This window comes from Quercus lobata, chromosome 11 (assembly GCF_001633185.2).
Source record: "Quercus lobata isolate SW786 chromosome 11, ValleyOak3.0 Primary Assembly, whole genome shotgun sequence".
Taxonomy (NCBI): domain Eukaryota; kingdom Viridiplantae; phylum Streptophyta; class Magnoliopsida; order Fagales; family Fagaceae; genus Quercus; species Quercus lobata.
The window spans coordinates 9,607,557-9,679,645 of NC_044914.1; the positions used below are offsets into that span (position 1 = coordinate 9,607,557).

At 32.7% G+C, this 72,089-nt stretch overlaps 1 protein-coding gene and 1 pseudogene across 1 annotated transcript; both read right to left on the reverse strand.

The window, feature by feature from the left end:
- Positions 1 to 22,996: 22,996 nt before the first annotated feature.
- Positions 22,997 to 36,245, reverse strand: LOC115966362 (annotated as a pseudogene).
- A 4,833-nt stretch (positions 36,246 to 41,078) lies between these two features.
- On the reverse strand, positions 41,079 to 45,099 carry LOC115966254 (cation transporter HKT8-like). The gene is made up of 4 exons (XM_031085507.1): positions 44,836 to 45,099; positions 43,968 to 44,101; positions 42,228 to 42,461; positions 41,079 to 41,277 (listed from the first exon to the last, which is right to left on the reverse strand). Exons 1-4 carry the CDS (start codon positions 45,082 to 45,084, stop codon positions 41,175 to 41,177), a joined length of 720 nt encoding a protein of 239 aa, XP_030941367.1. The 5' UTR covers positions 45,085 to 45,099; the 3' UTR covers positions 41,079 to 41,174.
- Positions 45,100 to 72,089: the final 26,990 nt, after the last annotated feature.

The window sequence follows — 72,089 nt, forward strand, 5'->3', positions numbered from 1 at the left end:
GCCTACTTATCCAGCAAAACTTTAGTTTACCATTAGCTCAGCATCTTAATTCTTTCAACAATAGCACCTTAAATTAAGAGATCAAAAAAAAAAGAAAAAAAAAAGAGAAAATCCGGAAGAAGAAATGAAGTGCACAATTATAAACATCCACCTATTGGGCAAACAATATGAAAAGAAATCAAGAAACAGCTACCCCCCCCCCCCCCCCCCCCATGGATCCACCCCCCAAAAAAAGGCCTCTCTCAGAAATTATGCCATTAAACATATATTTTCTGAACTTACTATTTTCCTAAAATTAATTTACAATCCAGAATTTTTTTTTCACATTCTTTGACATTTCACAAAAAACCATCAACTATCTAAATTTCTGAACTTACAAGCAGGGGTCATTGTTATGACATGTATAGCAAGAGCAATTCTAAATATCTATAATCCTATTATGAGGCTATTTGATGGCACGGTTTGTCACTAGTTGCCTTGAGATAGTATACTATCAACTTTTGATTACGTATGGATTTCATTTCAACCTTTTATATGGAAAGAAAATTCAAAAGAAATGGACCTAGTGAAATTGCCTTTTTGCCACTTCCATAGATCTTTCAATGAATTTATTATTATTTTCGTAACCAGCCTAATCATGGTTGTTTATTTATTTTATTTTTTTGTTGATAAAAAGTTGTTTATTTAAAAAAGAATAAACAAATAAAGGTAAGAACTCATGCCAAATGAAAATGACCCTAGTAAACACACACAAAATTTGGAGAATTAATTACCCTCTTATAGTCTTCTCATAATTCCACCAATGCCCAGTGTTTAAGACCAACACATCTGCATCTCTCCACTTCACAGAGTTCCAATCCATTTTATCCAACTTCAAAGTTGTCCTCGTCTTTTGTGGAGCTCTTGTAGGGGGGCGGCTCTGCAATACAAGAAATGGAGACCTGTAGGTCTCCACCGTGCAATGAAATTCATCCCTTCAAGTAATTTTTGCTCAATAACAGCCCAAACAGCTTGGCAAAGTCATTAATCTGGAACCTACTCTATATCAAATACCACATAAGACTCTTAACTACAACCAATATATTGGACCTTAAAAATGAAAATTTCTAGGTATATTCAACTTCTGCCATGTGAATAGGGTTGTTAATGATGCACCTACTTCTATAGCATATACCACCAAATTACAGAGCTAAACTAATGCTTTAGCTATTAATTATTTTTGGCAGAAAATTCACTACACAAAAATGGCAAACTGATAAATGCATCAATGACTATTCAATACTAACTGATATATGCATTTTCATAATTTTCAAACAATCCTTAATTTACAAAAATCTAAATAGAACACAATAAATTTTGAAGTTAACATCAGAAAACAATTATTGATAATCAATGTTACTCGAAATTCAAAGCACAATTATTCCAAATGAAACTATACTATAATAAATAATATTGTGGGCCATATAAAAAAACATAACAAGTTCTTACTTTACCTAAAATATAGGTCATATAGGCTGGAAAATTAATAAAATTCGTGATGGATCACATAATCAGATAGTAAATAATAATTGAAAAAATCAACATTAAAGAGTTTCCATCATTACTAGCATGTTTATGATATATTATCATGCCATTGTATGTACTATGAACATATTCACTCCAAATTCTATCCACTAATTAAAAATCCTTTTTTTATAGGTATGACTTTCTTCAATCCAATTTATAACAACATATACTTAAAATTACATTGGATGAAACTCTACCATTTTTGTCCATTGCAAGAATAACCCATTCTGAAAGAAATTTAATTTTAAGGTGAAGCTAAATAATTTTGTCATTTTCATGGAATAGTAGAGTACTTTAGCTCAATAATCAGGTCCATTAGCCATGGACACTACTATCACAAGTGGTTAAAAATTAAATTCCAAAATATAGCAAATTTTTGTCAACACTACTGCCACCTACAGTTCCTCCAAAATAGATCAAACTTTAACCAAAATCAAAAATAAAAAGCCACAAAATCAACTAAACTTTAACCAAAATTAAAACTAAAACCCACACAATCAACCAATAGTTACACAAAAATATACACATAACCAAAACCAAACTTCAACCAAAATCAAAACTAAAAAACCAGAAATTTAACAACAAATATATATATACAAATATTGCTACAAAATAGAAATGAGAGTTAGAGAGACTTACCTTGCTTTGGGTAGGGTTTGTGGTTTTGGGTAGTATTTTTGTGTTTGAAATTTTCGAAAAGAAATGGTGGGTTTTGAGTAAAGAAGAAGAGAGGAGGAGGGGAAGTGGGTTAAGGAAGAGGGAGAGGGAGAGAAAATGTGGGTGAGAGGAAAGCATCTGAAGTAAAGAAGAGGGAGACCAAAAATGAGAGGCCAAAGTGGTGGGAAGGTGAAAAAAATAAGTGGGAAGTCTGAAAATTTTTAAGTTGTACGAAGGACCTATCCCAGCGCTTTTGGAGACCTATCCCAGTGCTTTTGGAAGTGTTGGAATAGGTGGACCCTATTCCAGCGCTTTCAAAAGCGCTGGGACAGGTCTATCCCATAAGGGAATGAGTGATCCTATCCCGACGCTTTTGGAAGCGCTAGAATACGGTTAACCTATTCCAGCGCTTTCAAAAGTGCTGGGACAGGTCTCTCAATTCCCTTATGGAGAAAGGCCTATCCCAGCGCTTTTTGAAGCGCTAGAATAGGGTCCACCTATTCCAGCGCTTCAAAAAGCACTGGGATAAGTCTTTTCATTAGCATTTTCTTGATTAATAGTCATATAAATAGTAATATTTAATATTTTCTTGATTAATAAGATTGAATATAATACTTCGAATTAATAAAATATAATTTAACAGTACAAATTAATAAAATAAATTATATTAATTAATAAAAATATTTTTTAATAATTCAATTTAACAAAAATTAATTTAATTTAATAATTCAAACTAATTTAATATATTTTAATTTAATACTTCAAATTAATAAAATATAATTCCTCACTAAAAATTAGTAAAATATAATGTAATAGATAAAGAGAATGTAAGATGAGACTCAAGGATCAACAATATTAAAATATAATTTAATATTTTAATTGGGTTGGGTATATAAAACTTATTTACCCATTAAAACTCATTTAACTACTTGCGTCTAACCCAAACCCAACCCAACCCAATTATTATGGGTAAACTCCAACCCACCCTATTACCCAATTATCAAAATTACCAAAATGCCCATAAAGTGTAAATGACCAAAGTACTCTAAAATCTTTGAAAATGACCAAAATACCCCAAAACCTCAAAATAACCAAAATAACCACGAAACCTACAAAATAACCAAAAATACCCCCGAATCCCAAAAAATGACCAAAATACCCCTAAAACCTAAAAATTACCAAAATACCCCCAAAACCCCAAAAAATGACCTAAATAACCCCCAAACCCTAAAAAAAAATTCCAAAATACTCCCGAAACCTACAAAATTACCAAAATACCCCCAAAACATAATAAATGACGAAAATACCCATGAAACCCAAAAAATGACCAAAATACCTTTGAAACCAATAAAATGACCAAAATACCCCAAAACCGTAAAAAAAATGTCCAAAATACTCTCGAAACCTAAAAAATTACCAAAATACCTCTAAAACCTAAAAAATGGCCAAAATAACCTCGAAGCCTAAAAATTAACCAAAATAACCCCGAAACCTAAAAATGACCAAAATACCTCCAAAACCTTAAAAATGGCCAAAATAACCTCGAAGCCTAAAAATTGACTAAAATAACCTAGAAACCTAAAAATGATCAAAATACCCCCGAAATCTTAAAAATAGCCAAAATAACCCCGAAGCTTGAAAATTGACCAAAATAAACTAGAAACCTAAAAATGATTGAAGTACCCTAAAAGCCTAGAAATTTACTGAAATACCCCCTGAAACCTAAAAAAATGACCACAGTACCCCTAAAACCTATATATGACCAAAATAACCCCTAAACCTTAAAATGACCAAAATATCCTCAAAACCTAAAAAACGACCAAAACACCCTGAAACCTATAAAATGACGAAAATGCCCCTTAAACTTGTAAGTCAATAAAAATACACCCTAATCCTAAAAAATTACCAAAATCTCCCCTAAAACTAACAAATGACCAAAATACTCCCTAAACATAACAAATTACCAAAATACCCCCTAAACCCCTATTTTGGTAATTTTAGAGGTTTTGGATGTATTTTGTTCATCTTATAGGATTAGTGGTATATTGGTCATTTTAGATATTTTGAGGGGTATTTTGGTTGTTTTATAGGTTTAGAGTTATTTTGGTCGTTTTAGGGGTTTTAGGGTATTTTTGGTAATTTTATAGGTTTCAGGTTGTTTGTGGCCATTTTTGAGGTTTTGGGTTTATTTTTGTCATTTCAAAGGTTTAGGGGTATTTTCGTCACTTTATAGGTTTAAGGGTATTTTGATCATTTTTTTAAATTTTAGGGGTATTCTGGAAATTTTTTAGGTTTAGGGTGGGTATTTTGGTCATTTTTAGGTTTCGAGATTATTTTCGTCAATTTTTAGGCTTCGGGTTAGTTTGGTCATTTTTTAGGTTCCAGGGGCTATTTTGGTCATTTTTAGGTTTCAATGTTGTTTTGATCAATTTTTAGGCTTCGGGGTTATTTTGGCCATTTTTTAGGTTTCGATGGTATTTTGGACATTTTTTAGGTTTCGAGGGGTATTTGGGTAATTTTTTTGGATTTTAGAGGTATTTTTGTAATTTTTAGGTTTCGGGGGTATTTTGGTCATTTTATCGATTTCAAGGGTATTTCAGTCATTTTTTTTGTGTTTTGGGGGTATTTTGGTAATTTTTAGGTTTTGAGGGTATTTTGGTCATTTTTTGGACTTTGGGGATATTTTGGTTATTTTTTGGACTTTGGGGGTATTGTGGTCATTTTTTGGGTTTTGGGAGGTATTTTGGTCATTTTATTTTGTTTCAGGGGGTATTTCAGTCATTTTTTATGTTTTGGGAGTATTTTGGTAATTTTTAGGTTTTGGAGGTATTTTGGTAATTTTTTGGGTTTCGGGGGATATTTTGGTCTTTTTTTGGGTTTCAGGGGTATTTTGGTCATTTTGTAGGTTTTGGGGTTATTTTGGTCTTTTTTTTGGTTTTTGGGGGTATTTTGGTCATTTTCTAGGTTTAAGGGGTATTTTGGTAATTTTAGTAGTTTTGAGGTATTTTAAAGTTGGTTGATTTGTAGAAATGATACTTTGATCATAATTAGGTCTAATTGGATACCCATTTAACCCAATTAATAATTGGGTGGGTTTGGGTCTCATTTAAGTAGGCGGGTTTGGGTGGGCAATTGGATTTGGGTTGATTTTGCTACCCCTAGTGTTATACAAGTAATCAAGTGGTTTTCCACCTTTTTTATGCATGGGGGGTGCTTTTGTCATTTCTAGCTTTTAGGATTCATTTCGGTCTTTTGAGGGTATTTCGGTCATTTTTTATATTTTAGGGGTGTATCAGTCTTTTTCTGGGTGTCAGGTGTGTTTTGGACATTTTTTGTTTTTCTAGGGGCATTTTGGTCATTTACCAGACTTATAGGGATATTTTGTTCTTATTCAAGTAATCGAGGGTATTTTGGCTAGTTTTAGACACAAGGGGTACTCCAATCATTTTCGATGCCTTAGGGAGTGCTTAGGTCATAATGGAATGAAGGGACCTATGCTAGCGCTTTTGAAAGCGCTGGAATAGGATCCACCTATTCCAGCGCTTTCAAAAGCGCTGGGACAAGTCCCTCCATTCCCTTATGGAGAAAGACCTATCCCAGTGCTTTTTGAAGCGCTGGAATAGGTTGACCCTTAAGGGAAATCAGTAACCCTATCCCAGCGCTTTTGGGCTTCCTATACCAGCATTTTTGAAAAATGCCGCTATAGGCCTCCTGTTGCAGCGCTTTGTAAAGTGTCGGTTTTGAGTTGCTGTAATAGGATTTCCTATACCAACGTTTTCAAAAAGCGCTGGTACAGAGTTATCTATTACGGCGGTTTGTAAAAACGCCGGGAAAAAAACACTGGGACAGTACGATTTTTTTGTAGTACCTGCACCTGCCCCGAACCTGCTATGGGTGGGGTTTTTAAAACTCACACCTCCCCCTTTGCTTTGCAGATTGAGTAAAACCATCCATTAGGATTTGGATCGGATACCCAGGAGTCGGACAATTTTTGCCATTCCTAGACACCATAAAGGCCTGCCAATGGCACTGGATGTACGTGTGTTCATCTTATGAGCTTGATAATTATACCATGTGTCCCCATATTGCTGGGAATAGAATATTGCGAACCTCTTAGGTAGAATTTCCAGTAAAGAACAACTAGTAGTCAACTACGGCTGGTTTGTTATCCTCATGAAACTAAGGAGTTGACTTTAGTTATTATTGTTAGGAAGTAATTTTAGGGTTATTTGGTTTAACCATAATATGATTTCTGATACATCTCCAACAAATAATTAGCTCCAGAAACTTATAAACGCAGTCATTACTCATTAGTGTTTTTTTTTTTTTTTTCTTTTTGAGATACATTACTCAGTAGTTGGTTATATAATTAGAGATGAGTTTCAAGTGGCAATGTTATAAATGCAACTTTGTGCATAACGTTGTCTTTTATATAAGTGAATAATGTTTTGGAGCATGGAATAACATTTCATTTCTAGATGTGCAAGGCCGGCTTCTTTTTTTATTTTTTTTTAATTTAATTTAATTTTTTTTGTGTGTGTGTTATTTAGGAAATTTCTTTACAATTGGAAGAAGCCCCCAAAAGTTTTGTAGAATAATTCTAAACTTATACAACAATCAAAAATAAAATGTATATTTTATCCATTGACCTTTTAAAAAAAAAAATGGTCCATGTTTGACTAAAAATATATAAAAGATTATCTATATTCTTTTTTTGTGGGCTCTATCTTTCTCAAAAATAGCTCTTGAATTTTTAGTACCATAAAACCACCCATACATACACTCATATTTATCTCTAAAAGCATCTATTGTGAACACGTTACCATCGAATTAAAGCGTTCTTTTCTCTCTTACCCTTAAGTTTATTCGCACGGATCACATTTAAAATAAAATAAAATAAAAATTATTTCAATTTTTAAATATATTATGCTTAATTTATATACAACTGATGTGAGAAAAAGGTTATTATTATTTTGATTTTAAGTGAATCTTACATATGAAGATAAATACTAACGGAATATTTTATTGTAAAATTTTTTTATTAGTGATAAAATAAAATAAAAATAAAAATTAAGTACACTCAAAAGACTATCCATATGTATTTTTAGTGGTGACCTCCTTAAAAGCCATGAGATTTGTTCAATTGATTTAATGAATCATTTGATTTAATACATAAGGATGGTCATTTAAATCACCATATAATGGATTAGAGCAAATTCATTTAACCCTGTTTGGAAAAACTTTATCTCCACAAAACCTATTCTATTTGGCTTGTCTCAAAATAGATGAGAATTTGTAATTAGAATTAAAAAAATTAAAATCTTTCTCAAAATTATCTTAGGTGGGTTAAGAAAGGTGTGCTTAAAGTTGGGGTAATATAGGATACTAGGTGAATAAATGCTTTAGGTTTGGAAAATCTCAATTTTCATTATGCAAACAAATTTTATCCCAAAATGAAAAATGCTTTATCTATTTAGAATTGAGAGAATATCATTTTTCATTAGGCAAACATAATCTTTATGAGATTCTTCAATATGGAAACATACTTAATAATAGAATGCAATTCCTCTCCTCCTTCATTTCCTTTTTTTTTTTTTTTTTTTTCAATTCATATCAACTACAAGCACTTAAATTTACACAAAATAGTATTAGTAAAACAAAAAAAAAAAAAGGTAAAAACTATATCTATTTATTTGCAAAAAGAGAAGTCTATATATATATATATATATATTACAAAATGTTAAAAGTTATCACCAATTTTACTACAAATTGATGTGACAATTAATGGATGTTATTGTTGCCACCTCAACAACATAGTAAATAAATGGTCAATTATTTTTCATGATTGGTCACACATTATTTACAATTTATGTAATAAAATTTGTAAAATTCCTCGAATTGCTCTTGTATATTTTAATACAAAATTGTTACATGCTAATTCTAGTAATTTGAAATTTTAAACTAAAGTGTATTAGACTCATTCAACTAATGACCTCATTAGTTTGTAGCTAAAGCATATTACTTAACACTAGCATGTAGTCCGTGCTTACGCACGGAAATATTAACAATTGTGATGATAAGATGTTTATCTTAGTAGATTCAATTTCCACATTGAGCATTATGAATGGAAGTAACTTAACACCAACATTTAAAAATCAAATTGGACACATAGCACAAAATTAAACTACAATTAGAAATCAATTTGATTCAATTTCAATTCTAAAATTGAACTTCAACTTAATATAATATATATGATTATATTTTTGTCACTTTTAACAAATTAACAAAATCTTAATCCAGACACACTAAAAACTATTAAAAAATAAGAACTAATCATTGAGCTTGGAATCTTCTTGGAGGCGCCAATGAAGCGCTAATGTATGAGAGTGTGAAGCAAGGAAGAGTGGGATTGAACATTGTGTTTGAACCCGGCCTTGCTTTAAAAAATCCGTAAGGAGGAGGAGAGGGCAGTGTGTGGATCTAGTTGGTAGAGGTTGAGAGAGGAGGAGACATGGGATGAAGATATGGAATTAGGAGGAGATGATGTTTTACTTTTATAGTCTTTCTCGTTGGACTCCTTGGTTCTGGTTGTGGGATTAGAAGAGCTCCAGACTCTATTGAGATCACCCATAAAAGTGTGCAGATGAGATGTTCTTGCTTAGGCTAATGAGTATTATTATTGTGGTTTTCTTGGCTTCCGTGTTAAATGTTAATGCATCATTTATTTGGGCACAAAAATTAGAAAATTTAGATAAGATACATGACACAAAATTGGAGTCCAATTTATAATCTCCATTAAAGTGTGCAAGTAAGATGTTTTTGCTTAGGCCAATGAGCATTATTATTGTGGTTTTATTGGCTTCTGTGTTAAATGTTAATGCATCATTTATTTGGGCACAACAATTAGAAAATTTAGATAAGATACATGACACAAAATTGAAGTCAAATTTATAATCTAATTAATTTTTTTTTTTTGAGTTTTGGTTAGGACAAGTGGCGCAAAATTGAGAATCCAATTGAAATCTAATTGGATTTTCTCTCTGCTTCACCTATTATTATATATATAGATTACCCGTGTAGTAATGCAACAACAATTAAATTTTATAAGAAGTTAGAGTAATCTATATATACTATAAAATTGAAGTCTTTGCCTTTTTTGTTGACCTCATCAGAGTTTGCCACGTAGGCTTTGGGGCTCCCACAATTTTCCACATCAATTTTTTAATTTATAAAACTTAAAATTTTAAACTAAATAGTAAATAGTACATGAAACCTTTGACAAACCCACAAGGAAAAAAAAAAAATAACAAAAAAAATACTAAGAGAATGAGAGTGAGTGTCGGTGCTTTTTTCTTTGTTTTCCAAAACAAAATAGTAGGTTTAAGAAAAAAACAAAAAAAAAAAAAAAAAAAAAAAAAAAAAAACCAAAAGAAGCATCAGGACTTACAACAACAATGGAAAATTTTGATTTGGTAAAAAGTATTCAGTATTATTCGTTTTTCATTTCATTTTTGTTAAGTTCTAAAAGTTTAGAACAATTGGCAAATCGTGAATACAAACTTGTTTAGATATAGATCTTTGAGTCTATAAGTATTATTAGACAATGCTCAAGGTGATTCAAGTCAAGATTCAAGAACAAGTACGCTGCAGAAAGAAGATTTAAGAATTTTCCTTGTTCGACCGATCAAGAGATAGGCTCGATAGATCGAGAGTCGTATCTGCAGAATTTTAATTAAGCCCAAACAACAATTCAAACCCAAAAAGGAATAGGGTTTTAAATCTACTTCTTCTAGTATATAAAGGAAACCCTAGACACATTTTATTATGACTTTGGAGGTGGAGGTGCTCTTGTGAGATCTAAAAAGTTCAATGCCTTCCTCTATCAAAGTCACTACTAGATATCACTCTCATATCTTTAGAACTGGTAGATCTAAAGTTGCTGTATGAAGATCAGCAATAGCTGATGATCTAAACTTTCAAGGGTGGTCTTGGAGTCATAAACGGGGAGAGTTTGTGTTTTTTATCATAAGTGTGGGTGCTTGTGTTGCAAAGGTCTAATAAAGAAGGAATTCGTCGATTCGGAGTTTGCACGTGGTTGTGTCAGTAAGTTCTACATGTGGTAGCAATAAGATGTTAGTGGTCTAAGTTTTATTGTAAACTTCGATTCTTTATAGTGGATTTGCTTTTTACCTTGAGGATAGCTAGGTCAAATCCTCCCTAGTTTTTTTCGGGTTTGGTTTTCCTTGGTCACTATATCATTATGTTCTTTATTTTCCGCTGCTTTGCATAATATAACTTTATTGTTTTAACCTAGATCTGAATAATAAACCTAAATATTCTCCTAGTTAATTAATTAGGTTAAACAATCTAGTTTACAGGGGTCTAAAACCTAACAAGTAGTATAAAAGTAGGTTAGCTCTTGTTTTAGGTTATTATACCTAGAGGTGATCCTTGATCCCTGTTATCATGGATAATTTTAAGTGTCTTACTATTTTTGAATGTGATGATTTCAATAAAAAGGACACTATTGTTTCAAATGATCTTTTTGACACTTGTGAAAGGAATTTGCAAGATTTTAGTCTTTTTCAGAAGATTGGTGCAATCTCTTAAATACACTCTGCTTCATATGGATTTTCACCTACAAAGCCGAAGACTCATGCTACATGGATGAGAAAAGACTTGCTAAGGTGAGTGTTGTTTATTTGTCCCTGATTTAATTCTTTCAATTGTTTGTGGACATGTTTTGTTTTCGTTTTTGGTTGTTTTGTTTTTTTTAGATTGTTTTTTATTAAAAAAAATCCAAAAACATTGAAAATTTTCAAAAAATATGATTTTGTGTAATGATCAACTCAGTGCATGATTATTTTGAGATAAATATGATTTTGTATGAGTATATACTAGTTTGTACATGCACTCATGGGTTAAACAAGAAATTGATATTTCTTATTTGTGTACCCTCTATAACTTAGTTTAGCACTATCATGCATTGTTTTTGCATTGTTCATTTAGCATAATGCATGCTTTTTATTTTTGGTCATAAAAATTTTGAAAATCCAAAAAGATTTTTTTTTTTTTTTTTTGGTGTTTTGTATTACACATCATGAATGTGTGGTTAAGGTTGGTCTATGAAGTTTACATTTCATGCCTATGTACCTTGTTTAGCTTAGATAAGCTTATTTTCTAAGCACTTTGCTAGTTTGTGCTATGTAGTTCCTATTTATGTGAGTGTTTATAGTGGTTGTTCAAATGTTCTTGATTTTGAAGTCACATTCTTTAGATTGTAAGGACTAAAAAATCCTAAGAGAAAAGCATAAATAACCATTTCACCACTATTTACTAGCCAATCATGAACACTTTAGTGCATATCATAAGATTTAGTGCTCGAGAAAGTGTAGCACATGCAGAATAAGAAAAGTAAGGTGTTGCCTCAAAAGAAAAAGAAAAAAAAATCTGCATAAAATGTATAAGGAAAAATAATAATAATAATAATAATAATAATAATAATAATAATAATAATAATAATAATAATAATAATAATACATGATTGCAAGCTTGTTTTCTAGGAGATGTGAGAGTTATATGATTTAATTCTTTAAGTGATAGTCACTTTCAAATTTATGTGATAAATAATGTAGAAATTTTGATTGATTACTATCTACATATCACCTTATATGTATCTCATGCTTTTATTAGTTGCACACACATCACAAGTAATTCTTTGTTAAGCTTTGTACATGAGATTGTGTGTAAACTAGTGTGGCCATCCAAGATTATACACTTTGTGATGTTTGATGCAAAAATCTTTTAGGGTTGGTTTAATTTTTGAGAAGAAAAATATAAAACTTTTTTTTTGAAAACTTAAGCTGAAGATTATGTGTTTTGAAAAACTTTTGGAATCATTTATGTTAGGACATATGTGGAAATTGATAGAGATGTTATGTAAATTGGCTAATCTTTTGACAAAACATACTTTATTTGTAATTGGGTAGATCTATGATGGGTTTAATACTTTAAGGAACAAGAGTTCAAGTTTAGTATTGAAGTCATGCAAATTTGTCGAAGAAACAAGTGAAGAAGTGTTGTTTATTAAATCTCGATAGATAGCTTGACAAAATATATCTATCGAGGATTAATGTTGAAACTCGACAGCAGCTCGATAGAAGTTGTATTTGTCAAGAATTACGAAATTAGAATTTCTAGTCTAATTTCACGCACATTTAAGGGCTGTCACAGATGATGCAACTTGATGCAAAGTGAATATTCATGCATATTGTGACTGGAGACAATTTGCCCTAGTTCATCATATTCTCTATAGAAGCTATTGCGTCTTTGTGCCAAGGGTTTTGTAATCAAGGAGTTTCTTGATCTTCATTGTTGGATGAATTGAAGAATTTTGCAACCAACATCTTCCTCAAGTTGGTGTGTTAGTCACGTACTAGGATCCGTGCATGGTTAGTCATGTACTGGGAGCCGTGCATGGAAATGAGAGATTGTTGCTACATTACAAGTCCAATTAGGTATTGGAGTAAGGGCTCAATTGTAGGTTGATATTAGGTATTGGGATTCCTTTTACTTGTAACCGCTTGTTTAGATAATAGTAGATTCTCGGGAGTAGTGACCTTAAATTCACCCAGTGGAGTTTTGCTTCGGTGGTTTTCCTCATTTGTAAACAAATCACCTGTGTCAAATTTATTTTCCACTGCATTTAACTTAGTTTGTAATTTGTTTGTGCTACCACGCTTATTGCATGAAATTGAATCTAATTAATTCACTTGGCTAATTAATTGATTAATTTCCCAAAAGGATCAATACATTCTTGGTCTATCAAGTGGTATCAAAGCATACACACTTTGAATAGGTTTAATCTTTACTGTGTGATCCATTGACCATTGTTTGTCATGGATAGAGGACAATCTCTTATTATACCTCATTTATTTGATAGCACTAACTATGCATACTGGAAAGTACGCGTGAGAGCTTTCTTGTAGTCTTTAGATGAGAAGGTGTGGCAAGCTATGGAGATTGGCTGGACTAAGCCAAAGGAAGCATCGACTGATTGAGATGATGCCAAGATCAAAGCGGTAAACTTCAACAATAGAGCATTGAATGCATTATTTAGTGCGGTGACCAATGAGGAGTTCAAGAAGATATCCTCAACTGAAACTGCTAAGGAAGCATGGACTATCCTCCAAATAACCTATGAAGGGACTAAGGCTGTCAAGGATTCAAAGCACCAAAGGCTTACTGTTAGGAAATATGTGATTCACCTGTTAGGAACATATGTCACTATTTTATGTAATTGACTTATCCTTTGACAAAACGTACTTTACTTGTATTTGGGTAGATTTAGGATGAATAAATCATGTTTTAAGATCACATGTTGAAGCCTTCAAGTTTGTCCAAGAAAACAAGCTAAAAGTGCAGAATTACTAAAACTCGACAGCTAGCATGTGTCGAGGTTTAAAAAGCTGTTTGATCCCCGTGGCTTGACAGCTAACTCGACAAATTCTCGACAACTTTTATCTGTCAAGGTTTACAAAAATAGAATTTCTGTTATGTTTTTCTTGGAATCTGTGAATGTGTCTTTAGGCCTTCTTTTCTCCTAACCCTAGACATATAAAATAATTGTTTTAAGGGCCGTCAAAGAGTTCACAAGCTGCACAAGTATTGAGCAAACTTTGTTCAAGCAAATTGTGACCGGAAACGAAATTCTTACCCTAGTTCATCTTTTTCTCTTGAAGAAGTTGTTGTGTATGTGCACCATAGGGTTTTGTAAACAAACAACTTCTTGATCTTTATCTTGTGGATGAATTGAAAAACTTTGCAGCCAACAACCTTTTTAGTTAGTGATTGAAGTCGCGTACTGGGATTCGCGCAATTGGTTAGTCATATACTTGGGAGCCGTGCATCAAAAGGGGAAACTATCACTACAAAATAAGTCCAATTGGGTATTGGGGTAAGGGTTCAACTGTAGGTTAGTAAGGTACTTAGGATTCCTTACTTATAACCGCTTGTTGTGATAATAGTAGAGTTTCGGGAGTGGTGACCTGAAAATCATCCGGTGGGGTTTTTACCGTTAGATTTTCCCCATTCGTAAACAAAACCGGTCTTCTAGACTATAATGGCCAACATTCATATCACATCATCCAATATGATATTAATCAATTTGCATGTTGAATTTAAAGTGTGTGTATGTGATGACCCTAATTCAATTTATTAAGCATTGCATTTGGATTGAAAAATAAATTCTAGTGAATGTGTGTGTATAGTGATATCTTAGATTCAAGAATTTGAAAGAATTATTAAACAAACATGTTTTTCATATTTTTTTATATGGATTTAAGATTAAATCTAGTGATATGTATGAACATGTGATGAACAACCAAGAACATGTGAAGAACACATAAGAGCAATTAAAAACATTCAAGCATATTCAAGAGAATTATCATACTTTAATCTTAAATTCTTATCGTGGCAACATAAACAAACAGTTAGGGAAGAAGATTATACCTTCATGCAAGATCCATATGGTGGAGGAGGAGACTCTTGATGGAGGTTTTAAGAGTGGAGAAAAAGAAGAGTTAGGAGAGGGAGAGTGAGTCTCACTCAATACCTTGAGTCTCAGGAAGACCAAGATATGACAAGACTACTCAACTTCACTAGAACTCAAGAGAAGAGAAGAGAGGGGGGTTTGTGTGCCTTGCAATGAAGGAGAGAGATGATTTATATAGTAGTAGTGGAGGAAATATGAATGGAAGACCATTTAATGAGGGTTGACAAAGAATCATGAATCTAGATCTCATTTTAACCTTTGGGCAAATCTGGTGCATTAAATGTGGAGATTGATGAGAGTGAAGAGCAAGCAAAGTTCGGTTTTCCAGTAGTTACTGTAACAGCTTGTAGAGTCAACTTTGAAAAATCATATCTGACTCAATTCTAATCGGAATTGTCTCATTCTTATACTCAAATTGAAGCCCTGAATGTCTAGTTTCTGGGAAAATTAACCTCATTCATAGATTAAAAATATTCTGAGAGATATCGATGAAATGGTGAGCAGAGGTCATTTGTTAGAAAATGGTTTTAGTACAATTAACATTAATAGATCCTAAATTAGCTCCCAATTAACATTAAATGGCTCCAATCACTCCCATTTTAGACTTAATTGGTTCCAAATTTACTCTAATTAAAAGATAATTTCACAAATTATTCATTGAATAGTTAATGTTTAACTATCTAGTTAATTAGGTGTGTGCAACCCTACCATAAAATGTAGTCCTAACCAATCAAATTATGACATATCATCAATCTCAAATTGATTATACTTATAACCAATTAAAATCAATTGTTCATAATCACATATAGTCGGACTCAATTTGTGATAGTGTATCTCAGCCATTAAAACTTTATTTGATGATAACTTTCAATCTGATGGTCCGATTAGGGCTCATAACTAGTCGATTTGATCATTACAACATCAAGATCATTTTGGTGAAATGAGATTAAAGATTTAATGACCAGAATCAAGATGCATATTTCTAAGGTAAAATTACCCTTTTACCCTCCATGTGAGGTTAAATGCGGGTTGCAAAATAGGTTGTCAACATTGATGAGTTCTATGCCAAACTAAAGGACATAGTCAACTCATCCTTTAATCTTGGGAAAGCCATTCCCGAACCTAAGGTTGTAAGAAATGTGCTAAGGTCTCTGCCTGAAAGATTTCATACCAAGATCACTGCCATTGAAGAATCAAAGGATATTGAATCCATTCCTTTGATGGAGCTGGTTGGCAACTTGCAAACCTATGAATTGGGTTTGACTAGAATTGGGAAAGGAAGCAAAAGCAAGAGCAAGGCACTGAAGGCCAAAAGCAATGAGACCGATGAGTCTTCTGATGATAAAGATTCCAAGATGAAATCTTACATCACTAGGCAATTCAAGAAGTTCATGAAAAATGTCAATGCGGAAGAATTTGATAAGGACTGTAAGCAATCCAGTTCTTCTCATTTCAAGAGCCAAGACAGAGGAAAGAAAGATGTTAAGGATAGCGGTCAGTACACTATTCCCTCCAAACCAAAGTGCTTGGAATGTTAAGGTTTTATACATATGAAACAAGAATGTCCAACATATCTCAAGTCAGTTGGAAAAAAGAAAGGCTCTTGTTGCTACCTTGAGTGACACCGAGCTGGAGATTGAGTCAGTTTACAGTGATGACAAGAAAATTTTAAATGCCTTCACTACTACAATTGATCCTACTGAAGGGGTTACAGAAACAGTAGATGATGAAGAGAACTTGGTAAATTCTAAGTTTGAGAAAATGGATGATCAAGATGACATCCATATAACTTATGCAAAATTGTACAAGGTTTCTAAGAAACACGAGAAACTATATAGGATGGCTACCAAGAAGCTGAGTGATGTTGAGCTAAATCGAGATGAGCTCTCTACGAAGGTTGATGAAGCAAATCAAACTATTGGAGTTTTGTGGTTTGAGAACAACTTCCTTGCTGAAAGGACAAAGAAGCTTGAAGCTGAACTGTTCCAGGTTAGAGCTTAACTAGAGAGGACTTCTAATGCAAAACTCGATGAGGTACTAAGCTTTCATAAAACTGCTTCTGATAAAACTGGTTTGGGGTATAATTTCTCTTCTCCTAATATTGCCTTATCTAGTACAAATGTGTTTGTCTCACCTGCTAATAATATTAATTCTGAGAACAATGAATGTAAACTGAAATAGCTAGTGAGAATGTAGATAAGGGCAAATCTATTCTAGGAGCACTCCTAAAGGTTGAAAAGAAAGAGACTAAAAACCCTAGGACTTAGAAGGTTAACAACAAAAAGTCTCAATCGAAGAAGCCGCATCTTTAGGGCATAATCGTCCAAATTGCTACAAGTGGTTAGCCACTCAACAAAGCAATAGTATGCTCTCATCTGGAAACCAGAATCAGTTTCCATCTTCTTTTGCTCCCCTTGGAGATCTTCTTAATGCCCTAATGTTCCTTTCGAACTTGAATGGTTTTAACTCTTCCCCTCACCTCCGAATCAAAGGTTTGGTCAAAGGAAAGGTTCTTCCAAGGTGTGGAAGGAAAAAGGCTCAAAGTGTTTTAGTCACTCACTCACTCTCTCTCTCTCTCTCTCTCTCCCCTCTTATGTTTATGCATTACTTGTATGTTTTGCTTTCTTGTTTTTGAGTCAGTCTAGTTTTATGCTTTGTTTTGTTTAACATGTTTTTATTTGTTTGTTTTCAGATTTGCTTTATTTTTTTTTTTATTAAAAAAATTGAAAAATAAGAAAAATACAAAAACAGTGTGTGTTTGTGTACGTTGTTACTTGTGTACCTTGGATGGCCATTGTAACAAAGTTTCTAAACTTTGTATCTCTTGTAACTTAGATGAGCATTTTAATGCCCAACTAAGCAAGTGAGCTTTATGGCTCGTGTTTGTGATGAGCACAATCAAGTAATCTCTTATATTTAACACTCAAATCACTCTTTTTGACGGGAAAGACTAAAAAAACCTAAGAGAAATGCATAAATAACCACCTCGCCACTAAAGCCCGTCAATCATGAATAACATCTGTATTCTTCGGCATAGGAAAATTGATGTTTAAGCTTACATAATTGGGTATTTCTTTTCTCTCTCCTATATGCTCATGCATGATATGCTCAAAAAGAAAAATATGCAAAGAAAAACAAAAGCGAAAAGATTCAAAATATTTTTAAATATGGTTGCAAGCGTTTTTCTAGGAGATGTGGGAGTTATAGGATGTACCTCGAATGTGATAGTTCCCATCAAGTAGTTATGATTGTGTGTGAGTGTATTTGATTTTCTCATATCTCAAATCATCATAATATGAGACACTTATGCACTCGTGCTATGTTTTCACACACAACACGCAAATTCTTTGCTACTTTTGATACATGTGCAGGTATAATATGATTTGACCATCACAACGAATACATGTGTTAATATATGCTCATTAAACTGTCATAACTTGTTTTTGAAATATGAAATTGGTTAGACTTGTTTAGTTTGTGTGTGTGTGTTTTGGATCATGATTACTTTGCATTTTTTTTTTCTTTGTTGAGAGATGTTTTTGAGAGCTTAACATGTTGATTGGATCTATGTTTGAGTAGCTTGCTTGTTGCATTCATCTCTATATGTTTTTCCTCTCTTAAAAAACTCCATTTCTTCAAGCTCGATAGATTCTCGACAGATTTGCATCTATCGAGCCCTCTTTCTTCTTTTCTCGACAGAACTTAGCGCAATTTCGATCCATCAAGCTTTCTAGATTTTGTCTTGATGGCTTTTCGATAGCTTCTCAATCCATCAAGAAACTTTCTATCTGGCCAATAGATTCTCGACAGCTTCTTGATCCATCGAAGTATTTTTGCCGTCGACAGATCCTTGACAGCACCTTGACAGATTCATTTCTGTCGAGATTTAGTGCTTGACAGATCTCAATAGCTCTTCGATCCATCAAGTTGTGTTTTTCTATATATAGCTGAGGCACAATCCAGTTTTCATTTTCTCACTTCTCCTATTGCTACCTAGACCACTAACATCTTATTGCTACTAGTAGAACCGCAAGCTGGTTCAATAGGGTCAAGGGAATGTACTTATTTTTTTCTTGAGACCTCTCCTCCATTTTAAGCACTAAGGCTGATAGGATGACCAATGGACTAGGGATGGCAATTTATATTTGACCCGTGGATACCCGACCCGACTTGGCCTTAATGGGTCAGATTTTACCCGGCCTGATAAATTATAGGGTCAAGTATGGGTTTTTTTGTTTTTTGTTTTTTTTTAAATAACCGAAGTGGGTCTGGGTTGGGTTCGGGTTTTTGCAAAAACCAGGCCTGAACCCGGACCTAGACCCAACCCGACCCGTTTATATATATAAAAGTTTAAAATACTAAAATACCCCTATATATATATAAGTGTTAAAAAAAACCCCTAATCTCATTTCACACAACACAATCCCTCAGCCCCAACCGCCTGCTACTCACTTTCTCCTCTCCCACTCTCACTCAGTCACTCCCTCTCACTCACCCCCAACCTCCGATTTGTCACTGCCGGCCTGATTAGCCTAAAGCTGTTCATCGTTAGCCATCACTTGCACCTCCAACTACCTCGCTTCCTCCATGTATCTCCACTGGACCACCTCGAATTTGGGCAACTCTTGAATTTGGGCGAACACATTCTCGAAAATAAAACTGCTACTTGTGGTTGTGTGTGTTTAACTGGTTTGGATCTGCACTTGTTGGTTTGTTCATTTTTTTTGTTGGGATTTGATTGATTTCGGACTTGGTACTTTGATTATGAGCTCTCTCTTGCCATTTCCACAGTGGGTTTTTGTCATGGGTTTGGTTTTAATTGAAATGAAATGAAATTTCTCCCTTTTGTTTCTTTATTTTTAGAATCAATATAATTTTTTCTTTGTTTGTGCTTATGGGTTCTCTCCCTCTCTTATGGCTCTATTTATGCTTATGGATTCTTATCATCCATTGCCAAGTGCAGAGCAGTGGGGTGTGAACAATGGATTTATTGCTGAAGAGTGTTGTTAGGGAAATGTTAACAAGCATTGGGGTGTATGTAGAATCTAGCAAACACATTTTCAAAAACAATGAATCTGGGCAATTGTTTTTTTTTTAATTATTGGGCCACGGCATAGGCATCAGGCAAAAATTTTTTTTTGGATTGGGCCACGATTAAGGCCCAAATCGTGGCATGGCTAATGGGGCCCGCGGGTACCTGACGGGCCGGGTTTGTGGTTAAGAAAAAAATCCGTTTAATAAACGGGTCGAGTTCGAGTTTTTGGGGCAGACCCGCGGGTTAGGTCCGAGTATGAAAAAACCCGGCCTGTTGCCATTCCTACAAGGGACCAAGTAAAGGATTTGATAACTTACTAAAATTTTATTATTTATTTATGTTCAACAATAAATAGGTTTATGTCCTTAATTAGTATTTAGATTTTAATCTAACTTTTAGGTTACCACTTAGCTATGCGTGTGTGTATATTTTGTAGGAAAGAAAAAAAAAATAGAAACTCAAAAATAATAATAATAACTAGTCACTAACCTATACGATGCACGGGATAGTTTTTCAAAAATTATATATATTTACTTTAAGCATGCTACAAAAGTATAATTACATTTGAAATATAATCAAACATTAAAGGAAAATTAAACAATTGTATACAATTATTGCAAAATATGTAGATGAAAAAAAAAATTGTAATAAATGAATGCATCCTCTATTCAAAACCTGATAGGCAAATATATCATTTTTTATTTAATATATATATTTCTTATACTCTATAATCTAGAATATTAGATGATACTTATATTCTACATGAGCACAAAGAAGTTAAAATATAAGAGACATGTTGATGAACATTATGGTTGTTTGTACTGGGTTCATACATAATTTAACATGAAAACCATACTGTAAGAGGTCAATCATAAAAGCTTTAAATATACAATGACAATTACTATATTTAAACTCTACACATATGCAAATAATAAACTATAATAGGCCAAAATTACTGGTTAGCAAATAATTTTAGATCTAAAACTGTTTATTTTGTATATGTTTGTACTTTGTAGCAATGGTCAACCACATAACAGATCAATTAAACCATTTTAAGCAGCCATTAAAACAAAATAATTTATCAAACTTCTATATACAAAGATTCATTTTAACCATAGAAAATTAATCATCATTCTAAACATCTTTCTATGTAAAATTTTCTTACTTTAAATATAGATTTGCAACACATGCAATAATTCTAAAATTGAAAATCCATCATCAAATTGAAATTTAAATTGCCCATGAATCATATAATTCGTACCTTGAATGTTTAAACATGAACATGACTTTCCACCCTCCTTGTATTTTGTCTTATTGACGAAGATGATTCACTCCTCCAAGTCTTGCTTTATCAACCGGCCTAAACAAAAAATAAAATAAAAATTCATATATATAAGACCACAAAAAATAAAAATTACATAGAGTTTTACACACAGCCACCTTGAAGATTCAAGACAAAGTGACATTAACAAAGCCTTACCAGTTAGAGCGAAAGCTTCAAATACTAAAAAAGAATATTACTCTTGGTTCCTGAAATATATATGTATTAAACCATCAACATCTCATTATATTTTCAATTATATATATATATGTGTGTGTGTGTGTGTGTGTGTGTGTGTGTGTGTGTACATGTTAAGTTGTTAACCATCAAAATAACAAAAAATTGTTTACCAAAAATCGGAGAAGCCATAATCTTGGTATATGAAAAAGATAGTGAAGCAAAAAGCATAGAAACCCCAAACACAGTGTAAACACAATTGCAATAAAACAAACTGCAAATTTAATATTTATTGCACATCATCTCACTTAATTGTGACTACAAAGCACGATTAAATATTTCATAGCTATATACTTATGTCAACTATGAGTCTTTAACGAACACCAAAAATAAGCAATAGGAATACTCTTCTATAATCAATTATTAAAAATAAATGAAGATTATATAATCAATTATTTCAGCATTAGTTTTGCTGAAAGAGTGTAAACTCTAAACCCAAATTCAAGTTGTAGTATCGACTTAAACAACCATGTAGAGTAAGGCAACGTGATTGGCTCTTTGTTCCTAACCTCAATCTTCTCCTCATGCATGGCTGTGAGGTTTTTCACTTTTTCTTTCTCTTCATTCATAGATTTGCAAAGAGTCGCTGAACTTTTTCTATAACTTTCGTCATCTTCAAACCCTAGTACCACACTCAGCGCAAAGAAAATTTAGAAAAGATAGGAATTCTTAAAACCGGTTTTATAGTAAAAACAAAATTTTTGTTTTTTATTTATTTATTTCAGTAATGCTAATGTGGAAAATTGTGGAGAGGTTAGAAGCTTCGGTTATATATATATATATAGATGATGATGATAATAATAATAATAATAATGGTATTGCGCATCATTGTACAATGGGCTTAACATTACATATATAATTGTCATTTGATAGGTCCACTCCCCTTTCCAACTTCTTGGACTCTTCTACTACAATGTCAGTTTAATGGGTTACGTAAATAGGCAACTACCTAAGGTTCCCAATGAAAAAAGGCCCTCAAATTGTTACCAATAGAGATATTTTTGTATTGATAGAAGTATTAATTAAGCTCCAAATATTTACCAATAAATAACAAGTATTTTTTTAATCAAAGAATTAACTAGTTATAAAGAAAAATCTTTTCATTGGATGTGGCAATGATTGTTTGTTTTTCTCAATTTTAGAGTGTAGAATTCATATAATCTCCCACACACAAATTTTGAAAAAACTCTTTAATCTTTCACTAGTAAATAAATTTATGCTCAAATTTTATTTAGAGATCAAATATATAATTTTATTAAATTTTACAATCATAATTGTTTAGTATCAGGTTGTTTCACTTAATAAATAGTGTTTATTTTGGTTGTATTGTCATTGAGTAATATGATAGAATCATTGTAATTTTTAATTTTGTATCTAAAAATGTAGATCTTAAATTATTAAAAAAAAAAAAGTTAAAATAAATCTTATATTAATATTCAAAATAGAAAAATAGACTCCACTTAAAGTAGTTGCCTTAGACTCTACAATGCCTTGAGCCGGCCGATTCTAAAATGAAAGATTTTTCTCCATCAAATGAAATTTGTAAAAGATTTAGTTAAGTACAAAATACATAGTCAACTAAACTTGCTTGTGCATAAAGATTTAAAAGATTTAGTTAAGACCTCAGTTAGGACAGGTTCCAGCCTTGACCACCTTTCATACTGAATTTTTTAAGCCTTCCAAAGAATATGACAATGATGAGGATGAATTTCCCCTTGGTACTCCACCTTCCCACGAATCCATACCATGTGTCTACACAGAGGCTATCTGGTTTCAATTGCCGTTTGCAGCTGTATCCAGTGGTAAACCCAACATTCCCGTATGCACTAAACGTTACCAGAGAACCTTAATTAGTTATTATTATTTGAACATTAATACAAGTGATCAACCAAACATGCAATTGAACTTCATATATGGTTTGCTACTACTAATTTTTAGGCCATTTGTTTACTAAAGATTCCCTTTTTTTTTTCTTTTTTTTTTTTTTTTTACATTTATATTTCCGTCAAACTTTGTCACATCAATAAGTAGGTATTGAAAAAAAAAATCTAATATAAAATATATCCCAAAATTATTGTTTTGGAATTTACTTTGTGTCACATCCGAATGATTTGGCATGCGCGCATTAGATCAGAAGATATGATTTTTTTTTTTTTTTTAGAGGTACAGAAGATATGATTTTATTTAAGAGAAAAGTAAAGAAAGTGGGAAAAAGAAGCTTCCCTTATAACTTCTATGGTGACGTTCAAAACATTAAAGTTGAGTTGTCTTCTTTCATTTTCTCTCTGTGATACATATGAGAATAATGAAAATCGCCTTTTCAAAAAAAAAAAAAAGAATAATGAAAATCGCTAAATAGGAGAGTTGGGAGAAAATTATACACTCTAAAAAAAGTCTTCTTTCGATTTTGGCTTTGTTTCCCATTTTCTGGGATCTCCTCATGCACATGAACTTTTGGTGGAATGAACGTACTATATGGTGGGAGATTCCTGTAAAGAGAAAAGTAGACTTAATAAAGTTCATTCTAGCTGACTTGGTATGGTTGTGTGAAGAAAATTATTTTTTTCATAATGAATAGTCATCGAAGATATCCATGACATGCCTACTCTAAGAATATTAGTTTATTAAATATTTTAAAAAAAATTTAAAAATAATAATACAATTGATTTTTTTTTTTTAACAAATTTTACATTTCTCATAAAAATAGTTTTAAAACTTTCTTAAAGTAACTGTTAACAAAAGTTATAAAAACAACCGTTAATAGGACACTTTTACTTAAACATTTTGACCTTATAATTAAGTAGAAATAAGGGTAACAATGGCCTTAATTATGAAAATGTTCATTGTTCCTTAATTATTCCTACTATTCCCATAATGCATGTTGGAATCACTTTGGAAACCTATGGCATGGATAACAATTGTGGGGTCAAAACTCAAAAGAACAATTGCGCAATTTATACTTGGGGAACCTTGACCCAAAAAACAACAAACATAATCCTTTTTGTTTTACTTGAGATGGAGGGTGTCATTTCTTATGAATAACTATTCCTTATAATAGAAATACATGACATCTAGCATGCAATTGACACCTTTTCAATAATCTTAACTATCATTTTGCTGTGCAATCTTTGAAGAAAGAACTAAGAAGAGTTAAAAATAGTAGAGGAAGAACAAAGTTGATAAAAAAAGAAAAAAGAAGACAAAGTATGTGAGAGAATGAAGCCATATTTTGTTAGAGAGAGAGAAAGATAGAGTACGGTTGTGGGTCTTGGGGCTTTTAGGAAATTACAATTCTATAGCTATTAATCAGGTTAAAGAATAACTATTAAATCCATTTACTAAAGGGATGATTATTCTTCATTTAAAAAATAGTTATTATTTATGAATAATTATTTCTTGTAATAGAAACATAATAGTTATTACATTACAAGATCTATTACAGTATACTAAACATGCCCTTAGTATACTCATTATATCTTACTATGAGAGGAGGTAGGATGTATTTATTGTATTCCCAAAATATAATTACTACAATTTTTTGTAAAATTGTGATTTACAACTATGTATTTTGTTGGCTTTAATTCCATGTCAAATTTGATTGTAATTTTGTTCAATCATTTCCCTATATTTTTGTGAGATTTAATATAAGGGTTATGTGTGAGAATTTGGTGAAGAATCTGTGAAGAAGTGGTTTTCGTGACTGGACTCGCGACTGATGACCCATGAAACAAACCACGTGAGAAACACATGTTGAAATCTGAAGAGTCATTGACAGGCTGGTTTTTGCGAGTGACTCGTGACTTAGGCCAAGTCGTGAGTGACTCACGAAGCCTGCTGCCTATTACTTTTTTAGTGTGACTTTTCCCATTCTTTACCAACACTATATAACTCTCATTACCCACGAAATGTAAGAAAAATAAGGAGTATTTTCTAAATAAACTTTTGAGAGAGAAACCCAAGTCAAACACTTGAGAGCTAGAGATTGTTTTACCCACAATTTTCTACATCATTTCTCTAAAATTTCCATCTACTCTCACCTCTTCATTTACACATCCTTGAGAGGTTCTTAACCTAAACACTTACCTCACCCATTCTGAGTGTTGAGAGAAGTTTTGGTGCCTTTGGAAAGTATTGGAAGAAGCCATTGAGTGGCGAATGCAATCGGGTGAAATTGCGGGATCTAGATAACTAGTGAAGACAAGACTCCAAGAATTCCATTGGTAGCAAGAGTTTGGAGAGCTCAAGTACATTGGGTAGAATAGACTTGGAGGGTCTTTTTGATATTCGTGTAATTCAACTTATTCACTAGTGGATCAATTTGGAGGGCCGCGGAGAGATTTTTCGCCGAGTACTTCGATTTCCTCTTCGATAACACGTCTTAGTGTTATCTTGTGTTTGCATATATTTTCCCTACTATTTAAGCTTTACATTTATTGCTTATTGTGCGTGCTTTATTCTTGTTCCGCACTTAGATAAGTTAGAGTAAAAACAATTAAGCTGTAATTTAAAATTGGAGGTCTAGATAAGTATTATTGTTTTCACACTAATTGAGCTTTCATTTTTTATTTATTTTTCTTAAAATGACTACAAAATTTATTTGAGGGTTAAGTATTTGGAGTACTTTATCTTCTAATAAAACTTTCTTCACTTTATTTAATTTTTGTTCTGTGCTGGTCACAAAAAAAAAAAAAGGAGAAAAAACGTACTGTTAGGTTCTAAAGTTTAGGATTTTATGTATTTAGAACTCTAATGTGTATTGTTGGCAAACCATGATAAAAAAAAAAGTGTTTAGAAGTGTTTAAGTCTAGCTTAAAGTTGTGATTTTATGTAAAGTTGGAATCGAGTTAAAGTAGGAAGCATTGTGCCTTTCGGCCTGGCTCGATCGATCGAAAGACAGGCTCGATAGATCGAAACTCGGGCAGAATGCTTTTTTGCAGATTCGTCCAACTCAGCCCTAGTTGTTTTAAAACGTTTTTAGGGTTTCTTATTTGTCCTAAGTATAAAAGGCAAACCCTAGCCACGTTTTAGTGTTGCTTATATTTGCGGTTTGTGTAAATCTCTTGTGAGATCTAGAGGAGCTTTCCTTTACACAAACTTAGGGTTTTCAAGGAGAAGATTTATCTACGTCTTGATGATCAATTCAGTTGCTGCCATTGAAGTTTAAAGAAAACACAAGCGGGTGTGCTTGTATCTGGTGGTGAATCTAAGAAAGAAGGAGTCTGTGGATTCGAAACTTGCACGTGGTCATGTCAGTAAGTTCTACTGGTTGGTAGCAATAAGAAGTTGAGCGTGGGGGCTTGTAAGTCTTATTGTATGAACTTCGATTCTTTCAAGATAGTGGATTCAAGTTTACCTTAAAGATAGCTATGTCAAATCCTCCCCAGGTTTTTACCGGTTTGGTTTCCTGGGTGATCATATCTTGTGTCATTTATTTTCCGCTGCTTTGCATGATTTGATCTTTTATATTGTGATAACCTAGACTTGTTTAATTAGACTAAGTAACAACTTGGCTAATTACCTAGGTTTAATCAATTGTTTAAGGGGTCTAAAAACTGTCAAGTGGTATCAGAGCAGGTTGCTCTTTTGTTGTTGATCTTTTGATCACTGAGCTGATCCTTGACCCCTGTTGTTATGGAACACGGACACTCTCTAGTTATTCCTCTTCACTTTGATGGGAATAATTATGCTTACTGGAAAGTAAGGATGAAAGCATTCCTGAAATCTATTGATGAGAGGGTGTGGAACTCCATTGAATACGGATGGGAGAAGCCCACTACTCCTGTTAGTGAGTGGGAAACTTCTCAAAAAAAAGTAGCTTCATTTAATAGCAAGGTTATGAATACGATTTTTAACGCTGTTTCTATGGAGGAATTTAAAAGAATCTCGAATGTTAAGATCGCTCATACTGCTTGGAATATCCTCCAGACTGTGCATGAAGGCACAAAGGCTGTCAAAATAAACAAATTGCAGCAATTGACTTCTAAATTTGAAAGCATTAAGATGTCTGATGATGAATCTTTTGATGAATTCTATGCTAAATTGAATGATATTGTTAATTCTGCTTTTAACTTGGGTGAAATCTATGATCAACCTAAAATTGTTAGGAAGATTCTTAGATCTTTGACTGAAGACTTTAGACCCAAGGTGACTGCTATTACTGAAAGTAAGGATGTGGACTCCATCCTTGTTGATGAACTTGTAGGATCTCTTCAATCCTATGAGTTGGATCTATCCAAAACTACCAAATCCAAATTAATGGCTCTTAAGTCAGTTGATGATGTTAAAGGTGGTGGATTTGATGATGAGCTCTCTGCTACAGAGATTGCCTATCTTGCCAAGAACTTTAGAAACTTTCTCAGGAATAGCAATAGAAAGGCAAGAGGCACAAACACTGCTGAACTTAGAAATTTTAGGAAGCATGATCCCACTAAGATTAACAACAATGATAAACCTAGAGAAAGAGTAGGTCAATCTTCAAATAACTCCTTGGACTCTTAGTGTTTTGGATGTCAAGGGTATGGACACATAAAATTTGAATGTCCAACCTATTTGAAGTCTAACAGTAAGGCTATGGCTGTAACCCTTAGTGATGGTGAAGTTTCTGATCATGAGTCTGATTGTGATGAGGATGGAAACTTCATTGCTTTCACCGCTACAGCTGTAGTTGATGAGAGCATATTTGTTGAAGAGAACCCTTCTGATGGGGAACTCTCTGAAAATGCAGATCTTTAAGAGACCTATAACAAACTTTGCAAAGTTGCTGCAAAGGATGCTATGAATGTTGAACTTGGCTTAAAGAAAATTGAATCTCTTGAGCTTGATAAGAAAAATTTGCTTGTTAAACTATTTGATGCTAATGATCTTTTGAACAATGTGAAAACTGAAAATATGCTTTTGCTTGATAAAGTCAAATCTTTGGAACTTGATTTATCTATTGCTAGATCTGCTAGTTTTAAACTTGATCAAATGCTGAGTGTTCAAAAGTCATCTTCTGACAAAACTAGATTAGGTTATGTTGATAGCATCTCTGTGTTCGCTCCCCATTCCACAAAGTTTATTCCTTCATCTTCTTCCTCTGAACCTTTAGTGAGTGAGATAGTGAGTGAAACTGTCAAACCCCCTGTGAGTGAGGTTGTTAAACCCTTAGAAGGTTCATCATCTAGGAAGATTAGGGTTGATCTGAAAGAGTCTAAGCCTAAGAAGCCTATCCTATCTAAGGACAAGACACATGATAAGCCTGTATGGGTTTGTCACTTTTGTGGAAAGTCTGGACACATCCGTCCAAATTGCTACAAGCTGCAAGCTGCTAAGAGAGCAAACAAACCAAAAGTACCTGTGCTTCAAGCACTTGATCCTATGGTACTTATTGGTGATTTGGTAAAGGTTTTAAACCTTTATTCCAATCCTGGAGTTGGTAATCATTCTCAAGTAAATAAGAACTCCAATGCTCGTGGTGCATCTAAAAGGTTTTGGACGCAAAAGACTCGACCTAACTGAGTCTTTTTGACATGGTCCTTGTGCTTCATTTGCTCTACCCTTTGTGACCATTGTTCTTTGGTTTTGTTTTGTTTTGTTTTTTTTTTTCTAGGATTTGCATAGCATAACATTCATGCATTTCATTCTAGGTGTTTTTTTTTTTTTTTTTTTTTTTTTTTTTTTTTAAATAAATAATAATAAAAAAAGGAAGAAAAAGGAAGCACATTTTGTTTTGCACTATTCTTCTTGGTTTTTGAGAACAAGGTTGGTCAATTTATTTTCACATAACATGTCTTTTGTATCTTGTTTAGCCTTGATGAGCTTATTTATTGCACTTTACTAGTTGAAGCTTTGTAGTGCATGTTGTGTGGGAAAGATGTTTATGGTTTTTGATTACTATGTCCTAATCTTGAAGTCACATGTTTTTAAATGTTGGACTTGAACTTTTAGAAAAATTCATAAATAACCATCTCACCACTGTTCACTAGCCAATCATGAACATCTTAATGCATATCATAAGATTTTGTGCTCGAGAAAGTGTAGCACGTGCACAAAAAAAAAAAAAAAAAACATAAGGTGAAGCCTTGGGTTAAATTGCTTAATTCTTAAAATCAAAATTGGTGTGTACTATTAGGCTTGATGCCAAACTCACATAACATAAAATTGGAATGTATATTATGAGGCATAAATACAAGAAACTTACATGATTGCAAGCTTATGATCTAGGAGATGTGGGAGTTATATGATGTAACTCTTTAGGTGATAGTCTCTTTTAAATTCTTTGTGATGAATTTTGTAGAGTTTGTGATTGATTGCTATTCACATATCACCTCACATATATCTCAAGCTTTTACTAGTTGCACACACTACACGACTTACTCTTTGCTAAACATTGTACATGTTATTGTGTGTGTTCATGGTCTGACCAGCCAAGTTTTGCAAATATTTTGAATTATGTGCAAACTTAATTTGTTGCTTGAAAATTTGTGGAGAATGCAAGAAATTTTGTTTTTGGGAATTTTGGGCTTAAAATCCTTGATTTGAAAATCATATCATCCCATACTCATGCATTTTTGTTCTTAAATTTCAATGCTTTGAGTTAAATCCACTTGTTTTTCAAAAATTGTGTTTTTCCTCAAAAATATGGTGAGTCTCTGCCTAATTCAATCGGTTCATTTTGTTTTTCGATTGATCGAAAATTTTTAAATTTGAGAGAGAGAGTCTCTGTCTGTTTCGATCGATCGAGGTTGATTTTCGACCGATCGAAACTTATGAATTAGGTTTTTAAAAAGATAGAATTGGACTTTTTCAAAGTTACTTTTCAAATAGTTTTCAGCTTTTCTCTCTCTCCGCGTTGGCTCTAGGCTCCACCATCCAATTTTTGTCGTTTTCCTTCAAGATTTTTGCAAGGTTTTTGTCCTTGGAGGCTGGTAAGTCCCTTTTGCCCTTCCTTTTCAAGTTTATTTCTTGATTTCATGCATTTTTCATGCATTATCATGGGTATTTTCAGCACTTTCAACATATTGGGGTTTTTGATAATTCAAACCTATTTTTGTGAAATTGATCAATGGGTTTTTGTGCTATGATGCTATAATGATGTTCCCTATAGTTTAATTTGATCAATTTTGTGGTTTTTGAAAAATTGGAAATTCTAGGGTTTTGAATTTGATCCGAATTGGAGATTTTGTCTAATTGGGTTAAATTGATGAAATTGGCTTATCACATTGATGTATTTGGTCATTATTTTTGTTATTATATCATGTGTAATGATCAATTCGTCAATATTTTTCAAGTTGATCAAGTGGTTTTCCAAATTTTGGGGTTTTTGTGTTAAAACCTTAATGTTCAAGCCAATTTTGTAATTTGAACCTTTTGGACTTAATTCACTGCATTAGAACATGCATCATGTCATTCAAACTTGTTCATGCATCATATAGATTTTTATTCTATACTCTGTTTTTGTGCTAACTTGCAGTCTGTCATTGGTTTTGGTTTTGTGTTTTTGTTCTTTTACTCTGTGTTTTGATTCTTATCTTAACACCATGCCTAGGAAAACTAGGGCCAATAGGACCTCTTCCATTTCTTCTGTGTCTCCCTCTAGGGTTGAGGAGTTTAGGAATGATAAGTGTCGTGAGGTCTATGAGACTTTGAATCGTAAGCGTAAGATATAGTCTGAGTGAGCTGTTGTGTTAGATGAGCTTGATCTGGCCATTAGGGTCAATTTTGAGTCTAGAGGTTGGTTGCCTCTCTTAGAGATAGATCATCCACCCCTAACCGCCCTGATTAGAGAGTTCTTCTCGAACCTCTCTTGTCACGTCTATGATTCCAACATCCTTGTTAGGAGTTGGATACGAGGTGTAGAGTTCACCATTACCCCTCGGGTAGTGGCTGAGGCTCTTGGGGTGCTGGTTGTTCGGGATGCTGACTATCCCTATAATGAGTCACCCTCATTAGACGTTGTCATGTCTTACATCATTGGGTCATTTATTCAGTGGGGTTCTAATCCTCGGATCACGTCCGCTGAGCTTACCGAGACGACATATCTCTTCTTTAGGATAGCGTGTCATTCCTTGTGGCCTATCTCTCACTTCCACACCATCCCTTTAGAGCGATGTGTGTTTTTGTATGCCTTTGTTTCTAGAGCGTCTATCAGTTTTCCTCACTTGTTCCTTCGTTCTTTGAACGAGGTTCATAGGAGTTCTGCCGTAGGGCATGCACTGATTCATCCTATTTTCATTCATAGGATTTTGCTCTTCTTAGGTTAAGATGGTTTTCCGTCTGGTGAGCCTGTTCATGTGATTGCTCCCATAGGTGCCACCTTTCTTCGTTAGAGAGCTGCTCAGTTAAGAGTTGCTCCTTCTCGTCTTAGAGGTGCGTCATCTAGTGGTGTTCCCCCTCCTTCCTCTTCTACAGGTACAGCTGCTGTTGAGACTTCAGGTGCTGCTGCTGATGCCGATGTTCCTCCACCGACTGTTTCGGATGATTCAGACATTCGTCGCACGTTGGATCATGTCTTGATCGTTGAGGCGGCTTAAGGACAGATTTTGGTGGACGTGCTTGATGAGATCCGTGCCTTGCGTGCGGAGTTGGCGCAGTTTAGACCACCTCCCTTTTGATGATGGATATCTTGTTTGCCCTTTGGCATTCCGTCACAAAAAGGGGGAGTACTTTGTAGGGTTTTTTGTTTGGAGTTTATTTGTTTTTGATTGGAGCTTGTAGAGTTTTAGATTGTATCTAGGTGCTTCACTTTGTACTTATGCATTTTTAGCTCTTACCTTGTTTTTGTTAGGATATTCTTGTTAGGGGGAATTTTATGTTTTGTTGGTACTTTATTTGTTTCTTGTTTCAAACTGCTTATTGATTTATATTTATGAGTTATTCATTGATATATGTCTTTATTTGTGTGTTGTTTGAAATCAAGAAGTTATTTTATTTACTTGTATTATTTTCACACATGCGGTTATGTATTTTGTTTAGTATTTCAGGAAATATACAGGTTGATTCAATTGAGCTACTGTCTACACTTGCAACTGATGGATAGTAGTTAGGATTGAATTTGTTTTATGAGCATTATTTTGTAAAGGGCTTTTTATTTTGTAAACTTTGAGCTTCTAGTTGTGTTTTGTCACAGATTGCCAAAGGGGGAGTTTGTTAGGTTCTAAAGTTTAGGATTTTATGTATTTAGAACTCTAATGTGTATTGTTGGCAAACCATGATCAAAACAATGTGTTTAGAAGTGTTTAAGTCTAGCTCAAAGTTGTGATTTTATGTAAAGTTGGAATCGAGTTAAAGCAGGAAGCATTGTGCCTTTTGGCCTGGCTCGATCGATGGAAAGACAGGCTCAATCGATCGAGACTCAGGCAGAATGCTTTTCTGCAGATTCGTCCAACTCAGCCCTAGTTGTTTTAAAACGTTTTTAGGGTTTCTTATTTGTCCTAAGTATAAAAGGAAAACCCTAGCCACGTTTTAGTGTTGCTCATATTTGCGGTTTGTGTAAATCTCTTGTGAGATCTAGAGAAACTTTCCTTTACACAAACTTAGGGTTTTCAAGGAGAATATTTATCTACACCTTGATGATTAATTTAGTTGCTGCCATTGAAGTTTAAAAAAAACACAAGCGGGTGTGCTTGTATCTGGTGGTGAATCCAAGAAAGAAGGAGTTCATGGATTCGGAGTTTGCACATGGTCGTGTTAGTAAGTTCTACTAGTTGGTAGCAATAAGAAGTCGAGCGTGGGGGCTTGTAAGTCTTATCGTATGAACTTCGATTCTTTCAAGATAGTGGATTCAAGTTTACCTAAAGGATAGCTAGGTCAAATCCTCCCCAGGTTTTTACCAGTTTGGTTTCCTGGGTGATCATATCTTGTGTCATTTATTTTCCATTGCTTTGCATGATTTAATCTTTTATATTGTAATAACTTAGATTTGTTTAATTGGACTAAGTAACAACTTGGCTAATTATCTAGGTTTAACCAATTGTTTAAGGGGTCTAAAAACTGTCACGTACCATTTATATAGTGAGTAACATAATTAAAAGAAGAACAAAAAGAAAGCATTCTAGTATTAAGTAGTTTTTTTTTTTAAATGCATTCATAGTAATATAGGATATTTCGTGTACATAACCTTTGTACATATATATATATATATATATAATATTTTCCCCATACTAATCTAATTTTATCAATTATAGGATTTTTAATTTAATTTAATTTAATTTTTTGAGATTCAAAAGTCTCCAGCAAAGTCAGTCCTATGGAAAATAAAATGGGATGAAAGTCTCTCCAGAAATATTTCATAGAAAAAGTCAGTCCTATATATAGAAAAATCTCCCCTTTAAGGTTTCATCATTTTGATTGAGTCATAGAAAATTTTTTGAAGTACCAAGTCTAATGATTGGAGATCATAATTTATAATCAAGTGAAATATTGACTGTTCACTGTTCAGTCCTATGCTGGGAAAATGTCTCAGTTAGCTAGAGTTTGCTAGTAGGAAAAGGTAAGTCAGAAGTGGCTAAGAGCAATTGTATTCGTTTGTGCAAAATTTTTTGTCTATTTTAACATAAGAACTCACTTTTTCTATTTTACATAACCACTTATCCAAAACTCTCATATCAGTTTATCTATTATACACACTCTTTTCTTTAAATAATCATTTTATAGTCTTTTTATTATTATTTCAACAACCTAGTCAAACCCACTTTCTCTCTTTTCTTTTTTGAACACTATTCTCTCTCTCTCTCTCTCTCTCTCTCTCTCTCTCTCTCAATGGATTTTTCTTTTTCTTCTTTCGCTCATCTTTCTTCATCGGTCAAGTTTTCTTCTTTTGCCCCTTTCTTCACAAGAAAATTCCATTAATAAACCAGAAAACTCCATAAACAAACCAAATAACTTCACTACGACACAAATCCATGTCAATGTAAGTCCATTTGAGTTGGATCTGGCGATGGAAGCAAGGCAGATGCGGCAGCAGTAGCAAGGTAGATCTGGCGGATCTGACTAATTTCTGTTGGGTTTTTCATGTGGGTTTCTATTGGACTTTTCATATAGGTTTTCCGTTGGATTTAGTTTTTATTGATTGTGGTTTGGATTTGGAATGAGTTTTTCGGTGGGTTTGGGTTGTGGTGGTGATGGTTGGGTTGTGCCAAGTTGGTGGTTGGATATTTGTCTTCTTCTTCTTTGCTGAGTTGTTGTGACCGTTGGGAAAGAGAGGGAACCCGAATGGTGAGTGAGGCAGCGGCGATTAGCATGAGCAGCGACGAGTGAGGTGATCGGCAGTGGCATGGCTGTGGTGAGACTTGAGAGAGCGGCGGAGATCAATGGAAGAAAAGAGAGCATGAGGTGATAGTCAGACCAAAGAGAAAAGGAGAGAGTGAGGTGGAAAGAGAAAAAATAATAAAATATTAAATGCAAGAGCTACTACAGTAACCGTGCATATATGCACGGTTACTATAGCATTGTGCATTTATGTTCAATTTTACACCCACAGATATGAGTGTTTTTTTGGTTAAAATGTGTAAAATAAAGTATTTTTTGTATTTTGCAAGATTTTGCATCTACTGATGCGGATGTTCTATGCAAATAAAAATTGTAAAAGGATCAGCCAAAACTTCTGGAGTGACCAGCCATAGAGAACCATTTACTTGTAATCTCTAACTTTCTTATCCCAATCATGCATTTACAGTGACCCTCGCTAGGGCACAGAATAGGATCTTCTCTATTTCACTCTAAAATGAAGAAAGTCTATTTTACGGCTAAGAGTTTATTTAATATGAACTGCGAAATGAGTTTTTTTTTTCAAATGGAGAAAATCTCGATAATTAGAGTAATTACCGAGAGAGAATGTAAGTAAGACACATACATCATAACGACAAAGAGAACCGGAATTGATGCGGAGATGCTGGAGAGATCAACAACTGATTCACCAGTATGCCGTGAGTTCACAGTTTGAAACAACGAGCCAACGACTTTCTGATACGAATTCAGACCATCCATGACTTGTGAATTCCACTCCATGGAGCAAAACAGTATAAACTGTATCAATATGAACCCGAAAACAGTCATAGCTAGAAGCAAAGCGTGAGGACCAGAGAGCAAATGACCATAGCCCATATCTCCATAATTCATCAATATATATCTGAATTCCTCACGCTTGGTTGTTTTCTTTAAGACCCAGATCATGAATAACAAGCATGGGGGATACAAAGTGTTCCCCATAAGGATTTGTGGAATGAGAAGTAGTAGGAGACCTTAATTCTGCTTGAAAACTATCATGTTCTCATTTGTTGGGACGAACCCACAATTTGTGAAAGTAGAAATAGTTGTGAAGACAGAAAAGGTCAGCGTTTCTAGGCCCTTGTCTTTGAGTACCTTCCTTGCACTTGGAACAAGATTTACATACAATGAAACAAGACCAGAACCAATTAGATGAACTACAAATAGATAACCCAAAACCACATATCCCGAAACATAAATAGAGCTATAAATAAGACGGATTATTCTCTTCTTCTAAATCAATTTGGTTGTCAGAATTAGTATGGTTTGGAAAATTGTGATTGAGGTTAGCAAGAGTGACACTATTTTGGTCACTACTTGGATAATTTTTGGAGAACTTGGACCTTGCAAATTGGAGTCCAAGAAAGGAAGCGAATACTTCTCCACCAAAACACATTAAGATTGTCATAATAATGAGTTGGATGTTGGAAAAAACCTCCATTTCGATTGTTGACATGCTTGAAACTGGCAGAGACGGACGTGAAGAACAGGTCAAAGTCCTTAGGCCTAAACCAAGAAGTTCCTGGGTTTGAGACCATCAAAGCTAGATGACCAAAAATAGAGACAATATAATTTGTTGTCAGAGAATTATATTTATATTTATGGATAATAGTGTAAGAAGAAAAAGCCATCCCTAGTTAATATACATTTTCCCTCAAAAAAAGAAAAAAAAAAGAAAAAAGAAAAAAAAGTTAATATACATTGACCTAACTGTTAGCTCGGCTGTATACTCCTAAAGTTGGACCTTTCCCACTTGTATAAAAAGTTAGAAGTATGCAAATTTCCCAATATAAAGTACATACAAATGCACGGCCTAGAAAAATTGTTTTTGTTTTTGTTTAATGGATGATTGTTTGGATTGTTTTGTTTCTACATAGATATACATATATCTATATGCCATTTATTTTTTTCAACATCAAATATACGTGGCAGTCACCCATAATAATCAAGAATCAAGATATCACTTAATGATACTACCGTGCACCATTGACGTGATTGTTATTCTACAAGTATAAGTGTTTGTGCGTGTGTGGGGTAAGAACCAGAATTCTAGTCTCCAGGAGAGTTTCACAAACATATACGCTTAGATTAGATAAGAGTAAAATTTCTATCTTGTATAAAAAAAATATATATAATAAAATAAAATAAAATAAGAAAAGATATCACTTAATGATACTTCTTTTATTAACGCAATAATGAAACATTTTTGTATCATTTATTGACACTTGTGCAATATACAATTAGTGTAACCTAGTTTTTTATTGAAAGAATTAGATTACACATAATAAAAAAAACTGGACAACTCAATTAAAAAACCTACTAAGCAAAATTCTCTCTCTCTCTCTCTCTCTCTCTCTCCATTACCATAAGAAAGAATCCTAAGCTCAACCCAAATTCAATGCCTTTTCATGATGCTCTTACCTAAGAGAATTGTTGAAGGAGGTGTGAACACAAAAAGAGAGATTTATAAAGTTTTGTTAGTTGTTTATGAAACTTTGTTGGATTTATTAATAGATGTGGCTTAATTTTATTATAATATTTGGACTAAATTGTAAGGGATTTTACTCCCCAAGATACAAATCTCCTATGATTAAGGAACATTTACTTATTTGGTCTAACCAAAAAACTATTGTATCCATTTAAACAAAACTTATTGGACTCTCATTCTCTTTTGTTAACTCTTCGGCCCCTCATTCCCTTTTCTTTTTAAACTCAATCCTAGTCATCCATTCCTCTTCTTCTCCTCTACCAATACCAAAAACTCTTTGCCTCCTTCTCTACCTCAAACAATGTCTTATTAGGAGTAGCTTAAAATTCACACTAAAATTGCAGTTAGAGACAGAGTGATAGAGCAAAGGAGATAAGGACACATGGTTATGGTGGTAGTGGCAACAATAATATCAAATCTTTTAATTTCATTTAATGTTTTTCTGTTAATTTAAGTGCCTAGGAAAAGAGTAGCGCTGAGTTTGGCAATGTTGTCCATTTTATGTTTTTCGAAAGAACTTATTGATGTACAATCTTGTACTTATGAAATTGTGTGGTTTAACACATTGGGGCAGTAGCTGTTAAGTTGAATTTGGATAAAGCTTATGATTGACTTGAATATGGATTTATTGGAAATACACTTGGGCCTTTTCAGTTTCCAAAAAACATTATCAACTTTATTATAAATATGTTATCTTCATTGACCTTTTCAATTACATGTAATTTTTTTCCTTATCATATTTCATCCCAAAGAAAGGTATATGTTAAGGTGATCTACGATCACTTTATTTATTTATTTTATTCATCAATAGACTATTGATGATATTGGAGCAGGCCACTAAAGCTATTAAATCTTTCCTTTAAGTTGAGTTTGTAAATTTTGGCAAGTCCTTTTTGTCAATTTTGTCTTCCTTTTCTTTTGATATTTTGATAGTTGGGGTGAGAGAATTGAACCCTGGATGTCTCGTTTGAAAATATCAAGATGTGCCAATTGGTCGAGTTACAAGACTCTTGATCTTTTTCTTTTTCTTTTTTTTCTAGAACTAAGAGTAGAGATTGCCAAAATTTGAATAACATAATCCAGGAATTTCATGGAAATTCAGGACAAATCATAAGCAACCACAAATAAATCCAAAGTGTTTTTTTCTTCCCTCAACACAAATAGGCACATATAGTAAATGATCATGGATCTACTAAATTTGTCACTATTAACAACATATTTTGTTCAATCTTAATTTACATGCAAAATCGAACCTTAAAATTAATTCTCCAAAATCATGTTTTCACACTAGGATAATGAGAATTCTAGATATTAATTAATTTATTCAATTCGAACATCGGATCACTTAATTTTTCGGTCCAAAGTTAAAATGAGCAAAATGCCCTTTGTGGGCCAAACTCTAACTAAGCTGACCAATGGTCAAACAAGCTCAAAAGCTCACCTGAACACCAATATTTTACCCAAGTTTGACCAAGGCCAACCTGAGTTTAAATGCGATTTGACCAAAATCTGATAGTTTGATTGGAATAAATTTATGTGTGTGCGTGCGCATGCATGTGTGAGCATGAGGTCCTACCATGTGACACTTTGAGAATTTGTTCATTAGCATTTCATGCAAGCAAATGAATTAATGACCTATTAAATTTTTATTATTTATTTTGTTAGGTTCTAAAATTTTAAAACAATTGGCAAACCATGAGCACAAATTTGTCTAGATATGGATCTTAGACTCTATAGGGTATATTAAACAATACTCAAGGTACTGCAAGTCAGAATACAAGAATAAGGAAGATGCAAATTGAGGAATTCAAAACATGCAAGGCTCGATCGATCGAGAAGATAATTCGACTAATCGAATTATGAATCTATAGAATTTAATTTCAGCCTAATAGCCCATTGGCTCGTCAAGTGATTAGGGTTTCAGATCTACTTCATTAAGTATTTGAAGGAAACTCTAAGGCATGTTTTGTTGAGACTTTGGAGTACATTTCTCTTTTGAGATCCAAAAAGGTTCTGTGCTTTCTCATTTCAAAGTTACTACTAGAAATCAATTTACATACCATTAGAACCGGTAGATTTGAAGTTGCTACATACCAGTCATCAATGGTGTTAGATCTAAACCTTCAATGGTGGTCTTGGAGTTATAGACTAGAGGTCTATGTTGGAGATCTAAAGACGTGAACTAGAGGTTCATGTTGGAGCAAGTCCACATCAAAGAAGCCTGAAGGGTTCAAAGCTCAATTTCATAACTATAGTTAGATTTACTACGAATTAGTATTCTTGATTGTAAATCTCAATTTGATATAGTGTATTGTTCTCTTGGGATCGTTCCCTTCAAGTTTTTTTTTTTACCTTAAAACTAGTTTGTTTCATTAGTTTTCCTGGATCATCACATCTTGTGTTATTTAGATTTTCGCTATGCATGTTATGTGTGATGAATGTTTAACCTAAATCTGAATAATTAACCTATGTAACTACTTGGCTAATAAATTTGGTTAAACATACTATGTTTTCAGGGGTCTAAAAACTAATATATTTATATTCAACAATAAGTAGGTTTATGTCCTTAGTATTTAAATTTTAATCAAACTTTTGGGCAACCACTTAGCTGTGTATGGGTTTCTATTTTGTAGGGAAAAAAAAAAAGAATAATAATAATATTGTGCATCATTATACAATGGACTTAACATTACATATATCATTGTCATATAGTTCCATTCCCTTTTCCAACTTCTTGAACTCTTCTACTCCTAATTAACTTCTATGTTTTCTAAAATGAAAAAATTTTCTCCATAAAATGAAAGCTTTGCAAGTTGTAACACAGGTTTATTCCCCTACCATAGCAAATATTTTATATATTTTTGTTTCCTTTGTATTGAAAAATTAACCTTCTATACTTTGTCTTGCAATATGTTGGCTTCCCTTTCTGAAAGGTACATTATACATTTTGTTGTTTTGAAATATTTTGTGAAGATATATTATCACCCAATTTTGCCATATTGTTTGTGAAAAATAGTCAATGGAAAAAGAGAGGCAAAAGTTTTGAATTGTTCATCCACAAGAACATAACAGCATGTCTTCAAAAGATATTTCATTTAAAAAGACGTGTTTTTAAGCCCCAAATTGGTTGTTCCAAACAAGGACAAAGTACTCTAATACTTTGAGTAGAGTATTTGAGGGGAAAAAAGAGAGTAGAAAATGGAGGTGGTAAGGCTTGCACGCCAAAGGACTAGGAGGCATATGATTGTATCAAGAAAAGGATAATGGTCAAGAAAATGTCTTCTACATACGTGGAATCCTTGATTATATTTGATTGTGGAAGTAGTGGGGGTAACAAGTCTAATGACATACCACTTATTTGTGATCTGTGATACAGAGAGTTGTAAGAGAACAGGACTTCACATGCAAATGCTATTGAATAGTTCTCAGGAAAGAAGTTCATATGCTCAACGATTATGGCAAGCAACTCCTCCACTTATAAATGCTATTTCTCACTTGGTTGTTGGGCTCAATGGTGATGTTGCTACTACAACTACTGTGAAAAAATTTGAGTCATCTTCATTCTAAATTGTCCACAAATGTCAGTAATTAACTAGGGTAGGCAGACGCATCGGCATATGCCTACGTCTAAGTTCGCAGGTACTAGCAGTGTACTACAAAAATTTGAGTTGTAGTTTTGTTTTGTTTTTTCTTGATGTTTTTAATATGGGAGATATGAAAAGAATCTGAATATTCTTCTAAAAACCACCAAAACCTAAGTTAATCACACATCATAGTTTAATTATCCACATGTTGCCAAGGAAACTACACAGTAGTTTTAGCAAATTATTACTTAGTACTCATGAGGAAGCTTAAGTACTTCATATTACAAGACTTAGTGCAAACCTTGTACTCTACTTTATAGTAGTACAAATTAAATACTTAGTCAACTAAACTTCTTGCATGAAGAAGTTAAAGATTTAGTTTAAGACCTCAGTTAGGAAAGGTCCCAGGCTTGACCACCTTTCATACTGAATTTTTTAAGCCTTCCAAAGAACATGACAATGATGAGGATGAATTTTCCCTTAGTACTTCACCTTCCCACGAATCCATACCATGTGTCTACACAGAGGCTATCTGGTTTCAATTGCCGTTTGCAGCTGTATTTAGTGGTGAACCCAACATTCCCGTATGCACTAAACATAACCAGAGAATCTTAATTAGTTATTATATACAGCCTACAGGTGATCGAAAAAACAATTGAACTTCGTATATTGTTTGCTACTACTATAATTCCAAGGCCACTCTTTTACAAAAGATTCCAATTCTGCCTTCAATTTTTTTGTTACCGCTAAATTGTAAACTACACCCCCTGAAGTTTGGGGTGCTTAGATTTTACATCTGGAAATTTCAGAATTTAGATTTTATCTTTGAAATTTGGGGGTATTTGGATTTTACATCATGACGTTTTAGAATTTGGATTTTACCCTTTAAACTTTGGGAGAATTATATCATAAAGTTTGGAGATGTTTAGATTTTACATACTGAAATTTTAGAATTTAGAGTTTATCTCCTAAAGTTCTATTCTATTTGCATCAACAACCCCTTCGTCCATATTTTTCGTTAAATACCACATAAACTTGTCATGCATGTTTAGCTCATCCAATAAAATAATGTCGCATCGTTTTTATTATGTCTTGCGTGGCAAGTTTTTTTGGCCCTTAATGGAAAATATAGATGGAGGAATTACTAATGCAAATGAAATAGAATTTCAGGGGGTAAAATCAAAATTCTAAAACTTAAAGGAGTAAAAAATCCAAACATCCCCAAATTTTAGAATGTAAAATCCAAATTCTAAAACTTTAGGGTGTAAAATTCAAATAGCCTCAAATTTCAAGAAGTAAAATCCAAATTTTGAAATTTCGATGTGTAAAATCTAAAAACCTCTACACTTTATGGTATGCACTGTATAGTTTACAATTTAGACTTTTTTTTTTTTTTTTACATATATGTTTCCGTGATACTTTGTCACATCAATTTTCTAATATACTTTGTGTCTCATCCGAATGATAACATGCATAAGATCAGAAGATACGATATAATAAGAGAATAGTAAAGAAAGTGGGGAAAAACAAAACTTATATACCTTATTACTTCTATGGTGACGTTCAAAACATTGAAGTTGAGGGGGTCTTCTTCCATTTTCTGTCTCTCTGTGATACATATGAGAATAATGAAAATGGCTAGATAGGAGAGTTGTGAGAAGATTAGACACTCCATAAAAGTATTCTTTCGATTTTGGCTTTGCTTCCCATTTTTTGGGAACTCCTCATGGACATGAACGTTTGGTGGAATGCACGTAGTATATGGTGGGAGATACCTGTAAGATAAAAGTAAACTTAGCTGGTACCATATTAAAGGGTTTTTTTTTTTTTTTGGGGAGTAACTTTAATTAAGTTCATTCTAGCTGACTTGGTATGCATGTGTCGAGAAAATTATTTTCGTCATGAATAGTCACTGAAGATACCCATGTTATAATGGCCACATAAGTAACTCTGAAACAAATCTTTTCACTTAAGCAATTATAAGTGGAAATAAGGGTAATTAATAATGCATGTTGGAGTCACTATTGGAACCCTATGGCGTGGATAACAATTGCGGGGTCAAAACTCAAAAGCACAATTGCGAAGGAAAAAGTGTATCATATTTCGGTAATACCAACTCAGCATCTGTTTTGGTATTTCCTACCTAATAAATAAGTAACACCTATTTCAAAAAATCACATCAGAATACTCTAATAAACTAATCACAATCTTCTATACTATCGGGAAAATAAATTAATCATTTATTGGAGTAGTTTGATGTGGTTTTTTGAAACAAGTGCCACTCATTTATTAGGTAAGAAATACTAAAATAAATACTGAGTTGGTATTACTAAAACATGGTACACTTTTTCAATGAGAAGAGCCAAAGACTGACTTTAATGAAGTGGCAACTTATGCTTCGGGAACCTCAGCCCAAAAATCAACGAACATGACATTGTCATTCCAAAAGGGATACTGAAATAAGCAATTGTAGTCTAATCTTTGCTGTTAAAGTTTGATATTATTATAATTTGAATTTTTTTAATGGATTTCCAAAAAACATATATTTATAAAATATTTTTAAAAGCTTTTTAAGGATAGAAAAAAATATTTTATTTTTTTAATAGTATTTTATATTTTAATGTGGTAAACAATTAATATCAGAAAAATTATATAATATTTCAAAAATACAATAAATGCGTAGTATCTCTTTATGAATAATGAAATCTAATATAAATTTAATTAGTAAGATTCATTATCATATGAGACGATGAAGTATACATTTATTGTATTCTTAAAAAATAATTACTATAAATTTTTTTTTCCTGAGAAGAACTCCAAAATTGATTTTGAGGGTAAGTATTTGGGGTACAATAAACTTTTGTATAATTGTCAAATCTAATGAATGGAGATCATAATTTATAATCAAGTGGAATATTGATTCTTTAGTCAAAAGTGGCTTAGCCAAAAAAAGCTATAAGAGGGTACATGCCAAAACTTCTGGCGGGACTAGCCACAAAGAACCATTTCCTTGTAATCTCTTAACTTTGTTATCCCAATCATGCATTTACAGTCTCTTAACTTTCTTATCCCAATCATGCATTTACAGTGACACTCTCTAGGCACAGAATAGGATCTTCTCTATTTCATTTGAAATGGAGAGTCTATAATACAGTTAAGAGATTATTTAATCTGAATGTTGAAATCAGTTCATTTCAAACGGAGAAGATCTCAATACCCTTGACATGGAAATAAAGAACAATTAGAGTAACCGAGAGAGAATGTAAGACAGACTCACATACATCATTACGACGAAGAGAACCAGAATTGCTGAGATGCTGGAGAGACCAAATACTGATTCACCAGTACGCCGCGAGTTCACAGTTTGAAACAAAGAGCCAACGACTTTCTGATACAAATTCAGACCATCCATGACCTGTGAATTCCACTCCATGGAGCAAAACAGTATAAACTGTATCAATATGAATCCGAAAACAGTCATAGCTAGAAGCAAAGCGTGATGACCAGAGAGCAAATGACCATAGCCCATATCTCTGTAATTCATCAATATATATCTGAATTCCTCACGCTTGGTGGTTTTCTTTAAGACCCAGATCATGGCTAACAAGCATGAAGGTACAAAGTGTTCCCCATAAGGATTTGTGGAATGAGTAGTAGTAGGAGAGCTGAATTCTTCTTGAAAACTATCATGTTCTCATTTGTTGGGACAAAACCACAATTTGTGAAAGTTGAAACAGTTGTGAAGACAGAAAAGGTCAGTGTTTCTAGGCCCTTGTCTTTGAGTACCTTCCTCGCACTCGGAACAAGATTTACATACAATGAAACAAGACTAGAACCAATTAGATGAACCACAAATAGATAACCCAAAACCACATATCCCAAAACCTTAATAGAGCTATAATTAAGACTACCATTCTCAATAATATTATTGATGTCTGATTTCTCTTTTTCTACATTAAGTTCAATTTGATTGTCAGAATTAGTATGGTCAGGAAAATTGTGACTAAGGTTAACACTGTTTTGGTCACTACTTGGACAATTTTTGGAGAACTTGGACCTTGTAAATTGGAGTCCAAGAAAGGAAGTGAATACCTCTCCACCAACAAACATTAAGATTGTCATAATAATGAGTTGGGTATTGGAAAAAACCTCCATTTCGATTGTTGACATGCTTGTAACTGTGGTGGCAGAGACGGACGTGAAGAACACGTCAGAGTCGTTAGGCCTAAACCGAGCAGTTCTTGGCTTTGAGACCATCAAAGCTAGATGACCAAAAATAGAGACAATTATGAAGTAACTGAGCTGGATCCAAAAAGGGTTGACATGGAAGAGGAAGAAACGAAAAAACGAGCGAATTTGACGAGAGAAGGATTGGTTGAAACAAGAAAAATTAATCATCTTTACTGAGGTAAGATTTGCATAACCAAGCTCTACAATTTAGTGGGATACATGAGATTATTTATTCATCTAGCTAATGCACTGAAATGACACTACATAAAAAGGAACCTGCGGCATCAGAATTATTTTTTTCTCTGCTGAAAAAATATTATGAGAGAAAAAAAACATATGAGAAAATTATTTTGTTATAATAATATGATTAAATGATTAAGTTCGCAGTTTTGTTGATAACTTATCGGTTAATTGTTATTCTAATAATTATCAATTTAGTTTCTAAAGTTATAATGTAATCAAAGATTTTATTTATTGTTAATGTAATTGTTTGACTCAAATTCTTTAATCTTACTCTCGATAAATGTTAGGTAATGTAAAAAGATCATGAGACACATGATTTAATAACGAAAGTTATGAATACCATACCGGTTGATCATATGGTCAGAATTTATTTTATTAGTAATCAATCTGATATATTTATCAATTTTTTTAGACAGGTAGATAGAGAGAATAGAGAGTAATCTGTCCTTATTTTTTCGGTTTGTACCAAATTAAACACTTTTAATTTTTTCCAACGAATCACAAAATTATGAAAAGTAAACACTTTTAATTTATTCCAACGAATCACAAAATTATGGATCCTCTTTTTTTTTTTTTTTTTCAATCATGAAATGTTTATACTTTTTACTAAACAACGTCATTTATATCACATGACATTTAATAGAAGTAAGATTAATAAATAAATATGGCCAGAAAAACTACATTATCAAAACAAAATAGCTTCAAAAATTAAATGAAATAAATTAAAATTTCAAAAGCTAAATTTCCAAAAAAATAAAACTTAGAGGTACATAAATATATTTTAGCCTAAAATTTTTGGATGCGGACAAATTGGGTTAGGGTTGGGTTGCAGTAGGGATGTAACTCGCCTTTGCAGTTTGCAGCTAGAAATTGCAACCCTATTTTGCATGCATGAATTGTTGGGGGGAAAAATCCTAATCTCCTCCATGTCTATGTGTGAATTAAAATATATAACTACCAAGTAATAGCAATATTATAAAATAAAAAAATTCCAGCAAGCACCACATAAACACATCCACACAAGAACACTAAATCTTACGTGAAAAATCATTCGGTGTAAAGAAAAAAATCACGGGAGCAGCTCCAAAAAATATCCACTATGAAATAGAACTTACAACTTCAAGTTTATGCTAAACTTGAGTCCACAATAAATTGGATAATCTCAAAGAATAAATACAATCTTATCACAAAACTAGTAGCAAAATCTCATTCTAAATACTTCAACTCTCCATGGTTGTAGCACTCAAAAATTCTATGAAAACTTCATCAATTTATCTTCTTTATATGTAACTTGAGCAAAGAAAATTATCTTATTTTTCTTTTTTTTACTCTCTCACACTCTCTGTGTTTCTCTCTATCTTCTGTGTTTTGATCTCTCTGGAACACACTCCAAAATGGCCGAATGGCTCTCAGCTCACCACAAGGCCGAATGGACTCAGTTTTCTTTCTTTTGTCCGTTTCAGTTTCAGCGTGTCTCACACGCGTAAGTCACTGCCCAAGGAATGGATGCTGCCTTTGGAAGCTTGAGGAAGCAAGGTCATTTAATGAGCTTTGACGGAATCATGTGGGCTGGACCCACACGATGCTTGCACCCAACATGAATCTATACCACGTAATTATCACATCTAAGCACAAATCCTTCCAGTTCAGAGGAAATTCTAGGCAAAGTTCCTTAGATTAGTTTCCTTACTTTCATTTTAAAAAAAAAAAAAAAAAAAAAAAACTTTATCATGTAAGGTCCTGTTTAATAGAGTTGTTAAACAACTCTTTTTCAGTTTTTAAACAATATTATATGCATTTTCACACATTTTTTCACTCACATATATTTCAAAAAATTACAAACAACATTATTCAAACTTCTCTACTAAATGGGCCTTTAAGATCGAATAGGTCATACCCACCTTCTTGATTTACTATATTTGAGTCCTTGGATTACTTAGGCATTACATTCTAATTGAAATTCAGTACAATAGCATTACACCTTGCAATACTCTTTAAATGGCTTAAATCAAAAATTAACTTTTTAACTTTTGATATTGACCATTGGATCAAGAAAATTAAAAGAGTAAAAAAGTTATAAAAAAAAAAGATAATAAAAAATTAAAATTTTGAAAAAGTTGAAATTTTGTGGAAAATTAGCTATTGCATTGGATTTCAATTCCTACTTGCAAATATTGTACTTTTGGGATGAAAAACTTTTCCCATTCATTTTTACTTTTTTTTTAATATAAACTTTCCCCTTCATGTACTTTATATAGGTAATAGAGGTTTATACATTGACTTGTCGCAGTCAAAAAAATCTCAAAAATGGCAATGACTACTGAGTCATGTAAACTTAATGTTGATGGTGAAAATGCCAATGGCATTACTTAATGTAAACTTAATGACTACTGAGTCATCTCAAAAATGCCAATGACTACTGAGCCAAATCCCACTTGCTCAAGTTGTTTCCTAATTTCCTCCACTTTGAGCACCCAAGCGAGCAAGCAATTCTCCAATGATGGAGAACCAAATTCCTTTCGGTTAGTGCACTTCACATCACGCTTGGTTTTTATTCATCATTGGCCCTACAGACACTTTCATTTTTCTTCTTTCTCTTCAGATTCATGACCACTTTCATTTCTTATTTATAAGAATCTTTCTTTTAAGGTTTGTAACATATTCTTTACTCCATTTCAATCGCATTGGTTAGAATAAAGAATCTTATAACTCAACTAATTGGTATTCTTTAATATTTTCAATAAAAACCAGTGGCGGAGCCACACGTATCCTTGGGGGGCCTTGGCCCCTCCAAAATTTTTAATTTTTTTTACAATTTAAGTATATTTTATAAATATATAAAGGTTATATGAAAAAAAATAAGAGTTGGCCCCCCCCAAAAGAAAGCATTGATCAAATAATTTAGTAATTTTTCCTAAAAGAAGAGAGTTTAGAGTTGATATATAATTGCAATAAAATGAAATAGTTAGGTAGTAAGTTTTGTGAGTAAATAGTGGAAGTGTAGAACCCCTAATTTTTAGCTCAATTTCAATTCTAATTAATACGTTCAAATCATTCAACATTGATAATATATGCAATTTGGTTGAAATTTCCTATTCTCAAGATTTTATCAAGAAATAAAAAAGCTCATATGATACTTCAATTATAATATTATGATATTGATTTGTCAAACATAGATGAAGTTTGCAAACAATTTATATATTTTATATTTACACACACACACATATTATGTGGATTTTTTAGGGGAGTGTTTATTTTTTATTTGAGTTTATCTTGATAGAATATATAGTTCGGCCCCCCAACTCAAGATTTCTGGTTCCGCCACTGATAAAAACATTTAGGATTCAAATCCCTCAATTTCTCAACTATCAAATTTATAAAATAAAAATAAAAAAAGAATCGTGTAACTAACAACATTGTAGCAATAGGGTTGTGTGTGCAAGCTACATGTATGCAAAGCTTTATTCTTTACAAGCATGCATATAGAACGTATCGGATCCAAGAAAATGACATGCAGAAATTGGATTGTTTGCTTGATAGAAGTCATTTCCTCAAATACTAGTATTTCAAGTCACTTTAAACCCCTCGAAACATAGGAATTCTTACTCTATATGAAGCTATATATTGACTAATGCATCTGAAAGATGTGAGCTAACTCGATCGCCTTTATAAGGTCTGCCAGTGGCACTGTCAAGTACGTGTGTTCATCATAATTATAAGCCTGAAAAATTGCACCATGTATCCCCATATTGCTGGAAATAGATTATTGCAAGCCTGACTTGTTAGAATTTCCTGTAAAGAACAACTAATAGTCAACTACGGCTGCTTTGTTACCCTTATGAAACAAGGAATTGACTTTGTTTATTATTGTCAGGAAGTAATTTTAGGTTTATTTGGTTTAAATATAATATGATTTCTGATACATCACCAACAAATAATTAGGTCCAGGAACTTAAGTCTTTACTCATTAGTTGGGTTATAGGAGAGATGAATTTCAAATGGCAATGTTATAAATGCAACTTCGTGCCTAATCATATAAAATATTGTCTTTTACTCTTTTATATGAAGGAATGTTTTTGAGCATGGCCTAATGCTCTTCTTTTTTGTGGGTTATATAGGCGACTGCTTAATGTTTACCATTGGAAAAAGGCACCAAAATTTTAGTAGCATAATACGAAACTTATACGACAATATAAAACAAAATATATATCTTATCCATTGACCTTTTTTAGAAAATGGTCAATATTTGACTAAAAATCAAAAGATATCCATATTCTATTTTATGGGCTCCCTTTCTCGATCAAAAATAGCTTTTGCACGCAATTTATCATCGTAATCATCATAAAACCGCTCATACATACACTAATATCTATCTCTAAAAGTATCTATTGTCAACAAATTATCATCAAACTATTCTTTTCCTCTCTTACCCTTAAGCTTATTCTCACGGGTCACATTTGAAATAAACAAGGTTATATACAATTGATGTGAGAAAAAAAGTTATTAGAAAATGTAAATTAGTATTTTTTTTTTTTCAAAATAGTAATAAATATATCTCCATTTATATGCAAAAAGAGAAGTATATAGAATACTATATATTAGAAAATGTTAAAAGTTACCACAAAATTTTACTATAAAAAATTTATAAATTGATGTGACAATAAATGTAATTGGTGTTACCTCAACAACAAAGTAAATAAATGGCAAATTATTTTTTGTGATTAGTGACACATCATTTTCTAAGATTTGTGTAATTAAATTTGTACTATTCCTACAATCACTCCTATATATTTTACTACAAAATTGTTACAAGCTAATTCTAGTTTTTGAATTTTTAAACTAAAATGTATTAGACTAATTTAGCTAATGAATTTGGGCAGATATGTAACTTTCTATCATCATATACATGATCTCATTCATTTCTAGCTAAATCAATGTATCTAACATCACTTATAAAGTAATGCAATAGCGAATCCTTACAAGGAGAAGAGGGAGTAATAATTATACAATATTTTAAGGAGAAAAATGCTCACACACACCCTAAACTTTGAGGTAGTGGCCAAGACTAGGACTGTCCACAGGTCGAGTAGGCCCAAGTTTGGGCCTAACCCGCACTCGACTGGATTGGGTCGGGTCACTAGAAAATTGACCCGCACTCACCCGGAATATAGGTCGGCCCTGCTGAGTCGGGTCATTGGTTGGGGCGGGTCGGATTCAACGGTTTGGCGAGTTTGGACCACATATTGGGCCAAATTTTTAGATTTTCAGGGATTTAATTTTTTTGGCCCTTTTTGGCCAATATTATTGGGCTTTCTAAATTACAAGAATTTAAAAAGTTTTTGAATCTTATCATATCAGATTGGGCCTCTCTTTTACTTCATTTCTTTTAGAATGGCCTTTCAAGAGCTTGAATATGTCCAAATTAATAATTCTTAGTAGGCCAGTACCCTTTAAAATGGGCCTTCAAGCTTTGCTTGAAGCATATTAGTCCAAATTTATACTTCTCTGAACCCACATATTGACATTTGGGAACAAAAAAAATATAAAGTAAAACTTGGGCACAATAGCAAAGAAATAAAAACATACAAAATATCATTTTTTATAACATGTTTAACGTCAATAGCATGTAAAACCTGGGCATTAATCAAACAAATAAAAATACACAAAATACCATTTTTTTTACCACCTATTAATCATCCACACATTACAACAAATATTTTTGAAATTGCCTAAGCCTAAAGGCTTGGGCACTGGGCAGTACCTCAAAATTGCCTCAAGAAAATTCAAGCATATAAAAGTCAATTTGAACACATTAAACCTGCCAACCGTTCCACACAGCAGCAAGCATTGCTACAAATAGCTTTCCTAAAGCAATGAAGAAGTACTATAACTTTCTCAAGGCAGTAGGCAATATTCCGAGCAGTATATATAATTAGTTACAATTATGGAATACTATAAGTATTTCCAAAAAATAGCTTTCCTAAAGCAATAAAGAACTACTCTATTATCTATAGTTAACAAGTTCATAACTTATAGAAAGGAAAGCCTACATAGATGCTAACTTTTCCTTCCTATAAGCAAGAGTTCATGTATAGTTAGAAAAGCTATGCATCTGTCCAAAAAAGCTTCCAAAATATATCCAAAAATTGCCTTCTATACAAAATCCGACCTTCCTTCCTCCTACAATAGAAGGGAAAAAAATATTTATCAATAATATATAGAGACAAAGAACAAAAACTACAAAATGACCAAAGAGAAGTAACCAACATCAACAAAAATTACAAGGGCAGAAACATACTTGGTCAATGATCATTCATCAATACTAACTTTGGTACGGGGACCACCTTTGCTTGAGCAAGAACTAGAACTTGTTGCTGTTATTGCTTGATTCAAAACTAGAAAAGAAAAAATTGAGACAATAGATTAAATTTTGCTCAAGTATACGACACATTTAATACCACTTAATAGACAAGTTTGGAAGTTAAACATATTACCTAAGTCATGAAATTCATCCTCTAAGGCCTCCATCTCATCCTTTGACTTGCGAAAAGAAATTGGGACATGGGCTTGTAGCCAGTTTTGAGCACAAACAAGATTTTGAACTATGAGAGGAGAGAGTGAACTTCGAAATGGATCAAGTATGCGCCCTCTAGTACTAAATGCTTATTCAGAAGCAACTATAGAAATAGGTATAGCCAGCACATCCTTAGCCATTTTGGACAGCACTTGGTACCTATTTGAATTGGCTTTTCACCACCCCAAAATCTCAAATTTCACATCCCTTCTACTCTCACAATTTTCAGCCAAATATTTTTCTATCTCATTGCTACACTCTATAAACTTCTCAGCCTCTATGAAATGCTCATATCGAGAATTAACCATCACATATGAGTCAGTACAACCAATTGTATCACCTTCTATGTGTGTCCTCTCACTCTCACTTGGTATTTCCACATTTGGTGAATCAACACAAGAGTAATATTCATACAACCTATCCATGGTCTTCCTCACCAAATTAACCATCTCATCAGCCAATTCATCCCCATAAATTTCAGAAAAAGAAAATTTCAAAAACTTCATTTTCTTTTTTGGACAAGAACCACAACCACATACAAAAGCTGATTAATTTTATCCCCTTTCTCCCAATATTTTTCAAATTTAGCTTCTATTTTAGTTGCCATATTTTTCAAGAGATGATTTTGAGATTTAATTAAATGAGCAATATTCTCTTGAATCACAAACATCTCATTAAAGAAGGTATTTGAAGTAACATAGAAAAAACCGGAGAACTTCTTTTTTGCATTGTAAAAAAGTTTTAAGAAACCCACAAACGTTCTACAATATTGAAAATCAACCCCTTAAGGAGATCCCAAAACCACCACTATTTTCCTTGTTCATAAAGTATGAAGAATAGCTATCATTCTCAAAGTCCACTCTTAGGAACACTTTCTCAAATTTTTCAGCAGTATCTAACATGAGATAGGTAGAGTTCTACCTAGTAGGTATATCTAGACTTAGTAAACACTTGAATTCAATACTTAATCTTTCCATAAAACTCCTAAAAGTTTGATTTCTATTTGGTGAGGATTTCACATACCTCACCGCTTCATGCACCCTAGCAATGGACTCATCAATTTCTTTCAAACCATCCCCCACAATCAGATTAAAGATATGTGCACAACACCTCATGTGCAAGAACTCATGTTCTAAAACAATCCCCTTCCAATCTTTAGTTACTGTTTGTAAAAATTTAATGGTAGCACCATCAGAGGAAGCATTATCCACTATTAAGGTGAATATGCCATCAACACCCCACTCACGTAAACACGTCTCAATCTTTCTACCTATAGTCTCCCCACTATGGTCTTCAACTTGACAAAAATTTAGAATTTCATTATGCAAGTTTCAATCATCATCAATAAAATGACATGTGAGGGACATATAATTTAGATTTTGAATACTAGTCCATGTGTCCATAGTAAGGCACACCCTATGACCTTTCAAGGCTTCCCTTAGTTTCTCTCTCTCAACACCATAAACATCCCTAGCTATATTTTGAAGAGATGGGATATCCCTAATTTGCAACTTAGGTTGTAAGGTAGTTGAATATCTTTGAAATCCATACCCTTCAACAAACCTAAAAGGCAACTCATCTATTATTATCATTTCAACGAGTGCCTTCCTAGAAGTCTCAGCAGTAAAGGCTGTTGATACAAACTGAAATCCTTCCTCCCTATTTATTTTGGGTTTAAATGCTAAGATTTGTTGCCCTTTAAGTGCATCTCTATTATAACACAGTTTGGCACATGATTCAATAAATTAGTAATACCATACCCCTTACTATTAGCACGATAAGTTTTTTTGGCAATAATGACAAACAGCCTTAAATTGACCCTCAATAATCTTTATTTTTCAAAATGATCCCAAGCAGTAGACTTTTTCCTATTATCACCACAATCAGCAACTATCTCACTCACCTTGACTTTATCATTAGGTTTAGGTGGAAGTGCCTCAGCATTAGTTGGAGTGGCAGCAGATTCAGCTTGGGCAGCGGGTGTTGTTTGGGAAGGAGGTGCATCACTAGAGGGTTTCATAACCTAAAGACATTAAATTTAAGCATTAGCAAATTACCACAACAATGATACTACTAACCCAATAAAAAGAACACACACAAGTGACACAACAACAACAACAACAAAAACAACGACAAAAGTAACAAAAAAAACAATAACAAGAAGTTAAAAGAGAAACAACATAAGAGAAATGATACCTCAGAGAACTCTTAGTTGTTAGGGATTCGACCTTGAAAAGGAAGCAAAAGGAGTAGCCTACTTGAACAACTTTCAACTCCTATATAAAATTAGGATTTCAAAATTTTAAGTTAGGAAAGAAAAATGAATCAAACAAATGAGCAATAAAATACAATCAGATAAGAAAATAAGAATGTGTTTGGATTTCATCTTTTTAAAATAGGGGTTCATCTTTTTTTTTTCTTTTTTACAGTGAAGATACAAGTATATTGATCATAGAAAAAAAAACAAAAACAAAAAACAAAACAAGGAATAAAACAGGCAGATAAGAAAATAAAAATGTGTTTGGATTTCATCTTTTTAAAATAGGGGTTCATCTTCTTCTTCTTTTTTACAGTGAAGATACATGTATATTGATCATAGAAAAAAAAAACAAAACAAGGAATAAAATAGAGTAGATACAAATCACAGTTAGAGCACACTAAAATAATGAATCAAACTAACTATAATGTTTGTCTGTAAAGAGTAAACACGAAAATAAACACAAAGCACATTTAGAAAAGTGATAATTCAAGTCTTTGAAAAATGATAACACAAACAAGCATACTCAAATTAGGGGTTCCATCTTTGAAAAGTGATAAATCAAGTCTTTGACCAACAAATCAAATCAAAATAATTAGGGTTTTGTCTTTGAATCCAATCTCTAGGTCAGTTTTGGTCCCTAATCTTCATTTATCTACCTTTTATAATATCTGGATTGCCTCAACTATCTTTCTGACTCAAATGGTCTTTAATACTCTGTTATGCGGCCTTCGGCAATAGACAATGACCCTTATGACTATACAAGAAGTGGAAATCCTACACGGGATGCTCTAGAAAGGTGAGATTTTTTGTTTGGTCTACAAATGCAGTTGAATCAATTCTCTCAATTTATTTTGTGCATTTTCTATTTTATTTCTAATAAGCTTCATGTCTCTGCAAATCGAGCTTTTAAGTTTTATCATTTGAACAAGATCCTTTAAGTTGCTTTTCATATGATTCTTATTACTTATCAAAAAAAAAAAAAAAAAAAAAACATTTGAACAAAATGATTAAACCATATTACAAACACAAAATATAGAAAAAGAGGGATGAAAAAGGAAGAAAATTTACCTAATCTGAGACTAGGAAGTCGAGACTAAGAGGTTAAGAAGACCCATGGTGGAAACAAAGTGAAGCGGTGATGTCAGGTGTGGTGTGAGTATGAGGCGGTGGCAACAACAACCAGGATTTGATTTGGTGGAGTGAAGAAATGTTTTGATGTAAATGACTTTGTTTGTTTCAAAATAAAAAAGAGGGATTTTGAAATCAACCCTTGAGACTAGAGAGCAAAGAGAACAGAGAGAACTTAGAGAAAACAAATTTTATAAAAGAGAGAGATGAGGGTTGAGAGTCTTGAAACCTTGAGGTTGAGCCGAGTAAGGAGTAAGGAGGACTCATCATGGCCATGGGCATGGGGAAGTGAAAATCTTATTTTGATTTGAAGTGTAGCCGTTCTAAATCTTTTGATGAAGATTTTCTTTTTGCCTGGAAACTGTGTAAGTTTAGTGCTTTTAGCCTTTTAGTCCCATCGCTCTTAGCAACTCAGTGATTTTGATTTGAAACATAGCGTGTAGCACTAAACAAGTTAGTGCTTTAGTCCAATCAGTACTCTTCTCTCTTCAGTCTTCACGTGTTCTAGAAATAACCAATATATATATATATATATATATATATTTAGCTAAAACCATTGGTTGGGTTGGGTAATATGGGTTTTTAATTCCTTAACCTGTTACCTGACTCAAATAGTTAGTTTTTTAAGAGAAAGACTCGAATCCGACCAACCATGGATTTCGGGTCAACCTGTTGGGCTTTGGGTCGATCGGACCTGGTAGGTTTAGGCGGGTCAGTAAATTGCTGGACAGCCCTAGTCAAGACACCTCCTAAGCTTTTAATTTAGTCAATTTACTCCACAAACTTCATACACTTGCCAAATCAATACCTTTGTTAGTTTGGTGTTAAAAACTAATAGAAACTCAATCTCCCGTGAGAGACACATGAGCATAAAAATGACCAAAGGAGTATGAATCAGTTCAATTGAGATGGAGAAGGAAAGCTTTAGAGAGAGACTGTAGAACCAAAAGTCCAGAACCATGTGTCTCTCTCATTCTTTTCCCTTGTTTTGTTCGCTTCTTTTTTTTTTTGTTTCATTATATTGTTTCTATTTGGCTTTTGGCAAATACTTTTTTTCACCATTTTTCTTTTCTTGGGAAAGTTTTTCTCTGACGATGGTTGTTGAACACACACACACACACACACACACACACACATATATATGGATTTAGATCTTTTAGATTTCTTAGGGTACTTTACCAGTAAAATTCCTTAAATCCTAACCACTCTTTTAGGATTTAAGGGTTTAGATTCTGCAATGTCAGCATTCCACTAACAATGCTCTTAAAATAATAAAATAATGTTGCAAAAAAAAACAATTAAGATTGTTGTTAGTAGAATGCTGACATGGTAAAATCTAGACTATTAAATCATTAAAAATGGTTAAGATTTAAGGAAATCTATTTGGTAGAGTACCCTAGGAAATCTAAATCCATATAAATAAATATATATATATATATATATATATATATATATTTATATATATATATTCAACAAAGAGGTTTTTGAGAGTAGCAATGGAAGGGAATAAGAAAATGGTGTCATCTTCTTCCTTGACTTTTGAACTTTTTAGGTCCAAAAAATCTTCTTCGTCATTTGAGATTTTTGGGTCAATCTTTGTGCTTTCAACCAAGGTATTGGTTTTATTCTCAATTCAACTATGTTGTTTTAAGCTAATGATTAGAATCTATAAATATGTGATGCATTTTCTTCGATTGTTTCTATTTGATTTTCATTGCTTTTATTGTGTTATGTTCGTCTGTTTTTCGCATTTTATGGTATTGGTACCAATTTTGTTTTTACAGCAGGAGCCTTCTACGATTTGTCTTTCTCTCTCTCTCTCTCTAAAGCTTTCTCTCTCCATCTCAATTGAATTGATTCATACTACCTTGTCATTTTTTATGTTCACGTGTGTTTCCATTAGTTTTTTAACACCAAACTAACAAAGGTATTAATTTCACAAGTGTATAAAGTTTGTGGAGTAAATTGGTCAAATTAAAAGTTCAGGAGGTATCTTGGCCACTACCTCAAAGTTCAGGAGGTGTGTGAACATTTTTCCCTATTTCAAGAATACAATAATATCTGTGATAGTGATACTCCCTTATGTCATATATAATTAATATTGATTTACACTGATTAAATTCATGACAAGGTCCAACATGATGTGATACACTCCTTTTATTAATCAATGCAATACCTACTATCTTAATTTTTGTTAAAGACTTTATTCAAAAAAAAAAAAAAAAAATGTTAAAGACCTTATTTCATCCTTTTATTTTATTTATTTGCTTACAATACAAATAGAGAACAAGGATTTTGAACTCAATTTCTCCTATAAAGTAGGTAATGCCATTGCCCACTGAGCTAATAAAGCTCTTGATAAAGGTATACACGTGTTTAAAATCAATCGTTCAGAAGAAAAAACAAAGACGAACTACAACATAAAACATATTTTTAGTTAGTTCATTGTCTGTTACTTGTATCTTATAACATTTTTTTTCCACTTTTTCTCTCTTCATTTATAAAACCTTATTTTAGTTTCCTGAAAAAGAAAACCTTATTTACGTTTTAAGTATATTTGAAATTATTTTCTTTTATGGAGAATATTTTTAGGAAATTTAATCTTCATTTCTTTTATCCAAAATAACTTGAGAAAATCGCCTTCTTCTATTCCTAAAAATAACGTTAATGACTTTTTTTTTTCCCACTTACAACAGGTGGAGAGGAAGGTTTAAGTTCATATTTCTTCTAGTAGGCAAAACCAAACAATACAACTAAGTCACAAGAGTCCTGGTAATAATATCAATGGCCTGGCCTTTGGCTCAAATGACTCTTCCACTTCTCACATGTATTGTATAGAATAGATATATGTAATATCACTCTCATATGCACATAAGATTCCCGTGTATAATTTCATCAAAAAAAAAAAAAAAGATCCCCGTGTATAAGATACACATATATGATATATGAAAGTGGAGTATTATATATGCGAAAATGAACAAAATTTGAGCTTGTAATCTAGTTTCTTGATAAGCTTGAGTTTGGATTGTATATGAAATAAAATCAAATGGACAATCTTGAATTTTTAATAATTGGCTCAGTTTGTTTACTACTCTTTTTTACATCATGACTCATGGGTGGAACCACGAGATGAGATATGCAATTGTCCTTGGTCCTACCATAGAATAATTTATTTTTTATTTCCCAGAAGATGTTTAATGTTTTCTTGTTTAATTTATAATTAATTTTATATGTCAATCTTCTTCTCTCCTCCCTCCTCCCCCTCAAAAAAAAAAAAGAAAAAAAGAAAAAAAAACACTTTCTTATAAGGTTCAAAATTTTTAAAAAGAAAATAATAGTAGGGAAAAAAAAAATTAAAGAAATAAAAGTTTCAGTTCAAGAGAAAAAAGATACATTTTCAAAATTTATAAAATAACTATAATGGATCTCAAATTCTTTATATAATCATTTTTCCTGCATAAAAATTTGAGTATAAGCAATAAAATATAGAGATAGCATAATAAATTTCAGAATTTGATATTATTTTTAAGTTAAACTCTAAATTTTTTGGTACATAAAATGTCCATAGTATAATTTTAAATTTTAAATTTTAATATATTATAGGTCTATATTAATCAAAATAAAATAAATTTATATAAGTCTTACTTTGTGTCTAACTAATAGATATCTTTCAATGTTTATATGGCATTTCCGAAGAAGAAAAAGGATTAATTACGTAAAACATTCTAATCATAATATTATGAATATGATATCTTTTCGTGGGTTTGTTGCATTAAAATATTACTTAGCATTCTTAGCAGTAAATTCTAGAATATATTTTGTTGCATGTTTATGAAAAAATTATATGTGTATATATATATATATATATATATGTGTGTGTGTGTGCGCGCGCGCGTGCATGCGCATGCGCATGTGCTCGTGTTGCATTAAAGCTATAGTGAACATGTATGTTTCTTTGGTTTCTCTTCTATCCTCCTCCTACAAGCACTTTACATTTGTGCTAGCTAGCTCAACTAATAGTTTACTATTTCTTGGGAAAAATTAGCAATGGCCAAAGTAAGTTGTGATTGCAGATAGATGATGTCGGTAAAATGGGAGCAGTGTAGGGATATATTTAGAAAAAAAAAAAAAGGTGGGGGTGGGGGGAGGGTATGGAAGTTAATAATTCTTGCCAAGTATATGCCTATTTGGTTTTGTGATCACAATGTCTATGTTTAGTCTCTCTAGATATTTCAAACACAAATTTATTCTATCTTCATACTTTGAAAACAGGTTAATGGCAAATTTTGTAAGAATAATTGAAATAGTTAACGAAATACATCTAACCCTCAATTTATTTTCAAAAGGTCTCTAAACTAAATTTGGTATAATAATTTAGTTCGATGTATCTTTTAGAATACATATTCATCATCCAAAATATTGTTTAATTCATGAGTTTGTGGTATATTGCACTTATATTATTTGAAAAAAGCATAAGTTTTGATTGTGACTGATTAAAAGTCACTGAAAATAATTGCCCAACAAAAAGAGAGGTTTGGGCACGTGCATATGCGTAGTATTAGGTGTCATTAGTTCAAGAAGCATTTCTTTTGACTATTATTCTAAAAATTCTAATTCTAATTATATTGATTTCTCAAAAATCAACCAACTAACAATCAAATTAGAAGCTAGCTATGCAGAAAATAGATAATAATTATCGAATACTAGCTTCATCACACGTGCTCAAAAGCTTTTCTTTTTTTGGTTTAATGTCAAAACCTTCATGTCAACCCAATTAAGGTATATGCATTTGTCCCACAATATTTTATGCATTTCCCAAATCACTGATATTACTAGGAGTGTGATAATACATAGCACCACTCAGCACTCACCCATACAAATTAAAGATTTCAATGCTATTTTAATTTTAATTTTTTGGTATCAGGTATCGTCACATCCCTAGCTATATTGATGACTGCCAAATGCATAAATATTATTGGACAAACACATAAGTCTCGAAGAATGAAGAAAAAGTTGACATTAAAACAAAAAAAATAAAGCTTCAAAGCATGTACTAGAGCCTCATCGCACGTGCAAAGAGACTAATATGTATTCATGGAGAGGGGACAAAACCTATACCTAACATGCATATGTCTTCATACAGTTGCAAACATGTATCCATAGATACACACATATTGTGCTGGCACACAATGCACGCACCCATATCCACTACTGATTAAAAAAAGGGACAAATGGGTGTATGATTGAGGGATGTCTAACATGTGTCCACCTCACTATGTTCACTATAATTTTATCCAAGTGTTCTTTGATGTTCTGGTCCCCTATTCTTTTGTTTGGTCAAGTAATTACAATTCCTATAAACCCAAAACCAGTCAATCCCACATCTTCCATTAGACCATTTCAGCCTTCATTTGATGAAGAATGTGTTGAAGCAACAATCTGATGTTAAGAGTGGGCACATTACTCTTGACATCAGATTTTCTGGGGATTGAAAATCTCTTCAAATCTCCTTGATAGATTTGACATTTGGCTTTTTGGGTGATGAAAAAACTGTTCACATTTTTTTTTTCTCAAAGTGTTTTTTAAGAACTTCCAACTAGAACTAATTACTATTTACATTCCTTTCATAAGGTTTATGTTAACGAGTGCATCAATTAATAATCTATTTTAAGAAAATTTTTATACCACTTTTATGAAAATAGAAAAAACTGTCAAAATATTAATTATCTTTTTTTATTTCTCATCAAAATTTACTTTAAATAAATTATTAATGGATGTCCTTAAAATACTAATTAACATTTCTCCTTTTATAATTGCCCGACAATCCATTCACGATTTTCAATAAAAAAATTATTTTATTAAGCACTAATAGGCGATAGCTACATTTTTTGTCCACCCTTTGTGGCCACAAATTTAACGTGACTGTGACCTATTGGGATCCAAAAGCTCTTTCAAATCTCTCGGAAGATAAATATATAAAACCATTCATATAGACAGTTTTAAATTTTTTAAATCAACTATCTAATAGGCAATAGCTACTTTTTTTGTCAACCCTTTGTGGCCACCAATTTAATATGTGACTGTGACCTATTGGGATCCAAAAGCTCTTTCAAATCTCTTCGGAAGATAAATATATAAAACCACTCATATCGACAGTTTTAAAATTTTTAACATTTAGTATCTAATAAATCAACTATCTTATACGCAATAGCTACGTTTTTTGTCCACCCTTTGTGGCCACAAATTTAATATGTGACTGTGACCTATTGGGATCCAAAAGCTCTTTCAAATCTCTTCAGAAGATAAATATATAAAACCATTCATATAGACAGTTTTAAAATTTTTAACATTTAATATCTAATAAATCACACGTCACTTTATCATTCACCTAACATCAAATCTTTCATTTTTTTTTTTTTTTTTATCACTTCATTTCAATATTTTTTTAATTTTTTTATTCTCTCTCTCTCTCTGTCTCTCTTTCTTTCTCATTTTTCAAGCATTGCCAGCCACATCCACCAGCCACAAAATCACAATATCAATTCACAACAGAGACAATGAACCCACCAAATCACAAAACCAGATCACCCCGCAGAAATCAAACCACAAAACCCACCAAAATCAGATCACACCCGCCAAAATCAAATCCCAAAATCAGCCACACTTGCCAAACTACTGTTGCCCAGACCCACACTCGTCGAACCACCGCAGCTACACTCGCCCAAACCCAGCTAAAATCAATTCACAACAGAGACCCATGAACCCACCAAATCACAAAATTAGATCAACTCGTCAAAATCAAACCACAAAACCCACCAAAATCAAATCATACTGCAGCCCACACTTGCCGAACCATGAAATCAACCCAGACCCACGAAATCACGAACAAGGATGATCCACCATCACCCACGAAATCAACTCGTCCACCGGAGAAAGATTAATAGTCAAAGAAAGAGAGTGAGAGTCAGAAAGAAAGAGAGAGGAGACACGGAGAGAGATGAAGAGGCAGAGTGAAAGAGAAAGAAAGAAGAAATAGAAAAGAGAAGAGACACGGCAAAACAGAGAAAAAGTGATAAAAAAGAAAAATAATAATAAAAAATAGTAGCAGGTGTTACTAGTAACACCTTCCTATAGCAAGTTGCTAAAACTTTTAAGTCTTGGTATCTTTGATATGGAGCATATTTTAGGGTTTTAAGCTATAAAATAGCATTTTAGTATTTTTCACATCTTTAATGTGAATGCTCTAATAGACCTAGCAAATTGACTTGGAATGACTTGTATTTTTTTCAAGTACCAGAAAAAGAAAATTTTAACATATTTTTCTTTCAATAAAAATAAAAGGTAAGAAGTGTGCTCTGGGATTGAATTTTTGTTGTAAGTTTATTTATATATTTGTTAAAAATTGGCAAAATTATCAATGGCGGTCCTAGGAAATTTTTCTAGGAAAGTCATTAAGAAACTTAAATAAAACAAAATTTTAATTAAGAAGAAAGAACTTGAATGAGTTATCGAAAAAAAATACACACGAATACATGAAATTTTACAATTTTCTTTTACAAGTTTTCATATTTTGAAATCATCTCATGATAGTTTATTATTTGTTTTTATTATCTATTGTCAATGTAAGTATGACCATTTTATTTTGTTAAGTTTGTATAGTATTTTTGTTTTTATGAAATTGTGGTTATATATTTGTCATTTTTTTATAAAAATATTTTAAACTAAATGAAAAAAACTCAACTCCACTTGCACTATATAATTATTAATTCACATAACCACACTCATCCATACATAAATAATACACTAAATTGTTGTTTGATTGTGGGATAATCTGATATGTGATCAGAGTGTGCAAGATTTAAAACATAATTTAAATTAGTAAAGCAATATGTATGTATGTATATATATATATATATATATATATTTATATGTATGTATGTATGTGTGTGTATATTCAAGTAAGGGGGTTCATTTGAACCCCCTGAAATGTATGTGCAATCGCCCCCTGAAAATTATAGTTTTTGCATAAAAAATTTTACATAAACAAATAAGTTAAAAAGTTAAAAGAAAAAAATTAATCCAAATTCATTTAATATATACAACTTTAAGAGTAGAACACAACATGTTAGTTAAAAAAAAAAAAAAGATAAATAATTAAGAATAAAATCTACAATAAACTTACAGAAAAACTATGCATTGTTAGTTATATATTCGACAGTGAAAACATTTATTTTTGAGAATTGCTTATCAAGTTGATGAGTAATGTCATTAAGTGGTTTTATCCACAATATAGAGAATTTAAAATATGTAAATAAAAGATTAAGTTTAAAAATTTTATAATAAAGGCTTGATGAGCCATACCCTATATATATGTGTGTGTGTATATATATATATATATTTGGTTCAAATTCAAGCGAGTTATTAGGTCTAGGTCCAATTTTTCCATGTCTAACATGATACGAGTAAGATTTGGGATACAAAAATTTTCATAATTTTTGATGTGGTAAATTGTAATAGAATAAGTAATATCATTTTCTATGGATCTATTATTAACACCATTTTTATTAGCACCAATCACAACATATTACCTTAATATATAGTTAAAAGAAAAAAAAAATCTTGTAGGCTATTCCCCAATATATATTCTAGAATTTGTTAGATTTGGGACAAACTTTCCTCAAATAGCTTCAATGAATTTCATGAGAAAGAACTTGAAAAAAGAAGAAGAAGAAGAGAAGTTGATAACAAGGCAATTATACTTCTCTTTTTTGTTGTGTTAGACTACAAGCCCTACGGGCCAAAACTCATTATACTTAGTGCAAGTTATTCATTAATTTACATTGTATTATCAATGAAAGATTTATATTGTAGACTAAACAAATTTATACAACATTGTACACTTTTTTGTACACATTTATTTAATCTACAATATAAATCTTACATTGATAATCCGATGTAAATTAATAATTGTCCTATACTTTATTTCTCTTCTATCTATAATCATAACATTTGCATTGTGACCTCTTCATGCCCCGGGAAGGCGGGGGTGTGTTCATTGTTAATTCTAATGTGTTTATATAATGGATTCCTCAATCCAAACACAATGCTATTTCCAACAACACAAGATGTTTTCTTATTTTATATATGAAAAGATTGGATATTCAATTATTCAATACAACAAATGGCATTCCCCGCTAAAAAATACAACAAATGGCATTCCCAGCTAAAAAAATACAATATATGGCATTCCCAGCAAAAAAAAATTATAACAAATGGCATCAATGCACTTATTCAAACTTAAAAAAAGAATAGATGAACTATTGGTTAATGAATGTATTTCCAGATCACACGTGCACAATCTCCTGCTTCACATATCATTACCAAGATATGTGAACCTTGCGAACTTTGGTTGAACCTTGCGATACTCCTCCCTGACAAATGAAGCAGCTTCATCGGCACGATCAGCATCTACAAATGCAAGACAGCAGCCTCTAAATCCGGCCCCACTAAACCGTGTCCCAAACAGGCCAGGAGCCCTCAAAAGGATTTCGTACAATTGAATTAGTAGTTCACAACCTCCGGGTCAAAATTGAGAATTAATTTTATTTGTCAAACAATATAATTAGTAAACATCGTTATAAAATTATATTTTTTACTAATATTTCGAATTTAAAATATTTGATTTAGAGCTTATGAGATTCGGTTTCAATGTTTTGAACATATTTGATTCAGCGTTTTTTTTTAATGTAACATTCACCTGAAAATCAAATCTCTAAAACTTGATTTATGAGCAAACCCAATTTAATTCCCAATTTTGATCGAAAATAAAGATACAAAAGAGACCCTGTCCCATAAAATAAAATAAAATAAAGAAGGAAAGAAAGAGCCCTGTGAACATGACCCTTCCATCCAAGCCAGCTGGCCATAATTGACTGAGCCTAGAATTATTGAGTCCTGGTCTTACCTACTCCAATGAATATGCCTGACTGAAGCAAACGTCAAGCACAGAAAAAGAGAGAAGTTTTGAGCATTTTCAACCCATAACTCTGCAAACTTAGAAAAAATAAATTATGTATTTTGAAAATTTTTTTTCCTACCTACTCTTTTAAATTCTACAAGATAAGCCAATAGCATTCACTCTAATTTTTTTCCCTATCCACTGTAGCTTTGCTATCTACTAGGATGATACTGTTCAATGTCAGAGATGCTTTCTGTTCAGTGTTCACCCATTGATGACTGAACTGCTCAATTGCTCTGCCCAACTTTTGTGTGGAAATAGGATAGGAAAATAATTAATGGAACCTTCTTGGGTAGAGTAATTGAAGACTCCAGACACTTGAAAATCATTGTAAACGTTTTACAGATATAAATAATTAATTGAACCTTTTGGGCAGAGCAATTGAAGACTCTAGACACTTGAAAATCACTGTAAATATAAAGTGACTCAATTTCTAGGTGGGCGTGAAGTGAAAAAGCACAAATTCAAAGTACTAACTCAAATCTGATCAAAACAAAAAAATTGAGTCTTTGAAACTCGGTTTATAGATTCAAAATCAAGTTTTTAAGACTTAAGATGTTAGTATAAAATATAGTTTGAAAACAATGTCTAATAATTATATTGTTTGAAAAATAATGTTAGTTTCCAATTTTGGTCCAACCTACAACAATCATGACAGTTTGGTTGGTCATCAATTACTTTGATGCTGCAAAAGCATTTCAAGGGCCAAAACAGTATTAATAAGTACCCATACGTCCAAGCTACAAACCCCAATATGGAAAATTTCTAGTCCTAGTCAATTCCGTCGTTTCAAACTAAAATCTCCAAATTAGTATTTGAATTGTGAAAGTATTGAAACTTGATTGAATTTCAACATTGAGATAACGTCTAAAAATTGAACTAAATCAAGATAAAGTCATGAAACATATGAAATAAGCAAAAATTAAATGAGATTCTGAATTGATGAAAACTTTGAAAAATAAGGTGAAATATATAAAGAAGAGCAAGAACAAAAAATCCCCGAGTGTTGCAATGTTATTATTCCTGTACCTCTTGGCAAAAGTTGCAACCAACATATTTGAGTTGGTAAGGGAAAAAGCCTTATTGCAGAATATAATACAAGCACAATTATTTCTTTGATATGGTGAAAAAGTTATATAGTATATACATTCATACACTCAGAAGCATCATTTATTTTTGGTTAAAAATTATATTGTCTCTATTTTTGGTCATCTAACTATTTTGGTCACTACTTGGACAATTTTTGGAGAACTTGGACCTTTTAAATTGGAGTCCATGAAAGGAAGTGAATACCTCTCCACCAAAAAACATTAAGATTGTCATAATAATGAGTTGGATGTTGGAAAAAACCTCCATTTCGATTGTTGACATGCTTGAAACTGTGGTGGCAGAGACGGACGTGAAGAACATGCCGAAAGTCGAAGTCCTTAGGCCTAAACCAAGAAGTTCCTGGCTTTGAGACCATCGAGGCTAGATGACCAAAAATAGAGACAATATAATTTGTTGTCAGAGAATTATATTTATATTTATGGATAATAGTGTAAGAAGAAAAAGCCATCCGTAGTTAATATACATTTTCTCTGAAAAAAAAAAAAAAAAAAAAAAGTTAATATACATTGACGACCTAACCGTTAGCTCAGCTGTATACTCCTAACGTTGGACCTTTCCCACTTGTATAAAAATTTATAAGTATGCAAATTTTCTAATATAAGAGCAATTACATCCGCTTGTACATAAATTTTTCCATTTTAGACATCTAAAATTTATTTTTTCTATTTTACACATTTATTTTTATAAAACACCCACATCAGTTGGTCTATTATACACATTTATTCAAATAAAATATTCATTTCTTTACACAACCCACTGGCAGAAATTTCTTTACCCACACAGCCATCGACCCACACCCACAATCCACACCGGAATCCACACAACCCACCGGCAGAAATTTCTTTACCCACACAGCCACCGACCCACACCCACAATCCACACCGGTATCACACCGGAATCCACACAACCCACCGGCAGAAAACCAGAAAAACAAACCCAGCAAAATGGATCAAAACCCACTTATCCAGATCGACGTCTCGCCTTGAGCAACAAGATCGACGCCTCCGGTGGCGATGGCGAGAACGAGAAACAAGATCGACGCCTCCGGTGGCGATGGTAAGAACGAGAAACAAGATGGCAAGAACGAGAAACAAGATCGACGGTTTACATCGACACCTCCGGTGGCGATGGCGAGAACGAGAAACAAGATCGACGCCTCCAAAGGCAAGCGGTGGCGATGGCGAGAGACATTCAACCCCATTCAACCTGAAACCCACTGATCAAACCCATTCAACCCGAAAACAACGAGAAACAAAGGAAGAAAGAGCAATCGGTGGCAGTGGCGATCGATGGAAAAGGAAGAAAGATTGATGAGAGGAAGAAAGATTGATAAGAGGAAGAAAAAGAGAGTTGTGCACTTGAGAGGGAGCTAGAGTCAGGTACAGAGAGAGAGAGAAAAAAAATTGTTAAAAAAATATATGCACATGCTACAGTACCCATGCATATTTGCACAGGTACTGTAGCAACTTGCATTTATACACAAGTTTACCCAAACTGATGTGGGTGTTTTTTTTCCTCATATTGTGTAAAATGAGCACCTTTTTCCATTTTGCACAATTTTACACAATTTTACAGCAACTGATATAATTGCTCTAAAGTACATACAAATGCACGGCCTAGAAAAATTGTTTTTGTTTTTGTTTAATGGACGATTGTTTGGATTGTTTTGTTTTTGCATAGATATACATATATCTATATGATATTTATTTGTTTCAACATCAAATATACATGGCAGTCACCCACAATGATCAAGAATCAAGATATCACTTAATGATACTACCGTGTACTCTTAGCGTGATGATCACTCTACAAGTATAAGTGTTTGTATGGTGTGTGGGGCAAGAGCCAGAGTTCAAGTCTCCAGAGGGAGTTTTACAAACATATACATTTAGATTAAATTAGAGTAAAATTTCTATCTTGTAAAAAAAAAAATTATCACTTAATGATAATTAACGCAGTAATGAAACATTTTTGTATCATTTATTGACATTTTGTGCAATATACAATTAGTGTAATCTAGTTTTTTATTGAAAGAATTAGATTACACATAATAAAAAAACTAGAAAACTCAATTAAAAAGCCAAATAAGCAAAATTCTCTCTCTCTCTCTCTCTCTCTCTCTCTCTCTCTCCATTACCATAAGAAAGAATCCTAAGCTCAACCCAAATTCAACGCCTTTTCATTTTTGATGCTCTTACCTAAGAGTAGGGGTGGCAATTCGTGTTTGCGTTTTGGGTTCGTATCATGTCAAGTCATGAGTATTCAACTATATAAGTCGACACTAACTTAACATGTTTATTAAACGGGTCAAGATTTCTCAACCCTAACATGACTCATTTATTAAACGGGTCAGTCATGTCGACCTGTTTATCAGATTTTATCAACATGAAAAAAAAAATTATGAAAAAACAAACAAATAAATATTTTTAATATAAAATTCAGAACTAACAAGTAATTGCATCACAAATAATCATTCAAAACTAAAACATATCCCAATATCACAAATAATCAATCACAATATGTCAAAAAAAAAAATCACGATAACTAATATGTTTATATACCTAGAGTTTGAAGGGTATATTGGTAAAATGTCATTTAATTAAACAAGTCAGATGGGTCAAATGGGTTCTATGTGTTCAACACTAACCTAACTCGTTTATTAAACGGGTCAGCCATGTTAACCCGAATATGACATGAACTCGTAAAGTCTCAACCCATAACTTGCTAATTTCGTGTCATGTCATGTCGAGTTCGCGGGATGTGTCAAATTTTGCCACTCCTACCTAAGAGAATTGTCGAAGGAGGTGTGAACACAAAAGGAGAGATTTAAAAAGTTTTGTTAGTTGTTTATGAAACTTTTTTGGATTTATTAATAGATATGGCTTAATTTTATTATAATAGTTGGACTAAATTGTAAGGGATTTAGATACAAATCTCCTATGATCAAGGAACATTTACTTATTTGGTCTAACCAAAAAACTATTGTATCCATTTAAACAAAACTTATTAGACTCTCTCATTCTCTTTTGTTAACTCTTCAACCCCTCATTCCCTTTTCTTTTTAAACTCAATCCTAGTCATCCATTCCTCTTCTTCTCCTCTACCAATACCGGAAACTCTTTGCCTCCTTCTCTACCCCAAACGATGTCTTATTTTAGAGTAGCTTAAAATTCACACTAAAATTGTAGTTAGAGATGAAGTGATGGAGCGAAGGAGATAAGGACACATGGTTATAGTGGTAGTGGCAACAATAATATCAAATCTTTTAATTTTATTTAATGTTTTTCTGTTAATTTAAGTGTCTAGGAAAAGAGTAGCGCTGAGTTTGGCAATGTTGTCCATTTTATGTTTTCTGAAAGAACTTATTGATGTACAATCTTGTACTTTTGAAATTGTGTGGTTTAACACATTAGGGCAGTAGCTGTTAAGTTGAATTTGGATAAAGCTTATGATTGACTTGAATAGGGATTTATTGGAAATACACCTGGGCCTTTTCAGTCTCTAAAAAACATTATCAACTTTATTATAAATATGGCATCTTCATTGACCTTTTCAATTACATGTAATTTTTTTTCCTTATCTACTATCACTTTATTTATTTATTTTATTCATCAATAGATTATTGATAATATTGGAGCAGGCCACTAAAGCTATCAAATCTTTCCTTTAAGTTGAGATTGTAAATTTTTGCAAGTCCTTTTTGTCAATTTCATCTTCCTTTTCTTTTGATATTTTGATAGTTGGGGTGAGAGAATTTGAATCCTGGATGTCTCATTTGAAAATATCAAGATGTGCCAACTAGTTGAGTTACAAGAGTCTTCATTTTTTTTTTCTAGAACTAAGAGTAGAGATTGCCAAAATTTGAATAACATAATCCAGGAATTTCATGGAAATTCAGGACAAATCATAAGAAACCACAAATAAATCCAAAGTGCTTTTTCTTCCCTCAACACAAATAGGCACATATAGTAAATGATCATGGATCTACTCAATTTGTCATTGTTAACAAAATATTTTATTCAATCTTAATTTATGTGCAAAATCCTGAAAATTCTCCAAAATTCTTTTTTTCACACTAGGATCATGAGAATTCTAGATATGAATTAATTTATTCAATTCGAACATCGGACCACTTAATTTTCCGGTCCAAGGTTAAAATGAGTGGATACCTTTAGTGGGCCAAACTCTAACTAAGCTGACCAATGGTCAAACAAGCTCAAAAGCTTACCTGAACACCAATTTCCATAATTTCATATCAAAGTTCAATATTTTACCCAAGTTTGACCAAGGTCAACCTGAGTTTAAATGTGATTCGACCAAAATTTGACTATTTGATTGGAATAAATTTATGTATGTGTGTGTGCGTGTGCGTGTGCGTGTGTGTGTGTGAGTATGAGGTCCTACCGTATGACACTTTGAGAATTTGTTCATTAGCATTTCGTGCAAGCAAATGATTTAATGACCTACTAAATTTTTATTTTTTTATTTTTTGTTAGGTTCTAAAATTTTAGAACAATTGGCAAACCATGAGCACAAATTTTTCTAGATACGGATCTTAGATTCTATAGGTTATATTAGATAATACTCAAGGTATTGCAAGTCAGAATACAAAAATAAGGAAGATGCAAATTAAGGAATTCGAAACATGCAAGGCTTGACCGATCAAGAAGATAATACAACTGATTGAACTATGAATCCACAAAATTTAATTTCGGCCCAATAGCCCATTGGCTCATCAAGTGATTAGGGTTTCAAATCTACTTCATTAAGTATTTAAAGGAAACTCTAAGGCACGTTTTGTTGAGACTTTGGAGTTTCTCTTTTGAGATCCAAAAAGGTTCTGTGCTTTCTCCTTTCAAAGTCACTACTGGAAATCAATTTACATACCGTTAGAACCAGTAGATCTGAAGTTGCTAGATCTAAACCTTCAATGGTGGTCTTGGAGTTATAGACTGGAGGTCTATATTAGATATCTAAAGATGTGAACTAGAGGTTCATGTTGGAGCAAATCCACATCAAAGAAGTTTGAAGGGTTCAAAGCTCAGTTTCGTAACTGTAGTTAGATTTACTACAAATTGGTATTCTTGATTGTAAATCTCAATTTGACATAGTGGATTGTTCTCTTGGGATCGTTCCCTTCAAGTTTTTTTACTTTGAAATTAGTTTGTTTCATTGGTTTTCCTAGGTTATCACATCTTGTGTTATTTAGATTTTCACTATGCATGTTATGTGTGATGAATGATTAACCTAGGTCTGAATAATTAACCTATGTAACTACTTGGCTATTAAATTAGGTTAAACATACTATGTTTTTAGGGGTCTAAAAACTAATATATTTATATTCAACAATAAATAGGTTTATGTCCTTAGTATTTAAATTTTAATCAAACTTTTGGGCAACCACTTAGCTGTGTGTGGGTTTATATTTTGTAGGAAAGGTAAAAAAGAAGAAGAGAAAATCCAAAAAAAGAATAATAATAGTATTGTGCATCATTATACAATGGACTTAATAGTTCCATTCCCTTTTCTAACTTCTTGGACTCTTCTACTCCTAACTTCTATGTTTTCTAAAATGAAAAAATTTTCTCCATAAAATGAAAGATTTGCAAGTTGTAACATAGGTTTATTCCCCTACCATAGCAAATATTTTATATATTTTTGTTTCCTTTGTATTGAAAAATTAACCTTCTATACTTTGTCTTGCAATATTTTGGCTTCCCTTTCTGAAAGGTACATTATACATTTTGTTGTTTTGAAATATTTTGTGTAGATATATTATCACCCAATTTTGCCATATTTTTTGTGAAAGATAATCAATGGAAAAAGAAAGGCAAAAGTTT

Coding starts and splice junctions, on each gene's coding strand:
- LOC115966254 (XM_031085507.1), bottom strand. CDS start 45,084: ATGATTAATTTTTCTTGTTTCAACCAATCCTTCTCTCGTCAAATTCGC. Junction 44,102..44,835: donor TGTCAACAATCGAAATGGAG/GTTTTTTCCAAT, acceptor TGGAATTCACAG/GTCATGGATGGTCTGAATTT. Junction 42,462..43,967: donor GTTCTCTTCGTCGTAATGAT/GTATGTGAGTCT, acceptor TTTATCTTACAG/GTATCTCCCACCATATACTA.